The sequence below is a fragment of the Neolamprologus multifasciatus genome, chromosome 5 (genome assembly GCF_963576455.1).
Source record: "Neolamprologus multifasciatus chromosome 5, fNeoMul1.2, whole genome shotgun sequence".
Taxonomy (NCBI): Eukaryota; Metazoa; Chordata; class Actinopteri; order Cichliformes; family Cichlidae; genus Neolamprologus; species Neolamprologus multifasciatus.
The window spans coordinates 23,549,491-23,621,008 of NC_140443.1; the positions used below are offsets into that span (position 1 = coordinate 23,549,491).

Genomic DNA, 71,518 nt, shown 5'->3' on the forward strand with positions numbered 1-71,518 from the left:
TGGATGTTGTTACTGCTCACAGGAACAGCAACCTAAAGACTCTGCTGTCCATTGGTGGATGGAACCTTGGCACCCAAAAGTATGTTGTAATGAACTGAGGTTCACTACTGTCGCCAAGATAAAACTATATCACGAGTTGAAATTGTGTATCTTCCTGTTACTAGGTTCACAACCATGGTTTCTACTGCTGCCCATCGTCAGACCTTCATCAAAAGTGGTATCACCTTCCTGTGTCACTACGATTGATGGTCTGGATAGGAGCGTTTCACGGTCTTGCTACAGGTCAGTTGTGTTGGTATGCTGTCTGTCGTGCCAGTTATGGCGAGCTAGAAATGGTTATATCAAAAGTCAAAGAAGAAGAGATTATGATCTACAAAATGCAGAGATGAAGGTGAGTCATCACATCACTGACCTCTTGCCAAAATGCTGCACTTGTCTTCCTGAAATTTCACCCTTAATCTAGACTACTGAGTGATTCCAGTTTTTATTATCAGGTCTTCTGATAACTTCCACATCCACACAGATATCCTTTATGTTTCAGCGTGGGTGACTGCAAACCCAGAGAGCCATTTAAATGTTAATGTGTGCAGTTGTTACTGTAGCGATGGGAGCAACACATGAACAAGCCACCCGACTGATCTATACTTTAACAGGCCTACGGTGTGACCTCAGGCTTTCTCAGTGTTTAAAAGAAAAACAATCATGTACCAGCTGTAACTGCTTTTTGTTCCTCGCCAGTCTGTAGGCGTTGATGAGTGCCTTTGAGGAAGAGGGAAAGAAGACAAACCGTCCTCATCTGTTGCTGACTGCTGCTGTCTCTGCTCGAAAGGAGACGATTGACTCTGCATACCAGATTGCCCAGATTGGAGCGTAAGTACAGAGCATGAGCTGAGACATGCACATATTACATACCTCCAATCTCTTTAATTTTTCTCCTCAGCCTGCAAAGCTCAGCCTAACCTCCCACCTGCAGTCGCACCAAGCCAGGAGCCCAGTGGAGGCACCACAGGATCTGGCTTCTGTGCTGGCAAGCAGAACGGACTCTTCCCTGACCCGACCGACAAGAAGAAATTCTACAAGTGCAACCAAGGACAAACCGACGTCCAGTACTGCACTGCCAGCCAGGTGTTTGATGACAGCTGCAAATGCTGCACCCGCTCTCAGTGAAATGAATGAATCTATGAGCTGGGTAAACAACCCACTAACCCACTAACACAGAGAATGGCTCTGTAACACCTGCCATTGATTTAACCTAAATAAAGCATTTAAAGAATCTTTGAATCTCTGTTTTGTGAAGTTGTTTTCATGGGTCCACAAATCAATAAATCAATATCAAGTTATTCTTAAATAACAAAAAGCCTCAAACATCAGCAACTGATTTATTCATCGATTTACTCTTCTGCATCCAAAAGAGAAATACAAACAGAACACGATAAAAGCTGCATAAAATATATTGTAATAGAAAAACAAGTGTTTTATCACAAGTTTAATTTATTTTTAGTTATTTTTGCATTAGACTGGAAATATAGATGGCACAAAAACAGAGGAAAGCCTTTAAAACCGCTTGTGAAGATTAGTTTCTTAAATGTAAAGCCTTTCATCCGTCGCAGCTAAGATTTATATTTACTGTATGTGTAGCAGAAGGCTGAGATAAGCATCACCCAGCTAGCAACAAAATAGTTTATTAAAGTTTCCCAGTATATTCCTGCCTATCTAAGAAATACACACACACTTCAGGAAAGCAGGGTAATAACATCAGTCAGAAAAGAGCAGACAGACTGTACCCTTGTTACATATGGAAGGTCCAAGAATGACATTCATCCCTACAAATGCCAGGAGAGGCATCCAGCAGGCGAGGTGGTGAAGAAGATCACCTCTAATGACAAGAAAGCTTGAACTGAAGGGCACCCATTTAGCTCACTGGTTAGAGCAGGCAAACCATATGTCACCAGACTAATGGAGAGGCCTGGGTTCAAAGCTACCCTGAGGGCATTAGCTCTTACAAATAAAGGAAATGAAAAGCAATATAAAGCTCAGCCAGACCTTCTGGATACACAATAACTGACTGACCCAAATCCTGCACGCACAGTGCATAAAACTAACACAAAATTAACATCAGAGACTGTAGAGATTTGCTCTATTTCACACATATCAGAGATATTTAGGCTTCCAGGATGAAGACAGACAAATCTAAGGTGGCTTCATGTATGAAACAGAGGTTATCAACCCATTTCACTGTAGCCTAAAGTTAGTTTAATAACAGATATAACCTATATATAGTGGAATTTCCATAGTGGAATCATAAACTTACTTAGTTATATGTTGTGGAAACTATGCTCCAGACAATAGACATGAAAAAAAGGGTCTTTGTGGCTGCATTGGTCCAGACCTAAAAAACAAAACAAAAACAAAAAGAACAACAACAAAAAAACTGTTTTTGCTAGTAGAACAGATATTTTTGTAAAGTTGGCCCAGACTCAAATGTCTCAACAGTTTTTCAGTGAATTTATGTGGCGTCACACTCAAATGCATAAACTTGTACACAGTAAAACACAAGAAATGGTCCATGGCCACTGTGTTGTATAAGGGTATATTAAGGTCCCTACCTGTGCTTCAGCCAGCTTAGCCAAGCTTAAACTGGCACCAGTGTAGCACTCTCAGTCATCTTCAGCTCCCCCCAGTGTCCCGCCTCTCAACTGGAACAGAATCAACACATAAGGAGAGATGCTGTGAAATACACAACCTGGAGATGCAAAAGTTATCAATTCATGCAGTAAACATATTTCAAACACATATACATTTGGCACAAGTTTAGTGTGTGTACCATATTAAACTCTCCCCAAAATATTAGGTGATTTATTAGTTCCTGAAAGTTGTAGTTGTATATTAAACATTTTATATAACGTATGTATAGATATATGATGTGTTATTTTAACAGTGAAAAGAACATAAAATTTTGAAACTGCAAAAAACAAGTTGTTACATGTGAAAAAGTAATTACATAACCAGTTACAGCTTGTTAACATCCTTCCAGCAAGAACAGCCATATGAGTCATATTTAGACAAATTAGTTCATCACTTTCTTTATTCAAATTGCATAAAAGACTGTCTGGACTCAAAGAAACGAAACTGTCTGTGACCTCTTTCAGAGACAGATTTGCCCGTAGGTGATGCTGCTTGAAGTTAAAAGAAAAGAAAAGAAAAGAAAAGGTGAAACCCTTAATTATACTGCATAATTATATTGTTTTTCAGCTTATACTGTCAAATGTGACTCATTTCTAAGTCTTTTTGGTAAACTGTTACATTAAAATTTGTTGTTTGCTTTTGTGGCTTTCCATTGGAGTCTTTATTAGTGTAGTGCCTGCATCAAACTATGAATAATAAATACAATGCATTTCTGTTTGTTACCAGTGTTAATGCAAAAAAGTAACATTTAAGAGGATGCACAAGTTGTAGTCATTTTTTTTGTATTGTTAGCATTTTTTTTACAAAGCAGCTGGCGTCTTTGACGGCAGCTTTAAAAAACAGCAAAATTTACTATTTACTAGGAGTTACAATTACTAACTGCCATTGTTACAAATTGTACTGAAGTTGGGGCATAGATGGCTGCGCTGAATATTAGCACTACAATAAATCAAAGTTCAAAATCTTACTTATTTTACAGCACAAAATGACCCACTCTTACATCCACTGGAAGTCCTGAGGAATTGTATGCTATTTAGTCCTTCAGCAACATAGGCTGTAATACACTAAGTGTGAGTGGCCAGAAGATGATTTAAACTAAAGGCACTTGACCAGACCTCAGTTTGTGTGCTGAGGTCAGAAACATACTTAACTGAAGCTTAGAGTGCAGCCGCTGTAATAACAGTGTGATGCACGTCACCGCTATCAGAGATGATAAAACAGGTGATACAGACAGGTAAACTAGAAACACAGCACCAAGCATTTCTCAGCAGATTATTCAAATATCTCAGCTCTTATTATGTCCACATTAAAACAACACTTGCAGTCATACACATGCAAACAAACACATTAACTGCTGATTTGGGTTAATTGGTGATTCTAAATTTTAGTTGTGAATGTGAACGTGAATAGTTGTCTGTCTGTGTTTGCCCTGCGACAGACTGGAAACCCGTCTAGGATGTACCCCAGCTGAGATAGGCTCCAGACAAACTCCCACCCTGAATTGGAAAAGTGGATAAAAATGTGTGGATATCTGCACTGAGTATGTAGAGTCAGCCGTCGGAGGTACCAGCGTTTTCGTTTCTCTTTATAGTCTGGGTTTGAATGACCAGTCATTTTAGTAGGATAACCTGAACACCATTCCAACCCTGTACTTTGGAGAAAGGTAAAAATGAATGTTTTTTTTAAAAAAAAAAAAAGTAAATTGTTTTTGATGTGTGATAGTTAGAAATTTTCTTTGTTCCTTAATTGTCAAAGCTTCGATTCACCCATCTATCCTTTTTTTTCTGCTTATCCAATTCAGGGTTACAGAGCAGAGGCAGCATAGACTTTGGACAGATGTGTCAGCTCCAATGTGCCCTGGAGCTGACACAAAAAGACAGACAATAATTCACACTCACATTAGCACCTACAGTTATCAATTAACCCAACCCAATGCATGCCTTTGTACTGTGGGAGGCTGCTGGAGCACTTGGAAAAACCCACACAGGAACTGGGAGAGCATGTAAACTCTGCACAGAAAGGCCCCACACTGCATTCAAACCCTGCACCTTCTTGATGTGAAACATTTGAGCATTTGGAGAATAATTAAAAAGAATAAAAAAAATGTTTCAATTATTTTTAGATATGTTTGAGTTTGGGTCCTCACCAGTGATACTTAGATTTAAACAGTATGTGTGGAGAGCAACTGAGTCATTGCATTTGTCTAAAAGTTATCACCCACAAAATGTAGCTCTACCTAAAAGGGTTCCTGGATTGTTATAAGATAAACTTTGATAACTTTGATAAACTTTTTCTTTGTGGATTTTGGGGTTGTTGAACAAAGGTGCAGGGGCACAGGTGAAAATACTATCAGCACAACAATGAAAAGCATTCACCAGTTTCCATGTATCATAATGATTCTGCAGGTGGGTTTGAGTTTTTAGTACTGCTGTAAGTAATTCATGATCCTATTTCTAGAAAGCAGCTTTAGCGATTAGTGCTTTGGAGTGTTTTTTTTTTCTTTCCTTTCTAGCCACTGGAAATGGTATTGGGAAAAATGCTTTGTATTGTAGCTTGCAAGTGAAAATGCATTCATTTGACACATTTTTCCATTTCTTGTGTTTCTAATTTTTGAAGCGGCTACCCTGAGAATGTGAAAATACCCAACTGTGACACACTCAGGTCACACCCAAGCAGTATTATTATTAATGGAAGACATCAGTGCAAACTGTGATTAAGAAGCTTCTGAGACAAAATCTTACATGATTGCTCGTTACCATCATAATCACACAGTCTCTGTTCAGGGTGGAAGTCAGATTTATTCAAAGGAGGGTGCAAGATTATATAATACAGTCCTGTCTGCAAAGGACCACTTTATATGTATGTGTATATATATATATGAATATATATATACATATATATATACATAAAACAACTAACCAAACACAAATAAAAACATCTGATTGTTTCCTTTTCCTATTCCTACTTATCAAATATGACAAATTCTGTAAAAAATATCAGTTGCATTTTTATTTACTACATTTAAATATCAGCATATAAGTGACAGGAAAAGGAACTGTGCTTTAAAGACAAACATAGTTATAACACAGACTCAATCTCTCCTAATATGAGAATAAATACCTCCCCCCCCCCCCCCCCCCAAAAGAAAAACCCCACAAAAAAACCAAACAAACCCCAAAACAAAACATAAAACTGCCAATAAAATATCACCTGATAATAATGCCTTATCAAGTAATACATATGTAAAAAAAAAATTTCTCCATGTCAACTTTGTTTGTGTGATTGAGTCTTCTCTTTTTCTGTAAAAACATGAACTCACACAAGCTGCAGCGGGACATATACAGTATACAATAGGTCATAAAACAGGGGAAAAGACCCAGACACTTCTTCTAAAAGAAGAAAGAAGAAATGTTTAGATAGTAAGAAGAGTCCACATCCTTATTTGGGAACATTAGATCTCAGCTGTTATCCAGTATATACATCATTACATCATTCTGCTCAGTAAAGTGTTCACACTTTGTTTGCAATGGTGACTTGATTGCATTGTGCTCTTAAATAAACCCATTCTGCCTGTCAAAGGACATAGTTCTTTTTTTAAATTACTTTCTTTTGAAAGATGATGCTGATCCAACTATTACCAAACAGACTGTAGAATTAAAAATACATCCCAAAAAAAGCGCTCAGGTTTCAGGAAGTTTACATGTAAGTTCTGTGCCGTCTGCTGTGAGTTTCGGCTGCTTTCTGCCTAGCAGAGGTCAAAAATGACTTAACTTTCAGAACTTTCAAAACAAGTTATTCATAGAGCAAACGCAGGAGAAGCCTCATTATAGTCACGAACTGGAGATTACATTCAGATTAACTTCTGCTTTATTTTTGCTGTTGTTCCTACGGTGGCAGCGTTCTTCTGAGTAGCGCTCCCCTCGATGGACGTCCAAATAGGGATGCCATTCCACAGATGGCGAGCACAGTGACTTCAGACGCTGCAGAATATAAGAAGCGTAAATTTTAGTACTGTGTATTTATTTTAATACTCACAAATCATTTGTGTGACTGACTGAAAAAAAGATCCAAGCAGTTCAACAACTACTACAATCTTTCAAATGTAGAAAAAGACAAGAATAATCCACAGTCAATCCACTGCACAAGTACACACCTTCCAGGGGTTTCCTTTTGCCTTTATTAGCTTATACCCAGCAGCAACAGGGATCCACATCAGGACAAATGCAATCATGCACCAGCCTAAATTTATGCCCCACTCTGGGTAAGGGATACCTCCATAGTTAGGAGGTTCAAAGTAAACCAGAGACGAGATCAAGAGGAACTAGACAAAAGTCACAAAAAACATAAAGTTCACTACTGGTAGAGATAAACAACTACAAGATATTTGTGTACACCTATGCACGTTAATAAAAGTCAATACTTTTAATTAACACAATGCTTTTGCCTTTTAAATTCTCTTGTACAGCAAACAAGGCAGCACTATGTACTCACCACTACGATGCATGGGATGATAAAGAACCAACATGCTCTCCACCACAGCCAAAATGTGGAGGTCTTCATTCCAATCATCATCTCAATGTCTTTAATAAAACGGTTTTCCCCCTGCAAGGTGGAAGAAGAATATAAGTATCCTGGAATTTAAGACCATCAGTCACCTTTCATATGCACAAACTTAGATTGTTGTACTTACCGTAAATGTAGCAGATGGCAATAATCTCCAAAAGCACCAAAAATAGCAGCACCCAGCTGGCAATAAACTGGTCAATTAGGGTTACCCAGTATACGCCTGCCTATGATACACACATGCATGAAAAACACACAAAACCATTATACATTTATACAGAGAGACTGAGCAAGTTAACTATTTTATAACAGCCACAGAAAGTTGTGCTAAGACAGACTTACCCTTGTGACACATGGTAAACCCAGGAGGTAGAGGACAGAACATAACGTTACAGTTAATAAGGCATGTTTGGATTTGAAGACTGTGGGGAAAGCGTCGAGCAGGCAGGTCGTTATCACCTCTAATGACAAGAAGACAGATTTTAGTTTGTGTAGATCAAACAGCAGTGGGCTGAATGTTCTGCAAACATCACACTGAACTGAAGCTTCAGATCTAACCTATTCCTGCAAACTGGGAGTCCAAACCGACAGTCAAAAGCATGAAGAAGAACAAAATGGACCACAGTGGGGAGATGGGGAGCTTAGACAGAGCGTCTGGATAGGCTATGAAAGCCAGACCAAACCCTGCATAAAGACAAATAAAAGGGGAAAAATCATCTGGTAGCATCATCTGGAACCAACATGGTTTATCCAGCTTATTATGGTTTGCAGGATATCAAATACTGCCAATATTCTGCCAATATTCAGCAATAAGATGAGTCTTTGTAAAGGATCCCATGAATTTCTGAAACCTAGCCGCACTCTTTGTTTAAACAGGCAAAACTGAAAGCACAAAGCTGACAGAATGGCAGTATTTAACACCAAATGATAAGAGTGTGTTGGTGTTGTATGTCTGACCTTCCTTTACCACTTTTGAAACTGGCGTTTTGTAGATGTGAGCCATATGTCCCAAAATTGAAAATATGGCAAAGCCTGCAAGCACACTGGTCCCTAGAAAGAGATCAAATCAGGAAATGTATAAAAGGAAATGCAAAAACAATTTCATTATTTCTAAAATTTAGTTAGAGAGGGCCCTACCTGCATTAGTAAGGCTGACAACAAACGAGTCCTTGAACACGTTGTTGTGAAAGTTGTTATAGGAAGCAAGAGCAATGAGTCCACCCCAGCCAATAGAGAGAGAGTAGAAGGTCTGAGTTGCTGCCTCTTTCCACACCTAAAACACAGAGTTGTACTGTAGCCCATTAAGAGTTTTTTTTTTCTCAGATAACAAATGACTTTATTGGATTGCACATGAACAGTGAGAGTTTCTACCTGAACTTCAGTCAGTTTGGTCAGATTGGACTGAGAACCAATGTAGAACTCGATCCCATCTTTGGCTCCCTCTAGAGTCACACCTCTGATCAGCAGGATCACAATCACCACGTAAGGGAAGGTAGCAGTGAAATACACAACCTGGAGATACAAAGATTTGTTACTTTGCAGGAAAAGCAAAAGACTGCATTTTGTTACATTTGTTAAGCCTAAATTCTAAAATCTGTCAGGCCCTCTGCATTTCAGCGCTGACAGTTTAGCATCACATACGAAAAGTGCAGTCTGTCATTTTGTTGTTCTTGGTTTACTAATTTTAATAATACTTTAACACTTTAATACTTTAATAGTTGCTTCGAGTTAGATGAGATGATCAATATCAGTCCTGTTTCAGTACATTGAGCTATGTACTATGAAACTAAGGGAATATTTTGTTAGATTACTATAAAATCGTTCAAAACTAAAAAAGGACACCAGCACTATAGACTGTTGATAAAAGGTTTCAAAACCATCCTGAGTTTTTTTAAACTGGATAACAGAAACAAGGTGTGGAGCTGCCTGAGGCGTGGCTGCACAATAGAAGATATAAAGCATGTGGTGTCTTTTTTTATTTATTTTTTGTTATTTTAAATGGGAAAAAACATTTGGAGCAGCATGGTGGTGCAGTAATTAGCACCTTTGCCTTTGAATCCACGTGTGGAGTTCGCTTGTTGTCTTGATGCCTATGTAGTTTCTCTTGGGGTTCTCCAATATATATATATATATATATATATATATATATATATATATATATATATATATATATATATATATATATATATATATATATATATATATATATATATATATATATACACACACACATTTAGGGCACCTTTTGTCCTATGACACCTGAGTTGGTGAAGTCGAAGAAAATAGTGGGATGGGACCATAATTTAAAAAATTAGCAACTGTATAATTGTCTATCTAGCAATTGAGAGCATTAACTCCTTGAGAATGTGTATGATATATATGAGGTCATCAGCATGGGGAGTCACACCCTGCTGATATAAGAAAAAACACCACAGTGACTTCACTTATCATATGCTTATTAGACTTTTTACATACAGTTAGTTTGTGAAACTAAACAGCTAATATCACAAACTAAATTATTCTAAATAGATGTGTGGATTTGTATGTTGAACGGAGGATTTTGACGTACTTTGCCTGATGATTTGATGCCTTTCATGAGCGCGGCAGTAACAATTATGGAGGTCAGCAGCAGACAGAGAGCCAAGTGCCAAACTACTGGCCCCGTTTCATCAAGACCACTGGACCTCTGCAGAGCCACATTACTGCAAAGAAGAAGACACGTGTATTTGTACAAACAGTGTGACAAGTGCTTTTATTTATGCCTGTGTGCACGAGTGTTTGAGTCTTACTCCCAGTACAGCTCACTCGAAGTCTGTATCGAAGAGCAGCTGCTGTTTTCCTGAGTCCAGTTGGTAACCAAAACACCGCTTACATTACAGGACACTAAAAAAAGAGAGAGGACTTGTGAGTGTCCAAAATATAAATCTTATATCAGTATTTACCACAACACAAGTACCTGTGATTGGATCTGTAGTGGGTGCTTTAATTTCTCCAGAATATTTACATTTTAGGTTACTGAGATTCAAAACCACATCAAAATACTTTATAATCTTTATGACTGATATCAATTTATGTTAAATCAGTGTATGTGGTGATGCAGATACCACAGAGCAGAAGATTTAATGAGCTGCTCTTTACAAGAATACAAGAATATAATGTACGCACCTTCAGGCGTGGTGCTGCAGTTACTGCCATCGCAGCTGGAACAGCCGGACCACGGCAGAGGACACTGCATGGAGGCGAACATGTAGTACAGGCTGTAGGCGATGATGACGTTGTAATAAATACACACTATTACAGACACCACAACCATGGCAACACCAATACCTGAAGGGAAAGATAGGGCATAAAAGACACTATTAATTTAAAAAACATTATCGGAAACTTCACCAGACAAAATCTGTCTCTTTTTAAATGAGCTTTTGATTGAACTAATCATAATAAGTGTGTCTAAGTTTACTGGTCATACATAAAAGCATGCTATTTTTGTTTTTTGCTGTAGTAATTTAAAAATCTCCTCTCGACTTTGCTTATTACAGTTTCTTTAATCACACTGCAGCGTTCTTCTTTTTGTTTGAAGAACATGAAACAATTTTGTATTCCTCATTAAAGCTGTCATAAAAAAAATTGGGTTTGGGGTCAGTTTTTGGTCACACAGTTGACCATTAACCAAAAACCTTATTAAGGAGAGTTTAGGGCTGATTTATGGTGACACAGCTCTGCATTGGCCACAAGCCTCATTAAATGTACTGACATGCAAGCAGTTCTTAAGAAAAGCAAATAATAATCCAGAGAACCTAGTGATTAAAAAATGCACATTTATATTTATTGATATTTAATGTTGATTAATTCATAACATTTTCTTTTATTTAAAAAAAACCCCTTAAAATTACCCTGTATTAATGGCACTGCTCTCCATACATTAACTGGACCTTGGCTGCAGAATTGACCCAAGGCACTTTCCAAGAAGAAAAGAGGAATTCCAACCACCACCAACATCACGAAATATGGGATAAGAAAGGCACCTGCTCAAAATGTAGGATTTGGTGGTAAAGAGGAAAACAAATGTTATAAAAACATAGTTGCTTTCAAATAGAATCTTGGATAATGGATTAGAAAATAAATGCTGATTTACCCCCTCCATTCTTGTATGCCAAATACGGAAATCTCCAGATATTTCCCAGACCAACAGCATATCCGATCATAGAGAGAATGTACTCCTTCTTACTGGTCCAGTTACCACGCTCAGTATTCTCATCCCCATCGTCCACACGTGGATCCTGCTCATTTAAAAAGTTCAAAACTTTTGTAAACTTGTAAAACTTGTGACGTGCATACAGTGTTGGGAAGGTTACTTTTGAAATGTATTCCACTACAGATTACAGAATACATGCCCCAAAATGTATTTTGTAACGTATTCCGTTACGTTACTCAATGAGAGTAACATATTCTGAATACTTTGGATTACTTAATATATTATCATGCTTTTTTACAACTAATGAATGTCCTGTTCCTGTGTGATTCATTACTATTACTGAAGGCTACTCGCAGGCTACTCAATAGCAACTACATTTTTAAATCTTAATATAAAATGAGTAACAGTAGGTGGACATTAGGTAAGGCTGCACTTTTTACAGCGATCTCGTATAGAAAACTATTCGCGTATATAAAATAGGTCCGCGGCTCCGAACCGTAGTAAAGGGACCTCTGGCTAACACGTCGGTTTCCGTGTCAGGCTCGTAGCCGAAAAATAGCTTTACTTTGTTGTCTGGGTCAACTTTGCTGGCGAGAGACAGAGAGGTATTGAAAGACTGCTCAAGCGGAACTTATTGTTTCGGAGGAAAACAGGAACACAGTGTACAGTCGAGTCTTAATAGCTTACTTACAGTTTGGCTCGTCAGACACTCTTTTTTGGCTGCAGTGGTTACAACTCTACTTTTCCACTCGCCTTTTTCTCCCTCCCTCGCTCATAGATACATAACGTGTATGGCAGTCCATTCTCCCTGCAGCACGGACTACACTGCCCATGAGGCTACATTCTTTAGGGCTATGCCTGTAACACTCTGCTATTGCCTTCATATTAAATCATTTTAAAAAATATTTCTTCGTCATTATGAGACTCGAGATTGAGACACGGGCATTTGAGCCTCTTAATGCGTGTTTTGTTTGGTTTCCACCGGTGTGGAATTACACAAAATAGAGAGGGCATAGCCTAACATATGAAACAGGAAAAGACCGCCTTGTAATCCCTTTATTTCAACAAAGTAACTGTATTCTAAATACCACCCTTTTAAACTGTAACGGAATACAGTTACTCATATTTTGTATTTTAAATACGGTACATGTATTCCGTTACTCCCCAACACTGCGTGCGTAAGCAATTATTGGATGCACCAGGACTTTCAGAAAAAATAAAGATGTTAGAAAGAAGAGTCTGTTGTAGAACAATGGTATGGTACATAATTTAAATATTAATTAATCAACACCAGGACACAAATTATCAGTCATTATAATAATTATTAGTTATTAGTAATTATATATACTATATATACTATATACTATATATAGTATATATACTAGAAAGTTGGTTTAATTTATCAGCTGAACCATTTTTTCTAAATATGTGACAGTTACATCAAAAACAAAAAAAACTACTATGATCTTTGAATACAGGCAAGTGTTTTCTTCCTCAGTCTATTTCTGCGAAACTATTATGCTGTAAGTTATCCAGTGAAAGTCTGGTCAGTCAGTTATGCAGTCCTACCTGGTCGACAACAGCAGGATTTCTGAAAATGAAACCCTTGAAACTTTGCCACCCGTATTCCCTCATGTTCGTTTGCCTGCTTGTTAGGACAGAATAAGAAATTTGAAGTTAACTACATCTGTTTTAAAGTCTCCTCTCTAAAGGCGAGCTAGTGATGTGTTCCAATCATCTGCCTCAGCCCTCCCCCTGAGATAGTTGTATGCAATTACCTCAACTCCCACTCTAAACTTTAAAAAAGTGGTTATAAAGATGAGTGACGAACGTTTTCCTCTTTTTAAGATTAATGACACAACTGCTGACAGTCAGTCTGATAACGTCAGTGTCACTTTACGCAATTATGTGGAGCTGTTATTAGATGGTAGTCATGTTCACTGTATAATATCATGGTGCTAAAATACAGTATGTATGACTTCTTTCTGTAGTGAGGAGTGATAGCATACTTACACTGATAAATAAAAAAAAGAGTGGAGCTCCCACTGTTTACGAGTGTCCAGGTTGTGGGTGACTCAGCGTTGCAACGCTAAGCCTGCATCTCTATCTTCAGCACTCCACCCTAATGCCACTGCTGTAATGTACCGTGGATGGGACTCATTTCGGTCAGTGACATCTACACATAATGACTGTGTAGATGTCATACACAGTGTGACACAGTGACACAGACATACCCGCGTGTGTCTGTGTCACTTGTCATAACAGATGGCGTGCCCGCATGATGGTGACTGGTGACAAAAGGAGATGAATGAAAAATGGCTCAGATTATTCAACATGCAACACAGTCCAAAACACAGATGTTAAACTGATTTCATTCACATAAGCTAATAGTATAAGCACATATGTAAAGCCGACTTTGGTCATAATTTGGTAAGCTGTAACTTTACCAACTAGTGCTCTGTGGACACAAAGTAACCAGATCACAGGGAGACTTTCTTAACAACACAGAACAACTATGAATAACTATGACGTTGGTTGCAAGGTTTATATTGTTGGACTGTCATTTATGCTTAGAAATATATACTCATATATGTTTAGAGTTTTATAATTGATTGCATAATGATAGAGATTTGATCCTTAGCAGTCTGTAAAGACTCTGTGCGCCTTCCAGAGTGTTCTGGCATACACACATCTTGGGGTCATGAGAGAGGCCAAACCTTCTCTTACTGATTTATAATGTTGGAGGACAACTACTCTGTATCTGGTTAAGTGTGGCAGGATGAATATTATGTCTTGGTTCAACCCACTTTCAGTCAGGCGCATTAAGGGGCGCTAGTATAAATAGTGGCCATCTGAGCATCCCCGAATCGCGTACCTGTTATCTCCTTTCGGTCACTTGACTTCCCCCGGTGTTGCAGGTAGGAGCTGTGTACATGTCGTTGTTGCCTCAGCCTGAATTGGCAGTACTTGTGTTGATTGTGGTGTTCGTGTTACAGAGATGACCCGCGGATTACCTTCCTGAATCCTCCATGGTGGCTGGTATGTGTTTACTCGGCGCAGTGCGTACCTTATTTCACTGGGTGGTAAACCAATGTTGTTTATAGGTCGTAGCTGTAGAAGCCTTCTATGAGCCACTCTGTTCATGATTCGTGACTTTGTTTACTTGGTACGTGACTCAGTTTTGTTACAATCTCTGCCTTTTATTGCTCTTTTATAGTAAGCACTCATGCTTTGCAGGAAGTGTGGGCTTTAGTGGGCGACCAGTAGCTTTACAGCAAGGTTGCTACGGCTTTTCTACACTACCCTTCTCATGATCCTGGGCCATGTTGGCCCAGCATTCTTAGTTTCATGTATTTTTGTATTTTGTTCCTTATTTGACTTCCCCTTGGGACTTTCACCCCCTGTGTGCCCCTCTGTGTATCTGTGACCCCTCGTTTCCCCTCGTGTTTTATTCCATGTTTTCCCCAGCCCGTTATGTCTGTGTGCTCTCCCCGTGCTCCCTCTCTCCTCCTGTCGGCGCCTCTGTGTACTTCCTGTTTTACTTTGACAGTCTCCCGTCAGTATGCGTCATGTTGTGTTGCTTCTGCCCTGTCTTATGCGTTACAATTATCTGTGTCAGCTGTGTTCCCCGTGTGCTCCCACCTCCCTCGTTAAACCTCTGTGTATTTATGTCCACGTCTCCCTCTGTTCAGTGTCGCATTCTCCCTCATTCATGGCCGTGTGTTTCTCTGTGTGCTAGTGTATTGCTTCCCAGTGTAGTTTCTTATCAGTTTGTTTCGCCATTTCCCTCCAGCAATAAAGCTGTGTTTTGAGTGCATTCCTGCCTCTGTGAGCTTGCGTTTGGGTCCACTTCCTGCCTGCCACACAGCCGAATCATGACAACCCTACGCTAACAGAAGTGCTGCTGCTTTGCCTTTTACCGTCTGTTTCCGTTTGCGAGGGTTCTTTTTCCCTGCTGCTGCCAGCCTCTTAAGAGTGGACGTTGGCGTGGACAGCGGCTAATTACACATCGATTGACTGAATTGTTAAAATAAAGTAGTCGGGCCGACGGCAATTTGGAGTAATACAGCGACTCCGTCTGCTCCAGATTTAAGGTTTTATTTAGTTCGTATGTCTGTCTCTGTTTTGATTTGTAGTTTGGGTTTTTGTTACACCACTGGTAGGAGGCCCTTTTTCTAGCTGCGGATCACCAGTGTGTTCCTGCAGTTGGGCTAACCCCAGCGTGTGCATATTAGTTTTTCTTGGAATATATTATAATTTTCTTTCTTTTATTCAGATGCGAAGGGCCTGACGTGGAGGAGACTGGGGTGCCTTGGTGGTGGGATCCTTTGAGTGTTACACACCTGCATTTTTAGTTTATTAGTATGAGCGTGTGATAGTGTGCTGCACTTGTGTATTGTTGAGTTTTCTTTTCTTTTTGAGTTGTTTTTGTGCGTGGCATCCCTGCCCCTCCTCCGGTAAGCCTCAGCTCTGAATTATTTTTTAGAATATTTGTATATTGATATTTATGCTTTTTTTTTATATGCTGTTTTAAATAATAAATTGTCTTTTATTATTGAACCACTCTGTATTGAGTATAACGAGCCTAAGTGCCTTCTTGGTGATTAGCGTTACTTCTATCTAGTATTCTCTGGGTGAAACTCCCAGGGTGGCGTAGTCTTTTAAACTGTGAAGAGTATTTATTCCATCCCCACCTCGTGCTGCCACAAACTTGGCGTTGTCGACAGAATATACTTTTTAAAAACAGAGACGTGTGTTCCTTTGTTTTATTATTATGTGGTGTAACAAACTTTTTTTTTTGTTTTGTTGTTGACTGATCCAGCTAAGATAATCACTATATTGTATGAACTTAATGGCTGCTCAGACTCCTATGTAGCATTGCAGGAAACTTTCTTCTCTAGAAAACAGCAGGAAGATGAGACACAGCAAAAGTTTTCCCTCGTTCTCTTGGGTATTATGGAAAAACTTAAATCGACTGGCCCTGTTATGAAGGACGGAAGGCTCAGGGTTGAGTAATCAGCATCATGGGCTCATCCGATTAGAATAAGAATAAGCAGTCATCTAATCATTCACGGGGTTCTCATTTTATTCTCCAATCAATAATTCTCAAATCAATGAAGCAAAGAAGGAAGGAAGGAAAGACACACATGGACTGCCAATGCTGAAAGAAAACAGATTTAAGTTACTCATTACCTTAAACAATACATAAAATTAGTGATGTGTCCTGTGTGTCGAAGCGTCGAATCGTGTGTCGGGTAATCTCGGGGGCGTTTCTGTGAAGCGCGTATCGAGGCTTGCTTTGATTACGTATGCAGTGACGTTCGAGGCCTCGCGGGCAGTCCGTACCACGTGACTGATTCAGGGACTGGTTCACCGGTTCGCGCCAGATTCGAAATAAAATGGGCAGAAAAACACAGCTGATTTCCCATCACACTGTGTTGTGGAATTGGATTACGTACGTGTTACATGGTTACTTGAGCATTTCTTCTTCGATGGAACCAGGAAGGAAGAGATTTTTTATTTCATTTTATCTCTCCTAATAAAGTATGCACACAGTAATAAATATCACAAATGATAAGCACCATAATATAAATAAACAACACTACAGATCCTATAATCTGATTTCTGTCTTTTAGTTTATTAAAAAGTGAAGCGCCAAATACTAGTTTGTGTCATTATCCAGATGTACATAAGCATGATTACACAGGTACTAGCGGGTTTTGATTATCGATTAAAATCGATTCTAGCTTGGATAACGTGATATCGATTCATTAAAATCCTGAATCGATTTTTAATATAAATATTACTACATTTCAACCACCACCAAACAGCTAAAACAGTAAATGAGAGCAGGTACACCGATTCTGCACAAAGACGTAAACACTAAGCGCTGACGCATCACAATCAGTGAGATGTCGCCTTTCTCACCAGACAGCACGGTCGGGGCTGAAAGCCGACAGCTCACTGATTCTAATCTAAGGCATCTGCTGTGATGCTTACACATTAGATAAAGTCTCAGCTTTCTTTTTATAGTTATAAAAATATGCAAATGTACTGATCTATGATCTGAATTATACTATTGACTGACTGTCTGAGGCCAACAGTTACACAATCATACCAAAACTCTGTCCTGATAGTTTCCACTTTCTCTTTTGTATCACACATACTGAGACAATATTCGGGATAAATAACCAAGAAAACAATTTACTTATTCAGTTTAGAGGTTTACACATCATTATAATCACAGAGCCCGCTTCACTTTAATTGTCCACTTGATGGCGCAGTAGAGCAAATGAATCATCACAATGCTTCGAATCATGAGTCGACCAATTGGGTGGAAAGCTTCAGTTCATCATGAGGCTTCATCTCACCATCACTACATAAAATACAAAACCTAAACAGAACCTCACCTCTGCTGCCGCCCCGTGTGGTAGTGAAGAAAGAGTGAGCCAAAAGTAAATGCAGTCCTTATATAATGTGTGACAGGTGAGTGCAATTAAGGACAAGCACCACACCCAATCAAAGGTGAGAGAACTAAACAAGGTGCATCTGGTGAAGTGAGTGGGTGTGCTGGGATGTGCTAAAAGGTGGGTCTTTACAACAGGCCCCAATGGCATGCCCAATGCTGATGTTTTATTAAGAAATCAATTTGTTGAATAGGTCTTAGACAGTACATTGCGGCGGAAGTTAAAGCAACTTGTAAGGAGGCAGCCAACCCTGACATTGCTGAAGATTAGAGGGGAAGGTATTAGGTGGGAATGTGAAGGGTTGCCTAGTGGCGTTAGACACAGAAGCAATTCTGTCCCTTCTGTCTATGGCATTCAGTATGGGGTCCTAGCAGTCCTTCGGGAATAGTCCAGTCCACCCATCTGTCTGAGATGAGTGAGATGAAGGAATTGTTAAAGTGCCAGTAGGAGCAACTTAATCAGCTCACTCGGAGCATCGCTTGATTGCAGGGCCCCCATCGAATGTCTCGCTCAGGACGGAGCGATTCCATTATATGCAGACGTTGTCAGCAACCTGGACATTTTGCTCGAGTGTGATGGGGAACGTGTTCCTCGCTCCCGGCCTCCTTCGCAGGCCCCTCCGCATAATCGCAGGCGCTCTCCTTTAAATATGGCTTCGGAAAACTAGCCCCCCCCGTATTGCCGAGCCACAGTTCGGGTGGGGTGTCTATTGGCTCAAGGGTTGTTTCTAATGGTCCAGAGGCAGTCTCCAAATTAATTTCATCCTGTCCGCATATAGATGTGGACATGGGCGGTATAAAAGTACCTTGTTTGGTTGATACGGGGTCTATGGTGTCTACCATTACTGAAAGCTTTTTCCGCCAGCATTTTGACTCCTGGGGTCAAGAGTAGGGATGGGTACCGGTATCCGGTGCCATGATGGCACCGGTTCTGACATAAACTGTAGTAACCAGACCGAAAAGCAGCGCACATTTCGGTGCTTTATTTCGGTGCTTTTTTTCCCTGAGATGTCATACACTTTGAATTCTAGCCAATCATTTTACGTTTCCGGATAGTAGGCGGGCCCAGGTACGTACGTTCTTTTAGAGCAGAGCTACAGATTAAAAATGCCCAAGGCAAAGCGGTCAAAAGTCTGGCTGTACTTCACAGCAAAATATGCAAACTCAGCAGCCTGCAACAAGTGCTTTAAGCTGATACTGTGATACTGTCAAAGGAGGTAACACCTCAAATCCGATGAAACACCTGGTGACGCATAGCGTTTTCTTAAAAGCCGAAAAATGCGCCGTATTTGATAGCTTGCTGCGAGACCTCACATTGAGCACATCTACGGCGGGTGTGGTGCCTGTTATCGGACCCGAAGTAGCAACATCCCCCAAAAACCCGAAGAGGAGAGTCCTGACCCCTAGCCCTGCCAGTGTGACGGACGGATGATGATGGCAGCAGCAGCCGTTCTTCTCTGCGTGAGTTGCTTAATGTTGTTCGTGTATAATTTACGTTGAATAGGCTAACCACGTTATTAAATTAATACATGTAAGGTGAACTAGCAAACACCGTCGTAGTTACATGCAGCTGTCTTCTTGTTTGATGGCAGGTACTCCCTTCACCCTGGCCAAAAAAGCTAAAATGACCAAAGAAAAAGTGGAAAACAGCTAAACATGAGAGGTTTTTGGACAAAGTTTGTGTTTTTTCCATTGTTTAAGCACTGCTTCCAGCCAAGAGTGATACCATATATGCCCTATAGCTGCAGAAAAGGCTAACATTGTTATCTTTTTACAAAAAAAACAGCTGAACATGAGAGGTTTTTGGACCAATTTTGTGTTCTCCATTCTTTAAGCACCAGTTTGAGCACCGTTTAAGCACCGGCACCGTTTCAAAAGTACCGGTTTGGCACCGGTATCGGATAAAACCTAAACAATACCCATCCCTAGTCAAGAGCGTCTCCAAGCTTGTCATTGGTTGCAGCTTAAAGCGGTAATGGTTTGTCTATTCTCTACCTTGGCTATATAGAGCTAGGTGTAGAGCTCTGTGGTAAGTTCATTCCACAGTGTGGCGTGTTGATCGTTAAAGATCCTCCAGGTGCAGGGCCTTCTACGGTTCCGGGTGTATTAGGAATGAATGTGATTCGGAAGTGTTACCATGAGCTTTTTGGGCAACATGGTGAAGCATTGTTTAGTCTGGGCTCTGTCACAGAGGCCCCTAAACCCCTTGTGCATGCGCTGCAAAAGTGCCATGATGTTAGTACGAGAGCCCCACAGGATTTGTCTGGCCATGTGAGAGTGAGAGGTAAGCGAGCATGTTGCATTCCGGGTGGTGTAATGAAAATAGTGGCCGCCACCTGTTCTGAGCAATATTCAGGTGCCACAGTGTTATTTGAACCCAATGATTTTAACTTGCCTGCTGGACTTAAGCGTCCCCTGCATTGGTTCGAGTGGTTAGAGGTACTGTATACATACCAGTTGTTAACGTAGGGACCACAGCAGTTTTGCTTCATCCCAGGACCATTATGGGGACCCTGGAGGATGTTCACGTGGTCAGTTTGCCTGCTGGTGTGACAGAAATACCCCTTAATTTAGCCACAATGGCATCTCACACCGCCACTCCTACTGTGCAGGATCAGATGGAAGGAATTGATTTGTCTAAACTGTCAGCAGAGGAACAGGGACAGGTGAGGTCTCTCCTTAAGACATACAGCTTGGTCTTTTCTGCTCATGACACTGACTTGGGTTGCACTAACTTGATCTCCCATGACATTCCGCTCTTAGATGATATCCCGGTGCGGCAGCGTTAGAGGCGCATCCCCCCCTTCGGAGTATGAGGTTGTGAAAGAGCATATTAACCATTTACTAGGGGCTAAGGTGATTAGAGAGAGTAGCAGCCCCTATACTTCTCCCATTGTGCTTTTTAAGAAAAAGGATGGCAGCCCGCACATGTGTGTTGACTATCGGCAATTGAACAACAAGACGAGGAAAGATGCATTCCCCCTGCCGCGCATTGAGGAATCCCTAGATGCGCTGACTGGTGCCCGTTGGTTTTCCACCATGGATTTAGCCAGTGGCTACAATCAGGTCCCAGTTATGGAAGACGATAGGCCCAAGACTGCGTTCTGTACTCCCTTTGGCCTATTTGAGTGGAACCGAATGCCACATAAGTATAAGAGCCCTTTGTTTAGGTGGACCGCTGCGCTCCTAGCACCAGCTGTGGGAAATCTTCACAAGGTCACTTTTGGGCCACACACAGACAAGGTATTCTTTGCTCACATGTATGCCTGTGTAAAACGCCATAATGAACTTATGCATATTCATGTACCTTAATAAAGAGCAGTGTTACGAGGGAGCAGACGAGAGCAACTGGGGTCAAGCGAAGGAACGGCGCTGTCACTGTTCTCTCTCTCTCGTGCACGAGATCAAAGAGCTCTGCTTGGTGTCCAATGCTTTTTGCTGTTGTAGTAGGATTGTCTTGTTCCAGCGAGACAGAACCATCATTGGTCATCAAATATAACATTTTCAGAAGATAAATGAAGTGTTTTGTAATGTTCCTGTGAACGGGCCCTGGTTTTGACATTACATAATTTGAAACATAAAGCAGACATACGAGACCAATAAAATACATTATTACTACCAGTCAGATGTTGTTTGTAGGATTCTGACCCACATGCATGGAAATGGTTTGGCCTCATGTATTATTGTTCAATAATACTAATGGTTTTGCTAATGCTAAGTGCAAAAATAATAAAGCTTACTACTTAATTGTCATACATCTAATTGGGGATATTATTTTGTTTCACTAACACTTTCGCCTAACACAGTCAATGGTTCATTTCCTGCCAGGGACACATATTCCCTTTGGGGTTGTGTCAGGAGGGACAAATCAAACACGTGGAGCTGCCCACTGTGGTGACCCCTTCTGAAAGTAGTTGTCCCTCTCTCCTTCTTGCTGTGCACCTTCCTAACATCAAACCAGTTTGAACATGTTGGTGTTCATATTGTGCATGTTGAAAAACATGGAGATAAAAGAGAAAAACAAAACATATGCAAGGACCATGAGCGCAAAGCATGAAGATGAAGATTTTGGCCATTCGTTTTCACCAGAATCTTTATTAACACAAGTATCTGCACTTCTGAGTAAACAACTTGTGTATGTTTGTCATCTGAGGTTATTATTATAACTATTGTTTTAAGTTGGCTGTACTTCCAGGTTACCTCGTTTCCTGTCCATTTTTACTCAACTATCAACTAAACACGTAGCTCAGTATGGGTACACCTAAAACCTTATTCCACTTGCCAGATTGTCTCTGTGTCTGCAGTTATTCTGCATTACAACCTTTTTTTTGGTGTTGTTTATTCTTTAAGAACATTAAAAATGTAAAACCTTTTTATTTGCCCCTCATTTTTGCCTTTTTCCCCCTGCTCCCTGTCTGCTCTCATTGCCTTGCTGGCTTGCTGCCTGTGACCCCTGCTTTGTGTATGCTGGCTTATGGAGTTTGACAGAGATGCCAGAATAACAGTGGAACTTTGTGTCATATCCAAAGGTCAAATGTAATTATCAAGCCAACAAGTTCTATACATTCTGTTCATTCTTTAGACTTAGACAAGCTTCTTTCCACAGGTTTTATGAGTCAAAGGAGTTAAACAAGTGGAGATGGTTAATGAATTATTTGTGTTTACCAGGGCAACAGATTTTACTCAGACAATCCAGTCTTCACTATATAGTTTGCTACAAAAGAAAGAGATTATGAACAAATGCGCATTATCTCTATGTATCTTACTTTTGGGAGCATTCACATGCTTCAGGTTCAGGTAGTCAAGCTGAACATGAGGTGCTAACACTCTTACCTCTTGTTCACTTTGAATGGTGTGACATTGTGCTTTACAAGACCAAATTATGGATCCTTTGCTTGCATGCAGTGAAATGTTCAGCTTTTTAACCACTTAAGCGTAGTAAGGCAGTTGCCAGTCAGTCAAATCATGGTTATTCAAATATTCCAAAGGTGCTGCGAGCCAATTAAATCACTACAGAGAACTATCCTGTTATTTGGCATCAAAATGCAGCAGTTAAAAGTTGATAATTATGGTGAGTAATCGCCCTATTTTATAAGGACAAAGTTAGGTTACTGGCTTGGCTAATGCTAATTTCTAACTTACTTTGTGAGTGACTGCTTGTTGTCAGTGGTCATGCTAGTACCCCAAATGTCTGTTTTGCAAATTATGGATGAATTGCAAATCCTCCTATAGTGATTTATAGCTACCGTACTCATGCAGTTTTCCTTGTGCATGGGTACAGTAGCAGTAGCAACATCTCTGCTTCAAATTAAACATTTGTTGCATCTCTTCTGCTTCTGCTTCTCTCTCTTCTCATGTTTTCTATGACGTAAAAGCATAAAGTTCCCAACAATTCCTATGAAATGTCCTCGAAATTACTCAGTATTCAGGAAGAAACAGGAAGTGAGTCACATGTTGTCATTACTACTCTCCACCATAACTATACACAAATCCTTCTTTTATTGAAAGCAGAGCTTGTGAGTTTAAAGCTGTGAGCAAACAGTATTATTGCCCAGTGGCAGTTACTCAGACAGTGTGAGACCTTTAGTTGTTCTCTGTTCTCATTGTACCTGTTTGCAATGGTCTGTACCTGAGTTCTCTGCTATTTTGGTCACTGACCCTTAGCCACAAGTTAACCACAGAAGTCATTTGATATACATTTTACTGTGATGATGATCCTGTGGTGTTTGTCCACAGACTACAGTGGAAAAACATCCTAAATTTAGACATTATGTGTCCTCTGACCATCCCACATCTGGTGAGCTGACGCGTAGAGGGTTAGGCCCTGATGCAACAGCACGTCATCGTTAACATTATCAGCATTACAAGTCCATCCCAGAAAAAGATTCATTTGTAACATAGCTGGCATAATAAATGTAAAAAGAAAACATACGCTTAAATTGTAATGGAAGGCTATTAAGATAGAGCTAAAAGGAACTAAAGAGAAACGTGACAAGAAAGAAGAGAGTCTTAGTTTCCCTCTCGAGTAAAGCCAACCAGCCTGATAAATATCTCTATAGCCATGAGAAAATCGCCTTAGCTGTTTAGTGGAGCAATTAGTCTCAAGAATTCAGGTTAATGAGGTACAATTTAAAAAAAAAATATATATATATATATATTTTAAGGAATCCAATGCCTCCTCTTTGTGCCAGTATCCCCTTAAGAGCTTTCCTCAGTGTTATATTGGACAGCTTCAGGGCTTTGACTCCTTATGGTTTCTCTCTCCCTCAAGGAACTGGTTTCTGTGGGCACCTTGGGTTAAAAGTGTAAATAAGCTATAAATGAAACACCTCGTTATCCTGTCTATTACTATGTAGAAACCTTGCATCAGGCCCTAAAAACCCTCACTGGTGACTGATACTGGCTTCATGCTCATGTCTGTTATTAAACCTTTGAAATAAGTATGAATTTAACATTGAGAGATAAGATCAACATAAACTTTAATTCAAAGACTTCAAAGACACTTTTCAGCCATGTTTGAAATTGCAGGAGGAAATGCGAGAGAGACCTTGAAGTGGCTCGACCCCAGCATCCCAGATCTAACTTAAGTGCTAGGTAAATTATTTTAATCCCCCAAAGTTCCTGCTCAGGGTAGTAATTTTCAAAGAGCACAAACTTTGCAGGTGGAGCTTGCAGGAATAAAGCTTCTTTGATTGGTTGAGTGCCTATTTACTGTGTTCCTCTCTATTCAATTACTGAGGAAGTTTGTTATAGAAATATGTGACAACTCAGCAGCCTGTTATCTCAAATAAAATGTATCCTGTAAATGAAACACTATTTAAAAACAACACTTAAAGCACCGTGAAACAGTGAAGTGAATATAACTGATCAAGTCTGGGAAACCTTGAGTTTTTATTATTTAAGTTGTTATAAGGAACCATTTGAGGAATAGCTACAAAAACTTCAAGCCACTAACTCAATCTCCTCGGATCCCAGCTCAAAGTTTATGTTAGCTTGATTGAAAGCATCTTTCTGACGGAAGTGACGGGTAAGGTAAGCGACCCATGTTGTAGGTGACGTCAGACGCCGGAGATTTGGCGGAAAAAAAAAAGCGAATGGTAGCGTAGAGTTTAACAAAGTTTCCTTAAGCTTCAGTACTGCCAAATAAACTAACCAACTGTCATATAACTAACAACATCTGTCTTATCATCTCTAACACCCTGGAGGACAACGGGGAGAGTTTAGACGCTCTCCAAGAATACATCGACCGCTGCTTCCAAGATTTAGTAATGAAGAAGGCCCAGAGTGCATCTTCCCCGGCCAAAACCGAGACGCCGTCATCGAAGAGATGTCGCCCGGCAGACTCCCCCGGCACAACATCGCCTGCCGGCAAAGACATCGCAGATATCCTGGAGTCAATTGACAAGCGATTGTCCAGTTTCGATGCGAGGCTGTCCCTGGTGGAGATTTTACACCGGGAATTTAAATCTCTGAGAGAATCCCTGGAATTCAGCCAGCAGCAGGTGGAAACGCTTGCCGCTGAAAATGCCACGCTACGGGAGTCGGTCAAATCTCTCGCCGATAATGTGACCCAGCTAAACACTGAAAATAAAAAAATAAAAGAGTCCGTTATCGATCTACAAGCCCGTAGCATGAGAGATAATCTTGTTTTTTCTGGTATTCCAGAATCTACCGGAGAGGACGCGGAGGCAACGGTGAAAAGCTTCATTAAAATCCACCTGAAGCTGCCGGAGGACACCGTAAAGAACATCGCCTTCGATAGAGTGCATCGCTTGGGGGGCGTGAGGTCGCGGACCGGGAGACCACGTCCTATTGTGGCCAAATTTGGTCAATTCAAACAGAAGGAACAGGTGAAGAGTCGCGGCAGGGAACTGAAAGGAACGGACTTCAGCGTGAACGACCAGTTCCCCAAAGAGATCCTGGAACGACGCAAGGTCCTGTTCCCAGTCCGATGTAGCTTCATGCAGAAAGGCTCCCGCGCTGTCATCGCCGTGGACCGGCTCTACGTGGACGGACAGCTCTACCGCGACCCCGGCACCACACCGTGGTTATATTGACTGCACTCCAGATAAGAACCCGCTACACTCTTTTCTTATTCATTCACACTTTCTCCTTTAACATGGGTTTAACCTAGTAATATCAGTATGATGTCATAGCAGATATAACACCGTCACCCTCCGTCATTACTTTAATTGGAATGTTTCCGTTTCTTTTCTTTTTTTTGTTGTCGCTCACAGTTTATGTGGTTTCTTTCTTTCTCTTGTCTTTCACTGCTGTGATCACCTACTTCCCCACTCACCTACAAACAACACCTTCTATTTCTCCATATATTCGCACCACGATCACGCAAACACATGCGCTCAACGGCAGCACATTTACAACAGCCTCACAGCAAGCACAGACTTACAGGACACATACGCAAGCCACGCTTGTTCATATTAGTGAATAGTCACACACATAGTCAGACTTATGGAGCCTATCACCACACTTTTTTCTCTTTCTATTTACAAACAAGTGATGTTTCCACATTTTCTCCACCCGTCTAAACGAAACACCCAGCTTACATCATTAGACATACACACACAATTATGGGCATGCTGAGGTTTGTCACATGGAATGTAAATGGGGCTGGCACCAGAGGAAAGAGGTTAAAGATATTTAACCAGCTTAAAAAACTACAGGCAGATGTTGTTTTATTACAAGAAACTCACAGACCTGTTACAGGTTTCAGCGAACTTAAAACACCTGAGTTTCCTAATGTGTTTGCAGCTTGTTATAATTCTAGACAAAGAGGAGTAGCAATTTTAATACATAAAAATGTTAATTTTACAGTACTCGATACAGTTATAGATCCAGAGGGTAGATTTCTAATTATTAAACTATCAATATTGAACAAAAAACTATGTATTGTAAGTATATATGGTCCAAATGTTGATGAACCCTCATTCTTCCACGGATTTTTTAGTGCACTCTCTGAACACCTTGATTGCACACTCATTCTTGGAGGCGACCTCAACCTTGGACTAAATGAAGAAATGGATAGGCTCAACACAACAGGAACTCAGCGCAATTGGCAATCCACAAATATAATCAAACAGTATATGAGCGACTATGGCCTTTGCGATGCATGGCGCTCCCTTCACCCCAACAGTAAGGAATATACTTTCTTCTCACATGTTCATCACTCCTACTCTCGTCTGGATTATTTTTTGGTCAGCAGCTCACTGCTGAGTGACATTTCAGACACTGAGATTCACCCTATAGCTGTCAGCGATCATGCTCCTGTATCTTTAACACTAATACACAAGAATAATACTACGCCAAGTAAAAACTGGAGATTTAACACATCACTACTTAAAGATGAAGACTTTATTAAATATTTTAAAAAGGAATGGACTTCATATTTAGACTTTAATGACACTCCCGGAACATCTGCTTCTGTTCTATGGGAAGCAGGAAAAGCTGTGATGAGAGGTAAAATAATTTCTTTCTCATCACACAAAAAGAAAGAAGAAAACAAAAATATTCAGGAATTAGAAAAAACCATCAAATCCTTAGAAGAAGCCTACGCGTTCCACCAAGATCAAGAAATAATGAACAAAATATGCAAAACAAAACTAGAATTAAATGAAATTATTAATAGAAAAACACAATTCCTTGTACAAAGACTTCGCTTGCAGAATTTTGAACACAGTAACAAATCAGGTCGATTTCTAGCAAACCAGTTAAAAATAAAGAAAGAAAAAACAACTATATGTGCTACTAAAGATTTATCGGGGAACACAATATATGACCCTGGAAGAATAAACAAGATTTTTAGGGATTTCTATGAAACTTTATATTCACCACAAATAAACCCGTCTAAAAATGAAATTGATTTGTTTCTTGACAACGTAACTCTTCCAAAATTACTAGACAGTCAAGCAATGGCACTGGATTCGCCTCTGACGCCAGGTGAACTCCAGGAAGCCATGATAAGTATGCCCAATAATAAGGCTCCAGGTCCAGACGGCTTTCCTGCAGAATTCTACAAAGAATTCTGGACAATTTTGGCACCAGTATTCCATGTAATGTTGCAGGAAATCAAGAAAAATGGCAGACTACCACCAAATATGAATTCTGCTAACATTAGTCTCCTGCTAAAACCAGGAAAAGACCCTTTATTTCCCTCAAGTTATCGTCCAATATCCCTTATAAATGTAGACCTTAAAATAATCTGCAAAGCTCTCTCAAAGAGATTAGAGAAAATAACCCCCCTCTTAATTCATCCTGACCAAACTGGTTTCATAAAAGGTCGGCACTCCTCAACAAACACTCGTAGATTACTTAATTTAATAGACTACTCATACAATAAAAACATTGAAACCATAATATTATCTCTAGATGCAGAAAAAGCATTTGACAGAGTTAACTGGAAATTGTTATTTGCAACTTTACACAAATTTGGTTTTGGAAACTCTTTCATAAATTGGATAAGAATATTATACAATTCCCCAACAGCTCGTATCAGAACAAATGACCAGACATCCTCCAGCTTTTGTCTCCTGAGGGGCACCAGACAGGGATGCCCACTCTCCCCTTCACTTTTTGCAATTTTTATCGAACCTCTAGCAGCAGCACTTAGACAGGCTACAACAATTAAGGGCATAAAATGTAATAACGTAGAACATAAAATCAGTCTCTATGCGGATGATGTGTTGCTTTTTCTGCAAAACTCACAAATCAACCTCTCTGAGGTAATTACTCTAATAAACTGGTTTTCAAGAGTTTCAGATTATTCAATTAACTGGCCAAAATCTACAGTTCTTCCCATTAACTGCTCCTTCCATAATTCATCTTCTGCCCCACTACAATCTGGAAATATTAAATATTTAGGTATTAATGTTTCTCCTAAGCTTTCAGACTTAATTAAATTAAACCACATCCCACTTCTAAAGAAAGTAGAAGGCGATCTGACTAGATGGAAATCTCTACCCATATCACTCATGGGAAGGGTCGCCACTATAAAAATGATGATCTTGCCAAAAATAAATTACTTATTTTTAATGATCCCTAACAAACCATCACAAGATTGGTTCAGATCTCTGGATTCACATATTTCTAAATTCCTTTGGAAAGATAAACCCCCGCGCATCAGCTTAAAAACGCTACAAAGAACCAAGGATAGAGGAGGATTAGATCTGCCTAATTTTCACCAATACTTCTTAGCCAACAGGCTTCAGTTCATCTCAAAATGGTTAAAATGTACCCTCTTAGATGAGCCCTGGCTAGATGTTGAACAGGCACTATGCAATGATCTAGAGATTTCAGACCTACCATTTATTAGCTCAAACATCAAAAGACATGAATGCTTTAAAAGCATCAACATCAGCTTTTCTCTGACAGCATGGTGGGAGTTTCCTGCAATCCCATGCAAACGTACACCTATCTGGAATAACCCTGACATATTACAAAACAATAATATGATTAATTTCCCAGAATGGAGTTGTAAAGTAATTAAATACTTAGAACATATATTAGAGGGAACAGAATTTATTCCATTTGACAGACTAGTTACACAATATGGGATCAACAAGAAAAGATTTTTAGAATATCAACAAATTAAATCCATAGTAAAAAAGAAATTTAACCTCAGTCAAGTTGAATTACAAACACCACCAAGTGTGGTTCAATTTCTTACTCTTAAATCCCCCAAACTATTATCTAAAATATACAGAACACTTTCTAAAATAGATGAATCAATATCCCTTCCTATTGCAAAGTGGGAAGCAGATTTATCAGTCAGCTTAGACCAAAACGTCTGGTCTCAGATTTGCTTAAAAACCTTTAAATTGATTAAAAATCCCAATCTGCAATTAATACAATACAAAATACTGCATAGAGTGCACTATACAGGTCATCAAATGTTTAAGATGGGCTTTACATCCGCCAACAACTGCTCACACTGTCAAGGCAATACACCAGACAGTTACATCCACGCTCTTTGGTTCTGTCCACCAGTGCAGAAGTTTTGGCACGAGATATGTGAGGACTTATCAAAGTGTCTGAAATGTAAAATTCCAACCTCCCCTTTAGTATGCTTGTTGGGAAATTTGGATGATGTCACTACAGAAATTAATACAGTCCACATGGTTTTTATTGCCCTATGCATCGCCAAGAAAACGGTCCTCATGAACTGGAAAAATAAAAATAATCTTAATTCTAGCCAATATAGAAACTATCTAATAGATCACATTAGTCTCGATATAGCCTCTGCCACCACATTAGATCAATCCCTCTGGGCTCCTTTGATCGGCTCCATCACCTAGCGGGGGTAGGGGGTCGTGGTTTGGTCCCGCCTTGGCTATTGTGGTTGATGTGGAGGTTGGGATGGGCTTAGGGCACCTGGAGGACCCCTAGAGACGTTATCCCTGGAGGGCTTAACCCGGGGGTTGTGTTCATAACCTGGTTAGTGGCTCTGGTCGCTCTCAGAGGTTGTTCTTCTCGTGGCCGCGTGCAGCGGGGCTGGAGGATGGTCTGTGCTGGCGGACGTAGGTTACTGGCCTGGTGGCCTGGCTGCCCCTGAGTGGATCCGGGGCGGGCGTGGGGGTTTGGGGTTTGGGGGTGCTTCGCCTCCGTGCTGGGGCTCTGGCTGGGCCTTGGGGGCTTCGGTCCTCGTCGGTGTGTCGCCGAGGTTGTGGGCGGGTGGGTGCACGGGGGCTCAGCCCTGGCGCAGGGGGCCTCTTGTGCATCGGCCTAACCGGGGGGCTCTTGAACTGGCAAGGAGGTTGTTCCATCTTTGCAGGAGTCCACTCTGCAGGTGGGGGAGAGACATAGGAGAGGTGGAGAATAAACTTAACCTGGGTGTCTGTGTCTTGTGTAGTCTGGGAGATGATTGAATGTTGGGGTGGGTACAGTTTCCTCTGCGGTGGGGTGGGGTGGGCTGCCCCGGGTCCTGTGGGGCTTGGCGGTGCTGCTGCCGTAGGCCCCGGTCTGGATGGGCCTGGGCTCCCTTGCCTTGGTGGATACCAGAGGACGGGGGTGCATATTGGGGTCAGCGGGGGAGCTGGCCCTAGGGAGGGACACCCTCCCCTCCCTTCTTTTCCTCCCCATCCCCGGCTGCCTCCCTCTTCCCGCTCCACCACACCCACCCACACAGGTAGGGCTTTGGGGTGCGGGTGTGTCACCAGGGTGCAGGGGAGACATTCCCCCCCCCTCTGTCCTCTTCTGGCCACCTGTGCCTCAATTTTATCTCACAACTTAGACATCCACATTACTTACACTCTCATAACACACACACACACACACACATCTATCTATCTATCTATCTATCTATCTATCTATCTATCTATCTATCTATCTATCTATCTATCTATCTATCTATCTATCTATCTATCTATCTATCTATCTATCTATCTATCTATCTATCTATCTATCTATCTATCTATCTATCTATCTATCTATCTATCTATCTATCTATCTATCTATCTATCTATCTATCTATCTATATATATATATATATTAGGGCCTTGAGGGTGGGCACGTTAACGGCGTCCAGTAGACGGTCTGTGTATTCAAACCTACCTCTGGCGCCGGTGCCCACCTCACAATTTTAAATCCATGTAGACATTGAGGGTTCTCGGGAGGGGCCGTGCTAACACCTGCTGCTCTCTGGCAGCAGCACCATGCTCTCCCTTGTTTTAAATACACTTTAGAGCAACACGCAGCAACACTACACTTGAGTGGGAGGAGGGAGGTATGGGGTCTTAACACACCCCCGTTCTCTGCTAGCCATCGGGGCGGGGGGGCTGGGAAGAGATGCTGGCTGTCTGATTGGCCTCCCTGCTGCTGCGGAGCCTGGGGCGGTCTGCTTGCCTCCACCCCGGAGGGAAGGGTAACATCTCTTGGGTCTGGGTGCCGTTTCCATCTCTGGGGGTGAGGATACCTGGACCCGGGGTATAGAGTATGTTTGGGGAGTGTGATTGTGTGTACATGTCCATTTACGTTTATTCCTACGTTGGGTGAGTGCTGAGTGTTTGTATATGTGTGCATGAGGGTGGGAATGCATGTCTGTGTCTGTGTGTGCCTGTTTGTCTGTGTCTATATGTCAGGTCGGGTCTTAGACTCCACCTCTCTGGGAACTCCCAGGCCCTCCAAAGTGTGGAGGCCTATCTCCCCTCACCACACTCCCTGCCGGTGACTGATGCCCTCAGGGGTCGGTGCATTGTTGGTTCTTGGTGTCCGGGGCTGGGCGCTCAGGTCATGTGCCAGCTCACTCCCGGTGGCTACTTGGCGGGGCCTGGTGCCTGCTGCTCGGTCAGGCCTCTTCCGGGGCGCGGGGGGCCCTCGGGCCTCCGGCCTCTGTGCCTGCGGCTCGGTTCACTCTGGCACAGCTGAGTAGACTTAAATCACACCTTTCTTGGCTGCTACTTCAAAGCACATTGTGCGCTGTCTGTCCTGCGTGCTGCACAACAACATTCAATATTTAGTATTTACTGCTGTTTACACTTAGCTAGATTAATGCGATGGTGTTGTGTATAGTATGTTGCTTTGTTTTGTTTTTTTTTGCTTGTTTTTTATTCTTTTTCTCTCAACAGGTGATCCCGGAGATATTTTTTCTTCCCCCCTTTCTCACTGTCCCTCTCCCCTTCTGTTTTTCTTTTCCTTCCTCTTTCTTTCTCCCTTTCCTATCCCTCACTCATGTCTGTCCCGTCTGTAACAACTGAAAATAAAATAAATAATAAAAACAAAGGTCGATCAAATGGACCAATACGGCAATGCCATGATGATCCATTTGGCAAAATAAATCCATTGGGTATCCTTGTTGGTCTTCAGACAACAATTCTGATGGCTAAAGAACCAAATGGGACAGGCGAAGAAAAAAAAAAAAAAAAAAAAGCATCTTTCTGTTCAGTACCTCAGTATCGTGTGGTAACATGACCAGGGCAATTAGGAACAAACGGAACAGGATCGTTAGAACTGCTGGTAAGATTATTGGTCAACAACAAGATTCACTGGATAAGCTGTATCAGTATGTTGTCTTCAGGAAAGTCTGATTTATTGTTGCTGACCGTGAACACCCTCTTCATTCTGACTTTGAATTAAATCCCACAGGATGATGCTTTTACACAATAAAAGAGAGTCAGTTCATACTTTTGACTGATCACCTCACACTGTAAAATCTAATTAGTTCCCAGAACTCAAAAAAATTACCAAAGAAATAACCTTTTAAGATATTTTCAGCCGAGAATGTAGCTGTGTAATGCTCAAATATCTACTTAATTTATCAAAATATCACATATTTGCAAAAGTGCCTCCACATTTTCGGAGAGCTCTGTTATCCACCAGTGCGATAGCTGACCGGGAGGTCAAGGCTCGATAGAGTCCGTGAGCACAGCTAACTCATGGCTTATTGTTTTCAACCCCCTGCAGTCTTTTGCTACTCAGGTTAAACATGATTTATATATATATATATATATATATATATATATATATATATATATATATATATATATATATATATATATATATATATATATATATATACACACACACACACACACACACACACACACACACACACACACACACATATATATATACACACACACACACACACACACACACACACACACACATATATATATATATATATATATATATATATATATATATATATATATATATATATATATATATATATATATATTAGTTAGTTATGGCTATGGATTGAAAATACCCCCCACACCCCACCTTATCTCACTTTTTTTATTTCAAACAATCAACAGAAAATTTCACAGACATATTTTTATGTAATGTTTTTAAGGCTGTGGTGTTAATTTTTAAGTAACATGAGCCCAGCGGCAGCAGCAACGCTAGGCTAACACTAACTAGCTAGCAAGATTATAAACCTGGTGCTAAACTAAGAGAAGCCACAAAATCAGTTTGAATAAGAGTAAACATTTACTCACCAAGTCAGTGTATCAGGTAAAGATGCACAGCAATGACAACAATAATATCTTGAGCTGACGCTTTTCCGGGTTTGCTCAACATATTCCATAACAAATGCTGGCACCATGAACATGCGGACTAATCCGAGAGGGAGGAGGACGGTAGTGACGTGGCATTTTCAAAACACATCTTTCATCCTTCCGCACTGAGAAGCAAAACTTCCAGCTTACTTAGTTTTTCTATGTTAAGACAACTCAAATAAATTGAGTTTATCAGCGTTTTTGCATAAAATGCACTGGTAACTTATTAAAATCTAATTCTAATAACAAATTGATAAAAACTGAGTTTAGCCTATTTAATATTTTTAATTAAACACAATATTACATTTTACAGTGCAGTATTGCAGCCATCACTGGCTGATCAATATAGGACAAAAATGACACAGATCTTTATTAACTTTATTTATTCTGCAATGGGTTGATGAACAAAAACCCTTTGTCAGGATAATAATTAATCCATGCAATGTTTACATAGATCCTAATTCACAGACCACGAGCCCCACGCATGTCTGATTTACTACAGTACGATATCCTTTTTTTTTTTTTCTCATGGAACAGAGACATTTTCTGTGTCTCTAAGAAAATTTCACTGTGCAAAAAAGACGATCTTAAACAGAATCAAGCTGTCACAGCATTTTTCTCTCAGAAAGATAAACTAATGTAACCAAGTGCAATAACATATTCTCATGCAGTAGACACCATAATAATGTTTTAGTATTCTACATATGATCTATATTTGAAATTATATATTTCACAGTATACAAACCGTTATTCATCACCTTATTATACAAAGCAATAAAACACATGGAGGAAGTCCCGAAAAGTTGATTCTATTCATCTGGACGTAGCATCACCAACCTGTTTATAAGGTTGGGGACACTACGTCCGGATGAGACTGAAGAAGTCATTTGAATGAGTGACAAAATTTTTCTCCCACTGAAAATGCTATATCCACATGAGCAAAATCAACTTTTTGAGATTTCCCTACATGGATGATTGAGCATGCATTAAGACACGTGGAGGAAGAATCATTACAGCACAGTATGCTGTAAATAGGATGAAGGTCAGAGAAACATTCCTGAATTTCATTCAGGTTCTGTTGTTTTTTTGTGATTAAAGGCTCATTTATGGTGTTTTATCCTTGTAAATCTGAAATTTCAATACACAAGAAAAACTTTCTTTATTCTTTCTTTCTTTCTTAACTGGAGGAATTTCTAGTAAAGCTTGCTCACAGTGATGCTCTCTGCAATCACTACTAACTAACTCACTACCTGCTGTAGATATCAACTTATATCTGCTGTAATCTGTTTTAAAAAAAATAGTCCTGCTGTAGGTGCATGTGGTGAACTGAGCCACAGACTGCGTTGTGCACATGCTTAGATCTCAATGTCGAGAACCTGGCGCAGACAATGGCTCACGTCGGTGGGGATGTCCACAAGACTGAGCTCGTTTCCGTCCAGTCGCACCACTAAGAGTCTGGAGAAATTCGTCACGTCCACGACACTGCAGAAGCTACCCACAGTAAACTCTACAGGCAAGGGAAAGAATGGAGACAGCGATGAGTTTGCTTTCATGCAAAACTGTAAAATGGCAGTATAACTGTATAAATCACCTCAGGAAAAGACATGTCCAACATCTCATTTCTCAAAATCCAGCAAACAACTTTTTGTTCTCGTTTAATCTAAGTGTGCATGAAGTGGCAGGACATATACAATCATGAACTTTCTTATTGTGAAATCAAGAAAACTGGCTTAAAGGTAGAAAACTGTATGGCAATGTAGAACATGACGATTAAAAAAATGATTTCTTCAAAGAAACTCTCACCTTTGATCTGATTGGCTTGCAGGTAAAGATATTGCAGCATGGTGCTAACTGAAGGAATTCTCTCCAGTTTGTTGAAGCTCAGGTCCAGCTCCACCAGTCCAGACACGTTAAACGTGTTAGCGGGGATGCCTTTATTTGTTAGCAGGTTATGCGACATCCTAAAATACTGTAGCTGAGAGAAAAGGCTCAGGAATCCCTCAGGTATAGAGTCGATGGCATTGTACTCCAGGTAGAGCTGATGCAGGTACGCAGGGAGCGGAGCTGGGACCTGGGACAGTGACACAACATCTCTGAACGAGATTACCTTGGTTGCTTAATAATGCATTTAGAAACAAACAGATAAACAATTACCTTTGTCAACTTGTTGCTACTGAGCTCAAGCAATGTGAGGGAGTTCAGCCCCTTCAGTGACGAGCCCACCTCTGAGAGAGCATTATCATGAAGGTACAGGATAGTGAGGTTATCCATTCCCTCTAGGTCTGCAGGTGACACCTAGGTAAAAGTGGCAATAGCCGTAAAGCATAGCGTAATGTCTCAACTGATGTTGGACTAAAACAGGAGGGCTGTGAATGTGAATTTTTGAACTTTTAAAAAGTCAGAAGATTTACCTTCTCAATCATGTTGTTATCCATTCTCAGGTCTCTCAGGCAGAGGGGAAGGTTTGACGGAATGCTGGTCAAATTATTGTATTGTAGATATAAACGCTCAAGTCCCCCCAGCTTCAGAAATGCCTGCAAAATGATCAAGATGAGCAGGTATAAAACCCAAAATGAAAAATCATGCAAAAGTATGTGGTGGTTTTACAATAAAAATGATGAAAGGGGCCTTTTCAGAGCACAGATGCATTATCGAAATGATATTACACTACATCTTTTTATGTGTTTGCAAACGACCGGCTAAGTTTCAACTAGCATTCAAACTAATGGTTACAGTGCAATTTTGTTTGTGCATGAATGTGTTTTTCAGTGTGTTTCACTGGAGAAAGAGACTTTATGCTGAGGGTTGTAGACCACAAGGTCTGTGGCTCTGATGTAGCAAGCTGCTGTCTGGTTTAGTGTGAGCATGTGCTCTGCTGATCACACTGCTTTAACCATACATGTTTCAAATTATAACAAGTTTATAATATGATGACAGAAAACTAACCACAATATTTATTCATGTTTTTTTTCCCCCCTTTTGGTTTCTTCTTTTCTTTAAAAAAACAGATAACACAGGAAATTAACTTGAGGATTAAGAACAGACAGCAATAAAAGAAAACCGACTCGGGCTGTTAGACACCTGTCAGCCATTGTACCGCTATTTATAGTGATGTGTGTCTGGATGTGCCTATGACTATGTGTTTACCTTCTTGCCAATTGATTCAGATGTCAGCTGGTTGAAATGCAACATAAGCCACACCAGATTGGTTGCATTGCTTAGAGCCGAGTCAGGCAAAGATGTGATGGCATTGTGTTGAAGATACAAGTATTTGATATGCGAGGGAATCGGTGGCACGGTGGTAAGGCCTCGCCCATTACAGTACATAGCAACGGGGAAGGAAGAGGGGCAGTCACACTCGTCAGGACACGCCGACACACTGTATGCTCTGTCTGCATACTGGGAGCCATAAAAGTATCCTTGGCTCTGCCAGTAATTTGTCCAGGAGTTCCATCCATGGCAGAGAACGAGGGGAATCAGGGCAGACAAAAGGAAGATCACCAGACGCATGATGGAAGGAAGTCACTCAATTCTTAACTGTAATGTAACACAGGGAGAACAGAGGGACATGCAGTGGTATTAAAAAGGCCAAAAAATAGAAAAAGTTATTCACAAATCACCAAAATGTTCGAGATTTATAATCTTACAGATGTTTTAGAATGTTTTGAAATGCTCAAACATGTGAAATTAGACATTTAAAAGAACAAAAAAAATCTTTCAGCCAACTGCCAACTTTAACTAAATCTGTTATTCTTCTGTCCTACTTAGGTTTAAGGTGCAGTGCAGGCATGGACTTTATTTGGGAATATAGCTGCCTGCAGGCAGTCACATTCTTACTGGTCTTAGTCCACAGGGAAACTCAGAAAAGCCTTTCCTGGCTTTCTTAAGCCTTCCATGAATGCCAGTTTTGTAATATTCACTCTGTTACCTTAAAAATTAAGGTAAAACATTCAGTGATTATTTTTCCAAAATTATTCTACCCTTACTTCTCATTTAGCCTTGTATACATCTCGATTTAAAAGAAAACAAACAGATTTCACACACTTGCATGCACACACAAACACACACCTACCCGATCAAAGGCACTGGCCCTCTTGTCCCCCGCTCTCTCTCTGAGTGAGTGTGCTCAGGACTGCAGGGTACTCTGACACACACTGTATGAAAAGTATTTTCTCCCCTCCCTGCTCTCCGTTCCGTCATGCTAGCCCCCTCCACACCCATCTGTCTGTTCTTGTGCTTTTGATTACTTCCACCCCCTTGTCCAATTGCCCGTACCCCATTGCATTTGGTCGGGAATGGCCCACAGCCCACTCTGAAGCCTTTTTTCTCCCCCTCCAGTGTGAATGATGTGAGACGCAGTGGCTTTGAGGTATTGTTCCCATCTGCGAGCAGCCCATTCAATCCCTCCGTTTCCTCATTTCAAGTGACCCCCTCTCTTTCTTCACAATAAAGGGTAGAAAAATAAAAGTCATACATAAGTGGCAATGATAAAATGATCCAACTTTGGTTCATATGGTGCAAATGCAAATACCTGTGAAAGACTAAAATGAGTAAGAACTTGATATTACATATACTTTAGCTGTAGCACTGCAAAGAAAGTGGAAGTTTTGTTATCGTAGTTTATTGCAGCTACAAACATAAAATCACAGGTGTGCTGTTAGCAGGTGAGACACTCACCAGCCAACTTCAATGTGTAATTTGGAATAATGAAAAGCTGGATAATTGGTTTCTTTTTTTCTTCTTGCTGCTTTTTTTAGGAGGTCATCATTACAGCTGGAATAACTCAAAGCAAGCATACCTTTATCAGCACACACCTGCGGGAGGTTTTATTGTGATCTGTGTGGGGAAACGATGCAGAGAAAGTACAGCACAGGTCAGTTTTGTTGTAATAGTACACGGTAAAAACCTTGTTACGCCTTGCATGTGCTTGTTTTGTTCTTTCGTAGTTGCTTCAATGTGCTGACAAGTGTTTTTCCTGTGTTGTGTTGTAACGTGTAAGCCGTTGGTTTAAACATTATTAAACATAATAAGATAACCTTAAGACAGAACCTAGATGCCCTTCGACCTACATAAGTTTTGTTTAATTATTTTTTTTTTTTTACATGGGTGGACCCAACTTTTTCTAGTCTACAACAAGCTTACATCTTGTAAAGGGTTAAATGAAACCATGTGTGACAGTCTCTTTATGTTGTCTGTCTGGTTTCAATGTGGGCCTCTTCCTGCTTCTCTATGTTCTCCAACTCAGCGTCCATAAGAACCAGTGTTTCTACTCATTTTCTGCCCTCTCCACATCTTTTCAATCATTGGTTTTTCTGAACTTTTATCTCTTCTTTCTATCCTGCTTTTTCTCTCCTCCTTTGATGTAAGCTTGGAAGATCTATAATTTTTCGCTAAAATATTATATTTACACATGCTGATGAAATCTCTGAGCTTTAACTGTATGCAGGGAAAGATTTTTTGGAAACACATGAAAATGTAAACAGTTAGGTCCAAAATTTGTTGGGAGAAAGACAAAATATCTGTAGTTTTGCCTCTGCACACCACCACACTGGATCGCACAGTCAATGTGTAATTAAAGTTCAAACTTTCAGTTTTACTTTGAAGGGTTTTTCAGATGATTTGCATGAACTTTTTTCTTGCAGCTTGCTTCAGGTCATTATCCATTTGCACTGTGGAGCTCTGTCCAATCAGTTTTGCAGAATTTGACCGAATCTGAGTTGAGAGTATAGCGTTCTATACTTCAAAATTATTCTGCTGCTTATATTAGCAGTCACATCAGCAATAAAAACTAGTGACCCGGTTCCATTGGTAGCTATATCGACGTTATAACGCTGCCTCCGCCATGTTTGACACATGTGGTATGATTTGGGTGATGAGCTATTATTTCCTTCTTCAGATTTTTCTCCTTCCATCATTCTGATAATGATCTTATTCATAGTCTCATCTGTCTATAGATTTGTTTGCAGAGCTATGCCGACTCATTTAGATGTTTTCTAGCAACATATAATCTGGCCTTTGTGTTCATGGGTGGAACCAGTGATTTGTTGTAACGACAGACGTAAATTGACTAAGCAGGTTGTCATGAGAGCGAGCAACCTCCACAAATGCAACAAGTCAAGGAATAAGCTTTGTTTTGTATCACATCTAACATAGCAACTCTTGTCAACTCTAAGTCAACATATTTCCCAAAATGATAATTTTGCAATCCATTTACGTAGCTTTTAGAGACTCATCCAGACTCTGTCGGCTGTTCTTCCCGTAGCCGTTGCATCCGACATCTGACAGTAAAAAGCTTTATGCATCAAAAAAAGGGAAGAAAAGGGTGACCAGATGTCCACATTGCATTACATCTAAGCCAAAAGTTACTTCCCTCTTTCTTTTTTGTCTGCAGGCATCCACAGACAGATGTAGCATTGGCAAAATGTTTAAGCAGTCATATTTGTTCCTGTAAAATGTTTTAGTTATTTATTTGATTTTAAATATTTCTCTTAAAACATCTGAGGAGTTGTGTTCAACACCTGTGAAGTGAACCAAGAGACTGACAATTAACAGTCAAACCCTAACATGAGGTTATGAGGTTAATGACTCTTGAAATACTGAAATATGCTTTTATGAGATTGTTAGGATGATAAAGTTGTGTGACTTTTGTGTGCATGCGTGAGACAAAGATAACCTTTCTGTCCCACATTTTCAAGGTTACCAGCAGCTACCCTTGAAAGTGAGGGAAATGACTCAAGGTCTTCAAAGTAAAAGTGTAATCTGGACTTTGAGGAGCCGCAAACATGTCCAACCCCCACCCATGTCCCCCCGTCCCAAAACTGGGTCATGAGCGGCACTGAGCTAGAACCTAACCTTTCTAGCGCAGACTGTGAACTCTTCACAGGAATGCCTGCTAATTTCTTCTTGTGCAAAAAACCAAAGAAATACCAAGAAACCAAAACACTGACAAAGAGAGATCAGACAAGCCAAACGCCAGGCAGAAGTAACTGCAAAAATACACATGGACAACACACCAACTTTTATCTCCAGCATGAAGTCAAACAGGAAAAAAGCACTTTGTTTACAGCACGTTGCTTAAAATGAGCCAAAGTGCTTCGTTACATATGTATGGCAGTCAGATGTTCTCTCCGCTGGCTGAGGTAGAGATTCATGCAGCCCTCATAAATTTGCACTAATTAAAAAAAAGCCTGTGTTTAACTGATAAGTAAGACGTGATGTTAGGGTTGTGTATTACTTGCTGCTGAAAAAGAAAGTATGGAAGAAGATAATAAAACAATAGAGACGACAAAAGATTCACTACAGAATTCACTGCTACTTGTGATGCATTTTTTTCTTAAACTGCATAGTTTGCACATCTCTGTGTTTCTCATTTCCTGGACGCCAACCTTAACCTTTACATGCTTTACCTCATCCCTAATGACACACACACTCACGAGCAGCATTAATAGCTCTTCTCAAGCATCCCTGATCTCCTCACTCCTTCACTCCGCTCCAAATATAGCTGCTTCTAACTTGTCCTCCACACAGTTCTAAATGCTGCATAAAATAATAACTGAAGGAAATTTACACTTAATAAAAATACTCTCAATTTCAAGGTGTTATGGTCTACTTGAACAAAGGGACTCCTTAAGGTAACTTGAACCATGGCACCCTAGGGCACAGGGGCAGCAAAACCATGCAATAGAAAGCAGATGTATACACACACATACACACATATAGATACATGCGTGCACACACACTTCCACATAAACCATAAATCACAAACAGATGTTTAAATTTACACCATGTCGGGATCCTCAGCCTTTTCTCATATGGATAAAACACACAGCTCTTTAAGGAAGTATGTTATAATTACGGGCCTGAGCAAAAATAGAAAAAAAAAGAAGAAGAACAAACAAAAAGCATTTAACTTCTTAACATCTTGGCATAATTTGTTTTTCAACCAGTGTTAAATCTGTTTGAGTTACACTGAGAACAGAGGCGTTAGATCTGCACTGAACGGTGTCCTGGTGACTCAGCATAGCTGCCTGCATCTTGGACTCCAGCTGCAACATCTGGAGTCCAACACTGTGCTTTGGCCCATAAACCTGCGGGGAAATTGTAACACTAAAAGAAAGAATATGTCTCCAAAAGAAAGTTATATGTCTTATAAGAACAACCAGGAGTTTTTGCCACATCATCATAATTCATCTGAAGTCTTTCAGTTGGTTATTTTTTTCACATTGCTAATAAATCACATCTTTCAAATGGGCCTATATTTGATTTAGTGGAATTAATGCGGTACGTGTGCTTTTGATATGTGAGGAAAGAGAGCCCTCTAGTGTAAGTGATAGGAAATTTAAGGACGTGTTCAGGAAGCTGTTGAAGACAATCCAAGAGAAAGGTGAGAAAGAGGAAAGCAGAATCACAACTTCCAGCTCAAGCTATGCTCTGGTCAGCTGATAACACTTTTAAAACAAACATGTAAAGCAAACAGTGTTAAAAAAACAAGGTTAAAAAACATGAGTTTAGAATGAACAAAGTGAAAATGTTCAAAAAACATCAGTCACAGTGTTGTATTGTACATTCAGTCCCCTTGAGACTTACGCAGACATGGTAACGTACATTTACTCACAAACAGGACAGTAGCTGGCAGGGACAAAAGACGATGACTCATTAATGAGGAAATTGAACAAGAAACTCCCAGTGATTCACACTTCTACGATGACATTATACCTTTTGTCAGTGGTTTCATAAATAATCGTGTAATGATTCTACTGTAAACAACAGACAACTGTTGATCTGACTGTCTCATTGCATCACATCATAAAAAAAACTGTGATACAGTCTGAATAATAGTGATAGTAACAATAATAATAATAATAATCTAGGATTATGATGAATAATGTGTGACATTATTTGTATCTAGTTTAAGAGCACTTCATTAAGCAAGGTGAAATTTCAAAACACTTACTATTTAATCGTATTAAATCCATTGTCAGTACTTAAAAATACTCACAGGAATCCTTAAAATATAATGAGTGTAAATGGAAATGTGAGCATTTCTACTATTCTAAAAGAAAGGAGATTTAAAAAAAATATGCTGAACTTGTGTTTTTTATTTGGGGGGGGTTGCTCTTTGCACTGTGATTACACAGTGTTAATGTCACAGTTTGGCAGTGTGGAAGGCAGGAAGTGGACCCCAGTGCAGGACTTAGAAAATAAGACTTCGAACTCAGCTTTACTTTACAAAAAACTCTAGGAGAAAAACACAGGGAGCACGGTGCAAGGGAACACAGTACCATGTGGAGAACACACAACAACAAACAGACAAGACTCAGACAATAAATACACACCAGGTAATTAGGAAGACGGGAAACACCAGGGAACACAGCTGGAACTCATTGGGGAAGCAAGACAAGGGAAGCAAAATTACACACATGGCACAAAAGACGAGAGACTAACAAAATAAAACAGGAAATAAATAAACACAGATTCACAGATTCAAAGACTTGACAAGAAGGCACGGGGGACGCTGGAGAAGCATGAAAACTGAGACAAGACATAGAATACAAACTCAAACACAAAGACACAGAGGAAATGAAAAAATGAAACAGCGAGGGAGACATAGCTGAACGGGGAGACAAGACTGCTTCGACACAGGAAAACAGAAGGACCAGATAGGGGAATATGGAAAGACAAAGGACAAATGCGGATGTCACTGGGACACCAAGGAACACAGAAGGGAACTAACTAGAACCAACCTGCATGTCAAAAGTAACAAAAATGACAAGAACAGAAATCCGAGGAATAAACTAAGTTCATAAAGAGCCGCAAACAAGATTTTTAAACTTTAAAACACAGTGAATAAAATTAAAGCCACCACTCAATAGTAAATACATATCAACATTAACAGGGACAAATAGTGAAACACTAATGACTAGCTAAATATAAAAACAAATTAAAGGCAATAAAGAATAAAGGTATATGCATACTGCATAAAACTTAGAACCCAGGGTTTTACAATATCGCATTCAAAATCACCTGCTCGTGCACCATTTTCAGCAGGGTTTCTCCTCTGAGGTGTGTCAAAATGTAATCCTTCATCTTGAGTGGAAGTCGTAAAGAGGCAAAACTGATCGTGCTTGTGCGGCTCTGGTCTTTTCAGAGCAGCTGCGTGGCAAACACTTCCGATTATAGATAGTTTCTGCTGAGTGCAGAGTGAACGTGGACGGTCGTATTCCTACCTAGCTTCATTTCCACTGGTCTTATTGTAATTTATAGTTAATAAAAGCTTACAATGGTGTGACCGGAATGAACACTTAAAATCTGTTACACTTGTCCACACAGTCAAAATAAAGTTTGGATGAGGTGTTTTTGGTTAAAGAACATGTTCTTGTAATTCTCCATGGTTAAAGTGAAATGATCCATCCCCTCTAATACATTTTGAAGCCCACATGAAGGATTGTGATTCTCCGTGGTTTATCCTAGAGGGAGCTCTTTGCATGATGTGATTAGGAGATCATTTTGCCTGCTTCTTCCCCACTGCCTCTTCTCTCGCAGCACAGCAGTAATATTTTGCAGGAAAGGAATGTGGGATCGTTTTCTTCTCTTTTGGTCAGCTGTTTTCAAGAAGCTCTTTCCTTCAAACACACACACATTTACACACACGCGCGCATAGGCACACACAGAATGGTCTCTTTGGCTCCCCAGGTACTTTGTAGCTTAATTGCCTCTAGACAGATCACATACTGTACCCCCACCACACACACACACGCGCGCACACACACACAAACACTCTCTTTCGAGGAACAATAACATATACAATTTGCATGCTGATCAATTCAAATCCAGTTTCCTCTCATTTCCCCCCTCCTTGTGCTTCTTTAGCGTACCTTCTCAGATCTTTTTGTGTGTCTCTGCAGGCAAACACGTTTCCACCAAATGTACCGCTGTTACTGCGGGCTAATACAAGAGGAATGGAAGAAGTGAGTGAGGGAAGTTTATGAAGGAGGTCTGGTAGCGTTTGAAGCAGAGGAATGTGTCAGACGGGGCATATGCCGCCGGTAGCCTGAAAACATATACACATGCACACATCCCGACACACACTTATTCAAAGATCCCAAGGGTTTCATCACTGAGGATTTAGGACAACCTGTCTCCGTTTGTATCTCCTAAACAAACAGGTAAGTTTGTGGTTAGTTTCTAGTTTACCCCCATTTCCTCTTTCTGCATTGAAGGCAAAACTGGAAATGATGAAAATCAGACTGTGTGTTTGTTTAGTTACAGTAAATCTCTTGGCAATGCTGCACTGTAAGACTCTAAGGGTGGAATGCAAATGCAACATTGCAACCATGCAGATCAAGTCAAACTTCCTGATGTTGCAAACATTTCTTACAAATTGCTATCTTATACGGTAACTTGATGTGTAATTGCGCATGCATGTGTAGGTGTGTCTGCATATGTGTGTGTGTGTGTTTGTCCTCTTGTGCACTTTATGTGAAGGTAGGAAATTTTATTCTTCTGTCTCAGATTCAATCAGTTTGAATTCGAAGAAATGTGCAAGCAAAAGCAACAATCTGCACTTTTTCATTCATTTTATTCTATTTTACTTTATTTCATCCTGCAAGAAAAATATTCACACAGACGATTTCACACAGAAATTTATGTTTAACTTTTGAAGCTTCAGTTGGATAAAAGTAATTCATTTTCACATTGAACAGTTTAGTAATCAGAGATTGAGTACAAGTACAGACGCATGCATTAAAAGATACTTTTACTCCAGCAGAAGCACTGATTGAGCTTCTTTACTCAAATAAAATTGAAAAAGTACTGGCTTTGAAATGTAATCAAAGTACATGAAAGTAGTTGAGGATGAGGATATTTCTGCCTGCTATTTTTTACGAAGGAAACTGAAGCGCCTGCTGTATAAGGATAATAATAAAATGATATTATTAAATAGGAATTCAAACTTTATTTCAACCTAACTTTTAATTCTAATGAATGTGCTTACCCACTAGCTCTGTTTGCTCTTGCCTTCATTGTAGATGGGTGACTTTGCCTTCACGTGTAAACAGAAAAATGAGTAAAGTCAAGAATTAAAGTGGGATTCAGTGGGTGTGGGAACCCTAAGCTAAGTTGCAGTGGTGCAACCTGAGAAAACAATCATTTAGAAACAAATCACAATAATTCATGTTGTGATCTCCAGTAGAATTTCTTTGTGTGCAGGCTGTGATTAGCTTAGTGTTGCTGCTACTTTTTGTGGATTTACACAACTGAGTTCATCAAGATATCAGCAGATGTTTCACAAACTATTGTGGCTGATTTCCAACCCTAGATGCTACAAAACTGATGTAAAGGTGAAAATTAGTGAGTTAATTTCATCAGTTCAATTTACTGTTTACTACCCTTGTTATACCCTAACACTGACCATGAACACCACGGCTGCTCTGCACCAGTCCAACACACTGCGTCACTAACCAGCGTAGCCTGCACTAAACTGCCCAGTGTGTTCATGCAACCTTTAAATAACACAAAATATAGATCAAATTTTCTGATGTTTGTTGAGTTGATAGAAAAATTACGTTTCAAAAAAACTGCTATGTTAATCCATTTATGCTCCTTGATCTTAAGTGAGGCTCATGATACTGAGGTACTGTGATCACAGCATATAAATATCAACACCAGTTATGCTGTCTAGATCATTCCGACCCACATTATCCCCCGAATACAGTGCTGTAAAAGATGCATAAATTATGTTGTTGTTTTTTTTGGGGGGGGGGTTTGTTTTTTTTTTTCCCATTTCTTCATATGCAATAATCACCTGTGAAGGATACCAACAGTAGAGATATTTCTGTTACAAACGAAATGAAAGTAAAAAGGTGTCAGAAAAACAAATACTCCAGTAAAACACAGATACCTAAATTCTTAAGTACGTGAACAAGTATTGGTATTTCATTCATTCCATGTCCAAGTCTTTTTAAAGAAACACTCAGGAAGTTTACACTCACACACTTCTATTAATTTGGTGAATTTAAGACAGACAGAACAAGATTAAACATGAACTGTCACACCAGTGGCTCCTTGAGGCTCTTCATAAAAACAGTGCAGTTTAGGAAGTAATGTTCACATCACATCCCGATTTGACCTTGCAGTAGTTGGAGAACTTCCAAAAATCTCAAGAGCTACATGTCAGACTTAGTATGTGAAATGTTAAAGTTCATGACTGCAAAATTTAAAAAAAAATTTTTTTAAAAAACCCCACTGAACAAGGTTTCTTTGGAAGGGATTTATGCAACAATGTCATTTTGACAGACAGGACCAACGTGTAGATGTTTAGCCATAAAGTCCACCACTGCATGCAGCAAAAACCAGACACAGCATATCAGCACAAACACCTCATGAAGGGTTTATGATGTGGACTTGTTTTGCAACCACAGTAATTGGGCACCTAGCAAACATGAGACCATCTGTCCAACAGCTAAGGCCTGGCCCAAATTGGGTCATTTAACAGGACGATGATCCAAAGCACACCAGCAAATCTACAACAGAACACCCAAAATATAAAAGAACCAAAGTGTTGCAATGGTGCAGTAAAAGTCCAGACCTCAGCTTGAAATGCTGCAGCAGGACCTCACAAGAGCGCCGCATAAATTAATGCATGCAAATCTTAGTGAACTGAAGCACCATTGTAAACAACACTGTGAGAGACTCATGAGGTCATACAGAAAATGCTACTGATTCATGGAGTGTGCTCAGTTTTTCAGGTTACTTCATAGAGTCCTTTGAAAACTTTCTTTTTCACATGATTGTGAAAAAAAAAGATGCTTCGGAGCTTATATAGTTGAAGCTCCTCCTCCTATAATCTATGATGGAGCTCTTATGCCTGGTAGACCATTCAAAATTAACACTTACATGTTTGGCTTATGGACATATTGTTGCTTTCTTAGTTGTACAGATCATGACTTGTAAAACTACTTGTCAAATCTATGATGGTGTTCAGGTTTTTCTTAATGTTTCATTTACAGCATCACAGATCCCCCCAGCCATGTCCATGGTTCTTTTGTGCTCTGGCCTCCTGTTTCTGTTGAGTGGTTTTCAGTCTGCTTCAGCCACATTTGTAGCTGATATGGACTATGGAGGCATTCCTCTGTGGATTAACCGCCTGCTAGGTGAGCCCAGTGTGCTGAGTCTGCAGGGGCGAATGGATCCAGCCTGGTTCCGGGCTAATAATCTGCAGCTCTGCCCTGAAGAGTGTGACTGCCCCATCCAGTGGCCCACAGCGCTCTATTGTGACCAGAGAGCCTTAGCACACATCCCTGACAGCCTGCCCGACAGAACTCAATACCTGTTTTTACAGGTAGGACAAACACTGTGTGCATGTGTTATCTTAAAGTGGTCTAGTGGAAACCAACTGAGGTTTCACCTCAGTTTCCACTACAATATATTCTATATGCTTTTCATCAGTATTAAATGACAAAATTCCTCAGGTAGTGAATTGTATTCTTATCAGGGCAACAACATCTCAACCCTGTCCTCCTCCGTGCTGGCCAACGTTACTGGGCTTCGATGGCTCATTCTGGACAACAACCAACTGGAGAGTGACAAGCTGACGCAGGACTCTTTGCAGAGCCAGACCCAGCTGTGGTACTTCTTTGCTAACCACAACCACCTGAGTTCAGTGCCCAGTGCTTTACCAGCTGGACTCAAACAGCTGCGACTGGCCTACAACCAAATCAGCAGCATCAACCCAGAAGCTTTCCAGAACTTGCATAGCCTGACACTGCTGCTGCTGCAGGGAAACAGACTGAATACCATCACAGAGGGAGACCTCAGAGGTAGCGTAATGTGTCATTTCCTTTTGTTTGTTCATGCACAATTTACTTTAAACACGTATGGCTGGAAAATAAGAGAGAGCTCAGCCTGATACTGCTGACAAAAAAACAAACAGAAAAACAACTCGGTGATTAAAAAAAATTGTAATGTACCTAAACACTGCCAGGAAAGATAAGAATATTTTTACATGTTTGTTCATCTCAATAGGAAATGTTTTGTCCTAAAAACTATTTCAGCATTGGTGTTAAGTTTTGCATGTTTGTGTGTGTGTGCATCACTTGTGTCATGTAGGTCTGGTCAGTCTGAACCTGTTGGACCTCAGCGGGAATTCATTTGCAACCATTCCCAGGCACTTACCTTCCTCCGTCGAGCAGCTCTATGTGTCAAACAACTCTCTCACTGGACTGGATGAGGACAGTTTTGAGGGATTTCTCAACCTTAAGTATCTACGCCTAAGTCACTGTGGCCTGCAGAACCGCGGGGTGCACTCGCAGGTCTTTAACCACTCCAGCTTGGTGGAGCTGGACCTTTCATATAACAAACTCACTGCTATTCCCACAGTCCCCACCACCCTCCAGTACCTCTACCTGGAGGCCAATAAAATACAAGGTGAGGACTATATGTTCAGCAAAGCATGCACAGACATTGTAGAGGTGTTACTGACTTCACGTCTCCTAATATTTCATACATGTTACCATTCAACAAGACAAAGCCCTGCTGTAATAGAGAAGAAATGTGGAAAGCTTTCACAGCCCATCCCATTTAAAAATGGGCGGCTCTCCTTGCTGTATGCAGACATGGGAGGGGCCGGGTTTGGATGGCGAGGCAAGTATGAAGGCAGAAGAGGGACAGAAGGAGAGACAAGGAAAGAAAAGGAGTGAAAGGAGGGTGGAGGTAAGAATAGACGAGGGGATATTAATTGGTTAGACGTGTGGAAAGTGGAGCTAGTGAAAAAAAAAGTGAGGGGAGTGGTATGACAACATCTGTGATGGATTCGAAGGTAAGAGTGCCAGATGAGCCAGAAGCACACGCTGTTCCCCTCTTCAGTCTCCGCTTTCCCCTCTCTCCGTCTGCTCCCCATCAGTTTGATTTTTTTGACTTTTCAGCCAAACCCTGACTCACATGACCATTTAGCGGCAGAGAACTGGCACGCAGTTTTGGTTCAGGCGTTCAAGTTTGCTCTCATTTCTGAATGTGTGATGCAGCAGACAGTGGGGCTGTGTACCAGCGAGACAGACAGACAGCAAAGTACTTCCACAATAACATACACCTCATCGTCTAGCAAGCAGCCTGACTGCTACTGCAGTCTTTGGTTGCCAAGGCGCACGCTCTGGCCTGAAAGACTTTTTACTACTGAAATGGCTCAGAGAAATATGAAGAGGGTGTTGTGGTTTCCTCTGTCTACATCTTTACTGCACCACCTGTAAGATGGTAAATGCAGACTCTATGGGAAGAGGACGGATTTCTGCACAGTTCAACTTTGATCTCTGAACGTGACAAACACGTGGCACATGGTGTGAAACTAGAGCTCTCCAGACTGGCTTGGTACCTATAATGTCTTGGCGAGACAGCATTAATCACATGGTTGTGACTCTGGTGAATAGAGATTGTGAAAATAAAAATACCTTTCTGTCTGTTCACCACAGAGTTCAATGTGACCAGTTTCTGCAGAGAGGTGGGACCTCAGTCTTACTCCAAGATGAAGTTTCTACGATTGGATGGAAACAAAATATCCTACCATCAGCTGCCTCCTGACTGGGTGTTCTGCCTGCGAGTGCTTCAACGCATTTACGTCTGACTCCACTTTTTGAACACAAAACCAACACAGGGGTGCTCTATGTAACTGTCAACCCATCAAACCTCCAGCCACGACTCAGCATTTCAATATCCATAATGTGAACTCTAACAGCCCAGCTTTAAAGCTTAAAACCAGAGAAGAGTCTGATTATGTGTTCAAATATGTAGATACGCAGCCAGGTGGTGGTGGTTAGAGGAAAACTGAGCTTCAAAAGCTAGCAAAGCTTGAACTTAACCCTAAACCAGTGTTATTTATTGGTAATGACAGAGGTTCTGATCAAACCCTTTCTTATACTGCCACTGCAGCCTCGTGGCTTTCTCTCTTTTCCAAGTTCTGCATCATCAGGTTTTAAACATCTGTATGTTATTAGTGAATAGGAACAGTGACAACCCATCTCATTTTTGAGTTTACTGAACGATGTGCTCTGGTTAAACTGAGCTGCCCTTGGGCAAAGGAAGCATGTATGAATGGCAAAATTCAGTAGCTTTCCCAGGAGCGGATCTGACTCAGTTAGCTGCACCCTGTTTAACAGCCACACCAGTCTACATGTGGTGCTGGGTGGAAAATGAACATGACCTGAAGCATGCTTTGAAGACATTGTAAACCTCTTTATTGTTAGATTCTTTAAGTCAACAACTGATTCCCATGATAAATAAAATAAAACAAAAATATACATATACATCACATGCGTACCTGTCTTTTTTGAAATATACAAGCAAAAAATAAAAACTCAGCATGTATAAAATTTGTGATTTAATTTTCATGCAGCTACATCATGTCAGCAATGTAATAACTGCAAACTGTCTATTTAAACTTTTCAATCTCCCCACAGTGATGTCAGACCTAATAAAGCCTAATGAGGAAAACACAGAATACAAATGCAGTGAAGACCACAGTCTTGTGGCTGTGGCTCGATACCTCGAAAGTACTTATTGCAATTAGACTGCCACTTGTGCACAACATTTCTGCACTCTGTTGTCATTTCCCTGTTTATTATGCGTCTAATCAGCTGATCAGAGCTGGTGGTGGTGAATAACCTTGACTGGCATAGATTTCAGTGAGGCAAAAGAAAAGATGTAAAGATGCCGATAGGTGTAAAACTAGTGTCTCCAGGTAGCTGGTGTTCTATTTGCACTGACAAAGTGGGTGCAATAATACTTTTCATTTTCTAGTTCTGTCACCGACTGCAGTAAATACTGAGAACTGTGTGGGAGTTACATTTGTAAAGATAAACACAAGGCCATCGACTCAAATCAGCACTGAATGTATGTATAATTGCGATTTTGGTATTTCCCCAGTGAATTATATACTGCTGAGTAGTATCAAATATTAATACAACTATTACTAATAATCTAAGATAAGTATTTTCTAATAAGAGTCAGGTAGAACTCTCATAATCGTAATTTCCTTCATTATCCAATCATTGTGAGACAGATTATTTCTGAGATAGGTGCATCATCAGTTTAAGAAAATTCTATTTAATTCGGTAAAATAAGTGGGAAAGATTCGCTTAGCATAAGCAAAGATTTGAAAACCTGAACTAAATTTGACCAAAAAACAAAAACAGCACATGACATGATTTCTTTAAGTGAATAAAAGGAACGTTTAATCATTATTAAAGTTTATAATACTTAAATACAGATACTCAGAACTTTAAAAACAGTACTTGAGTTTGTCTTTTTCTCACTAAATCCACTACCATATTTTCCCAGTGATGCAATTTCTTCCAAACGCTGCATGTTTTTGATGGTCTGAACATACTTGTCCAATGTCTGGACCCATTTTTACCAGAGTCAGGAGTCACTCACACAGACTTCCTTTGAGGGATGAGCATCAACCATAAAAGAGTGTACAAATTTGTTCCAGTGACAACCAGCCGGCAGTCTGCTGGCTATGTATGAAGTCATGGTGGAAGTGAAGGAAAAAGCTTGCTGGTTCTGTGTTGCTGTTGAGGGACTGTAAACACAATACAAACCACATCATGCTGTCTTAAAGTAACAGTTTGACATTTTCAGAAACGTGCTTGATCACCTCCTTATTTTGAGTAACAGTCTTTTCAGAGCTGTGCTAATAGTTTCCACTTGTTTCCCTTGTTTTTGCTTCGTAGTTCATCAACATATTTAAAGTGACATCAGTCCTCTCATCTTTCTGTTATAAAAAAATGAAAGCGTTATTTCCCCAAATTTTCACATATATACTGTTAACATAGGAGGTGGTCAAATAATCTTACCTTCTGTGAAACTTTAAAGATGTCAGCAGTTCTACAATCAGCAGAAAATATATTGATCTTTTTACCTCTTTTTGTTGTCACAAAAGTTGGGTTTAAACATGTAGGACTTACTATGGCCATACTTGACCTATCCATCTATTGGAAATAAAGCATTATAAAGCATAATATGAATAATACAGTTCGCTGTATCTACAGGTCTTAACTTGAAAGGCAGTCAGAGAGAGCACACCATCACTGAACCCAATAATCGACTGTTCTCTGACATATTCCTTCATACCGCAAAAGTGGTGGGTGATATAAAGAGTTTTTAAGATGTGGTTCTGAGTCTGTGTATCAAAGCTGATTTTGATAGAGATCTTGCTGACGTATCACCTAACTTCATATCTGGCAGCTATGATTAGCTGTGACGAATTTGCTAATGTGCTAATAATAAAGAGTGGAAAATCAGTGTATTGTTAAATATCTTTTTTATGCAATCACTGTGAGTGATTAAAGTGCCTAATGCACTGACAACAGGAATTAAAGGCTTCCTCTTTTGCCCACGCTCCACCTCTCCCTTAAGCTTCTTGCTTGTAACCTGACAAAATGGTATTGTACATACTGCAACCTCCTTGGCAGATGTAACAACATGGCTGCACTAATGACCTATGGAGAGCAACTGCGGTAATAATCTTTACTTTTTTTAGCTTATTTTTTCTGTAAATCATTCGCCCTCCCACACTTAAACCAGACCTCTAATGTATTCCTCATTTTCTGAACCATGAAGCATGATGATCATAAATAAGCCATTTGCAATTTAAGGGGAACCGCATTTAAAATATGGTGCATGTTTTGTTGGAGTGAGCCATTAATAGTATCTCTATTGTGAGATTGCCAGATACAGAAGAGCTCACTGTGGAGCCAGATGGCACGAGTTAACGCCCTAAAGGCTGCTTGAAACACCACTGAGAGAAGAATCAGCGATTCAGGTGGTGCTGTTGTTGGTGCACTGACTGCAAGTCACTGACGTGGTAACTGTCCTTTACTGCAAAATAATGTGTAACTTTTCCCTTTTCTACTTCCAGACTCACTGATTTGCTCAAAAGATGACCTAAACAAAGTGGAAAGATTGCAAAATGGATCTGGAAAAATACAAAGGCAGCTCTGTGTATTCATTTTTTTTGTTTCATATTTGAATAAGTATAAAATTTTGTAAAGAGACTGAAAGCTCATGTTAGTTTAGACTTTATTCATAGTCAAGAGTATTATCTTTACAGCAGAACAAAACTCTGGCTGGTGAAATCGTTAAGGCTCTCACCATTCCTCTCCTCTGAACTAAACTGTGCCTTGGAAACCACCAGTCAAAACAATCTGCTATGAAGTTCCCTGTGGTGTCATAACAGCAACATAAAGAACTGCAGAGCTCAGGACGCTTCACATATCACATCCCCCTGCCCGCAAAACTGTCCCGTCAGGTGTTGGAAAAACTCGCCTCTTTGAATCTCCGATTTAATTCACTGCCGTCAATGATCTGTTTTACCATCGCAAATATTTCTGGATGGTTCCCAGCTGCTTCCTGATCTGTTCTCCTTCTTGATTTTGAGCTGCTAAGAAAAATATGTTAATGTAGGAACAGACTCCGAAGCCTTGGAGCAAGATTTCTCAAAGTGCTACAGAGTTTTATGACATTGTTTGTGTTGATTTTATAGTCACAGATTTTTCTGTATTAGTTCATTGTCACTGGCTCTAACCCATATTACACCACATTCTCAGTGCCAAACAACAGAGAGACAGATGGCAACTGAACACCGGAAGTATTTGAGAAATTAGCACCAAAAACGCGCACTTCTCCCTCCCGTATTTGGCCGAGGAGTGTGAATATTGAACTTGAGTCATCGGACTCCACAGTCAAAAACTCAAATAAATGACAGTGTTGCATCAAGTGTGGAGGAAGTGTGATAACGGGGCTTTTTGCTAATGTGTGAACAATGTGGAAACTAATGTTATCTCTAATTGTTATTTGTTGTTGCGGTGAAACTGTGGGTAGAAATGGCAATGCATTGGCGCAGGATGTAGTCTTGCTACCTCAGATAATATTTAAACACTTGCTGTGTTGTAGCTGACAGCTCAGACCACAGTTCATTGCACGCCATTGCTATTATGGTTAACTGAAACTAAACTAAAAATAAGATTAGATAGATAGATATGAAATACCATTTTAGCTCAATTTTGAAAATGCAAAACGCTTAAACTACTTAAACAAATCAATAAAAATGTCTCACTGATGAAGGTTTCATGGACGTCTCTCGAATACAGAGTTATCTGCTTTTGAAAAAGTTCAGTGTTTTTATTGTAATGCCTGTACTGAGTTTCTAAAATATTGCGTCTGGCATATGCCCTCCATCCAATAATAAATAAAAAGACTAAAACTCATGCTGATAGTGATGAAAATGAGCTAAAAGCTCCTCCTGTGGCTGTGTCCACATCTACAAGAGAATGAGGAAAGAAGAGAAGCTATAGGTTATTTAAATGCCAGTTTAACATAGTTGACTAAGTTATAGTGCCATGCCACGGTGCATTCAGAAAGCAGCACATCAGTAAGGTTAAATACTCTCTGGGCCATTAGTTCTGGCTTATGAATGACTTTCCAGTTCATCTGAAAGATCTTGGGGTAAGTTACAAATCCTGTCACATGTTCTTCTACTTGTTTCACAGCTCTTCCCTGTTTGTCTTGTCTTCACAGTGAGGGGATGCTTTGGAGAAGTAAATTAACCCCACATTTAATCGGAAAAAGCCAGAGATTGGTGGCAATGAATTAACCGGATTGTTACCAAAATATCAGCATCTCTGTCTTTATTTATCTTCAAGGTAAAAGACTGGCTGACTTGTGTGTCCATAGCTGCGCTGCAGGTTGTGTGTGAAGTACTTGCAGGATAGTGAATTGGGTAATTGTGTCACTGCCCACAATTCCCCCATAAAGCCACTTTTCCTTAAATCTGTGTTAAACAGTTAAGGAAAAATCGTGAATGTGCTCATGTGCCAGCCCCCTATAGTGACTAATAGAGTAATTATATATAAAGCTGATGGGAACCGCCCAGCTGTGTGAAGAGTCTGTTGCTAGGCACAGATGTTAGCTTGGAATCCAGTGCAGACTTGCATGGGTCTTGTGGTTTTGGCGAGATGACTGAGGAAGCCGTTAGTTACATTTACAGGCCTGTTTACAAGCAGGACTAAGACCTCCAGCCCTCTCATTACACACAGACACACACACATAAAACTGTACACAGATGCTGATTGTGCTGTCTTGTCCTTCCTTAAAGAGTCCCTCCTATTGCATGTAGCGCAGTAAGAATTTCTTCTGTTACTTATGGCAGCAATTACCTTTTACTGAGACACTTTCACAAATAGGAATGGCCATAAGCTTACAGTAATGAGCCTCAGGAAAATGGAGGGAAATGCATAATGTTCATAAAGTTTCTGTTAGTGAGCCTGGAAGCTTCAGCCAAAGAAATGAGTAATAGCACATTGCTCGAACAAATGCCAAATTTGAATTTTAGTCTCAGCGTATTTTATTTATTTATTTTGTTTTTAAGATGCTTCAGAAAAATGAGTGATCTAATGAATTTATTGCATTTATACTGATCAGAGTCCTCAGAGTTGTCATATTACTGAAAGGTATTGTTTATAACTCGGGGTCCTGAGGTTTTCTCACAATCCCTACGCCTGTCTGAGACCCATGTTTAGTAATGCAGTACAACTCAGATTAAACTTAGCAATTGTGGTTTTCCTGTTTATTTACCTAAATGAGACTTTCATTATCGTCTTGACTAAACATTACGGGAGACAGTAGGTGGAATGGGGGTTGAGGTTGCTTTGTCTGAGTGGGTAAAGGTGTTAAATGTGAGGTTTAGGGTCCAGGTTGAATATGATATACGTGTGTTATGTGTGAGCAGAGTTTGAACTCTTATGGGAAGTGTATCAGACATTCCTTGTTTAACCTACGCAGCCTCATATGTGAAACACGTGCAACGTACCCAACACAGTAAGGCCATGTGCAAACATGCAGATTGCTCTAGCACCGGTATCACACTTACACTTCATAAACACTTTTTTAATCTAAAAGAATCCATCTGTGATTCAAAATTGGTGTCAAATGCAGATCTTAAGCATGTTCATGCCAGCCCACAAGTTCAAGCAGAGCAAGCGTCCAAGCAATGACAGCTGTGTCAAGCTTTAGATTTCTTAGCATGTTGAGACAGTGTGCATAATGTTAGTCAGTGTGAAGGCTACCGATGCACAATGTCAGGATCAGCTTTCACAGTGTTGTTGCTTTAACACACGCCAGCTAGAAAGACATCAGCGACACTAACAGCAGCTTGATTAGCTGTCATTTCAGCCTGCTTAGAAACGTTCATTAGTCAGAATATGAGAAACCTGCTTCCATCTATCTCTGTCTCATAAGACAGGCAATTCTTAGTAATCCTCCACAGTTTACAATCTAAACTGCACGTGTAGGAATGAAAAGCTCTTACTAGAAAGTAGAGTTTTAGTGCTTTAGAGGAAATAAAGCGCTATTAAAATAATCAGTATATGATAGACACTGACATTTAATTATTCGCTGGGTACTTCTGTTTCTCTCAAAAAGTGCTGCGATCAATTATAGAGCACTGAAAAAAATTCACATAAAACCAAAACTAAGTGAAAAAGCAGGGATAAGACTGAATAAGATGCTTGAACCGCAGCTATGGAACAGTGCTGCTTGTTCTTATGAAAGCTGTCACTGGTTTAGCTGAGGAATTTACACACACTCAGCTGTGAATTACACCTGATCAGACCCGTGCGTCACAGGGCTAGTACTGTATAGCCACCCTGGCATCACCCACTGGTTTTGTGGAGAATCATTTTGAAAACTCCAATTCAGCAGATCAACCACTACCATCTATACTGTTTGTGTGTGTGTGTGTGTGTGTGTGTGTGTGTGTGTGTGTGTGTGTGTGTGTGTGTGTGTGTGTGTGCTTAAACTGTACATGGTAGATGGAATGATTCTTATATAGTGCTTTTCTACTCCACATGAGCACTCAAAGCCCTTTACACTGCATACCTCATTCACACATTCATACATGCACTTTTTTCTATGCTCGATTACACGAGGACACTGCATGTTGACGCTGTAGCCACTTGTCAAGGCAGACCATAAACATTTTGTAGATATTAACAGAGTTAATAAATTAATCAAGACTTCTATATAACCCCGCTTCTCCCTCTACCACAGCCCAATTGGCAAATTTCTGGTATCGAAGTCTCCAAAGATTTTAGAGTAATGCTCAAATATCCAAAGAAGCGACACAAACAAAAATATTTTAGTCACATTTAAAGGAAAATATCGCTAACACATGACTTACTAATTCAGAATGGGAGTGAACACTGTGAGTTGAAGTCTGACTATGTTTGATTGAGTGCAACGTGATCTTTGATTTATAAGTCCTTTATTTAACGTCATACTTGGGAACCGCTTTTTCTATTAATGGATTATGTACTATGATTCATAGGATAACATAAACCAGATCTGACCTCAATTTTGGGAAATTACTGTGTGACAGCACCCAAAACATGTCATTTCATGATTTCATATACATTTTGAGATCATGAAATGCTTCATCGGGTGCTTTTGGGACCCACACTCACTGATGGTGCTCAGAGTGTTTTATTTCACTTTTATTGTGACCTTGCAGAATTTGTCCTAACTAGCAATAAAAGACTGAGTTTATCAATAATATAACAAGATTTCTTTTGTGTGCATTTAGGATCCAGCTGATGAACAGCTGCTGGGACTTTATCCTATAGGGTAGACTGCCACTGCACGCTTTACTGTTAAAGCCCCAAAGGAAGACACAGAGAGTTCAACGTTTATGACCAAAATCCTTCTTTTATACTTCTATAAACATTACTTTGTTTCAATAACACTGTTTATTTATGAGTAATTAGAAAATAATTTGTGCAATCAGAAAATGATCTAAGAGACGCCAGATTTGTCTTAGCATGAATCCTTTAAAGTCGAACACAGAGACTTCTACAAAACCCCTGTTTTATTATAAACTCTTGCCACTTGCCAAAAAAAGGCATAAAGCGAATGAGAGCTTTAGATTTTGAGTCGACTTTGAAAATAAGAGAGAGGGTGTGGCCTTCAGAGCTTAATATACAAACACGCTCTCCTAAGGGATTTCATATTATCTTGCTGTTGCAGCAAAAAGAAAGCTGTCTGTAAGTGTTTGGGAGAATATTAGTATTCCTCTCACTGGACTTCCTCTGGGAACATTTCTGGCTAAAACTAATATGCAACTCCGTTAAACCAAATAGTTCAATCATCCAAATCACTTTCTAGATGACAGAACAGACCGTTCTTGGAAAGTTCTCACATTATTATACACACCAAGTCATTTTGGGGCTGAGCCAGCTTCACTCTATCCATCTGCTAAGAAAACAGCTGCTGCAGCATGTGATACCTCTGGTAAGGAGTACTGCTTAAAGATTTCCTACTGTAAAGACAAGGGTCTGGCATTATACACGCCCCTCTTCTCGAACCAGCAGGTTGAATTCAGCTGTGAAAAACTGAGAGCCCTAACATCCATTCACCTCTGTGCAGGCTCTGGCTGTACTTGAACACTGCAAGGCCAAGCAGTTACATTCCACAGGCCATGTGACTCAGTTTCCACATGCAAAACAAAACCACACAGTTTGATCCTCAAAGGCTGCTTAAGCTCTGATACACACAAGAAGAAATGATGCAGATGCACGGTGTCTAAACATGTCGGTATTTAGATGGTGAGCATGCATCAGCACAGTTGTGAAATTGTGGCAAATACAAGAATCACCATTTCAGACACAAAAGGTGATAATGCGTGAGGTGCTTCACAAACTGGTACTGTAGGTGGCATGGAGGGAAGCCACATGAGAGGTTGACTTAAGTCAAAGATAGCTTATTAAACATAAATCAAAATGCAAACATCAAAGTGGGGCGATGTCACTTGTCTCTCTCTCTCTCCCTCTGCCCACTTTTCTTTCCCATCACCCCCAACCGGATAGAGCAGATGACTGCCCCTCACCGAGTCTGACTCTCCCTGAGGTTTCTTCCTGTTAAAGGGGAGTTTTTCCTTACCACTGTCACCAAATTCTTGCTCATGAGTGGGTGGTCTTGCTGGTGGTGGGAGTGTTGTGCGATTGTTGGGGTTTTCTTTCTTTCTTTCTCTTTATTGTAGGATTTTTACCGTAAAACACAAATCACCTTATGACAACTGTTGTTGTGCATTGGTGCTATATAAATAAAACTGAATCAACTGAAGTGGTTTTCCTACTCATTCTGTTCAAGTCAAATCTTTATTGCAGTTACAGTTTAAATGGTGATCAACTCACAGAATGTAGCCTCCTATTTCTGACCCCTCTTTTCTGCAGTGTTCTCTAACGATTTGGTGCTGTTTTTTTCATCAGTGCCTACAAAATAAAAATGGATTGGATCACATGGCTCTCTTGTTACTGTCCAACTAGTGAGGTGAAAGTTAAAAAGCTAAAGAATTATTGACTCTGCCTTATACTTAAAACATTGATATCTTAACATGCTGCTATTTCTCTTTGTTGTGTTTCTCTCATCTGTTGCACTATTGCATAGTAGGGTATGAGTACATTGCCAACATTAGGACTAGTTAACACCCAGATTTTTCCCTTTTTCACAGATGCCCACTTGTGTGTAGAGAACACTGCAGCCACAGACCAGTTTTGTCACATTTAGTGTGGGTCTAGGGCCAAACAGCAGCAAGAGAAATTTGTGGCGGGCTACCTCATTCAGAAAAACCCTTTAATTTAATTTTGAATTTGTTCAATTTAAACTCTGCAACAAACTGGCGATCTGTCCCGAGTGTACCCCACCTTTCACACTAAGAATGCTAGGATGGGCTCCGACCCAACCCCCACGCCAGCAACCATGAATTGGTTAAGAGAGAGAAAATGGATGGGTGGATGTTCAGTGTAAACTTTTTTGGTCATTGTGTTATTTCCATGATATATGAAACATTAAACAAATGTTGGACTGGTGCTGCTAATGAGCAGCTGTTTCCAATGATGTCATCCTCGAACGCTGCAAGAAAAAAGAGAGAAAAACTCTTACACAGAAATTAAGTTGCTGACGCTGATTAGAGCTGAGTCACTAAACAGCTCTCACATGTAAATGGTAGCAGAGCAGATTGGGGGGGACGTATTTGTTACACACACCCGTTTTGCTGCTTGCGACCTGTTTGTTAACGTATACTCTCCTTCCTTTGCTAGAAACAGTCTGGTCCAGATGTTTGACCCGACTGTATCATAATCACTGACTGAATGGGAGACGGGAGCGCGGTGGGAAAAGGAAGCATGTGTGTACATGTGTCTTAAAGACATATCCCCACATATGTTCACCTCATTATCGTTCAGCTGCAGCTCACTCTGCAGGAATGCAGGGTAGCAAACACATGTCCACCTCCAAACCCCTGGTGACATATTAGCTAAACACACACACATGCACACACACACACACAGACCCTACTTCATGCCACCAGCCCCACTTCCTGAGAGCCCCATCACATCACCCTCCACGCCACATTTGGACCTCGAAAATCAGACTGCTTTTGTGTACTTACACTAGAGGGAAGGGGGGAAGAAAAAAGAAAGAGCGTGCCTGGATATTTAACTGACACAGAAGAGATGCCATGGAGTCAGCGGAGAGATGCTTCTAATGAAAAGCACATGACTGGATCTGAGTGCAGTCATCTAAACAATGGCGGGGTGGGTGGGAGACAAAGAGGAGATGCAGTTACAGCTGGGCTTTCCCTCACAGAGGTTCAGTGTTTGTTTCTCAAAGACTTCAGATACAGAAACTAAGGCTTGTTGCAAACACGCAAATATGGCATGCAAACACGTCATGGTGCCCTGGTGTTTATGTATTTAGTTGTTTAATTTTTCAGACCTACACACTCATCATATAGTTGACAAAAACAAAATAATAACAAACTGTACAACGGTTCAGACACATAAAAGAGCCGGTGGTCTACCAGAAGGAATTAAGATTAAACCTCTCTGGCTCTGAGCCAAGCTAAGGGGGTGAAAAAAAGAACCACTGTGACCTTCAGAGGGAAAGAAGCCAGGGAACAAACCCAACAGGCAGGCTTGTCCACCAAAGGAGAGCGAGAGGGGGAGAGAGAGGGAAGGGAGGGCTAGGGACCAGAGGAACAGAGGAAGAGCAAGAGGGAGTGAGGGAGCGAGGGGTAGGAGAAGAGTGAGAGAGGCAGAGAGAAGAAAAGACACAAAACTTGTGACTTGACAAAAGAGGGCAGGTACCAGAGGCAGGTAAGACCCTTTATTTGTTGTTTCCACTGGGGAAGGGACCTGATGAGTAAAGGTAAGAATGCAGACAGCGTTCTGTGCATGTGTGTGTGTGAGTGTGAAACAGAGAAGCCAGGAGAGGCTGTGAGGGAAGTGTTTGTGGACAGAAGGGGAATCCTGGCACGGGCACAGCTGTGCCATGCTGCCGAGTTTCTATAGAAACAGTTTGCCATACAAAGTGGTACTCTGTCCTCCAGGGAGCTGCCACACGCTGTGACTCTGCTGCTTTTCTGTGCTGCTGCACGCTCACCTTGATTTCATCTTTTTCCATTAGTGAGTAGAGAGAGCTGCCACTGCAGTGCAAATGAAAATATGCAGACTAGAAGAGCTTTAGCTGTTGTTTTTTTTTTAACAAAAGAAATGCCATATTGCTCACTTTTGGCAATCAGATGGATCCCCAGGGGTTTTAAAGGCGGTGCACAAATACATTTTTGGCTTCTTCTGTGGTGGATGGATGCAGTTCCTACATGGGTGTAAACCAACAGTTTAAGAAGCTGAAATGGAACGTTCTGGAAATGGTTTAAAAACAAGCTTGCACTGAAAAAAGGTGCAATCACATGATGTGCTGACATAAGAAGGTTTGTAAAGTGTGTGAAGAATTTGAAAAGAAAAACAGCAGCTACTTTGGAGCTGGCTGATGGCGATGTGTACAAAGACGCGGGGATGAAAGTTTCCAGATTTCTGATGTTCGGTCTTCTGCTCTCTGCTATGTTGACATTATATCTACTGTTGTTTGGTTTCTTAATAAATTTCTCATGTTTTATAAGAGCATCAAAGAGCACACTTAGTTGGAGTTTTCGTATTTCTAAATGTATGGAAAACATCTGTACATGTATATATATAATATACACTAGATGTTAGAGAAAATCTTGGCATAACCTTTGTGATTATTGTGCTTAGTCACAGTTACAGGACTCAGATAAGTGAAGTCGACTGGGGATGATGTAACTTTTCATCATGACTTTTTTTAAAAAGTGGTTTTATGAAACACTAGTTTTTTTCTTTCTTTCTTTTTTTGGTAAAGGAATGACGGGCTGTTCTGCCAAAAAAAAAGGTTGGAAAGAGCTCATCATCAGTGATGAAAAGGGCGTTATGAAACTGAAAAGTTTTAAGATATAACCTAAAACTCCCACTAATTCCTAAGACTTTCTACTTTTCCTTTAACCAAATAATTCTAAACTTTAAATATATATATAAAGCAAACTGTTTAATAGCTGGACATAAACATATGATTAGTTGTCTGAAAAGTAAGATTGTGTTATTTTTTAGTAATGTTTAACTTTTATCTCACCAGTACTTGGATATATCTTTTTAACCTTGCAAACAGCTGTTGAGAACGTAATACCACCACTCAGTAGGTCCACATGGTTTTCATCAAGTCCAGTAAGACAAAAGTCACTGATGTTTAAAATATGCAGATCCAGTTCAAAGTCACAGTAGATTTTGTTTGTTTTAAAGCTTTGCAACAGAGTGTTTGTGTCATGTACTAGCAGTGATCTCTGTCCTACCATCCTAAGTATAGTTCTCATGCTGATAACGATCAGATTAACTCATTGAGGTCATAACTGGTGAATCAGCCATTGTGGATATTAAGTCTTTAATTGTTTGCCAAATGTCTGGTCATAACAGCAGAACGACAGGAAGGAAATCTGGCTTTGGATTTAAACGAGGGGTTGCAAGGCTCTGAGAGGGAAAATAAAAGGCAGTGCCAGGGAATGCTGTCAGAGAAATGTTCAGATTTGTTATTTCAAGCATTTTAGATATGAGGCTCATTCGTGCCTGATGATTTATATCAAACTGAACAAAGGCAAAGAGAAAGAGCACTGGAAACAAATGGTGCCTCTGTGATGAGAGTTTATGTTTTTCTAAATCTTTGTGATACTTATTTACAGGGCTTTGCTCATGATATAGAGGATAATGATTTAGCCATAGTTACCATGGCCTGAAAAAGATCATTTCACTTTGAAAGTGAATTCGATTCACTGAAGGGTAAATACCTGGAATGGTAAGCCAAACAACAGCATGTATGTGTGTGTTTCAGTCTCAGTCTGACGTAATTTCATTGTCCACATACAGAACTCTGAAAAAGTATCCCTCTCCTTCCTGATTTATTAATGTTTTTGCATATTTGTCACATTTACATGTTTCAGATCATCAAACAGATTTTAATACCAAAATACAGTTTTTAAATGATGGCTTCTCTCAATAAGAGAAAAAAGTTATCCACACCTACCTGGCCCTCTGTGAAAAAGTAATTGCCCCCCAAATTTTAATAACTGGCTGTGCCTCCCTTGGCAGCAAGAACTGCAATCAAACATAACTGATGGCAGGGATGGGAACTGAGAAGAATTAACTGATTCCATTATTAGTATTACTTATCAATTCTCACTGGGATCTCACTGGCTTTGTTTTGAGAGTCACCGCCATCTCTAACCATCATGTCAATATTACATTCATGCAAATGAATTGCTTTGTGCTTTGTCAAACGTTTGTGCATGTTGTGGAGTTATTTCTCCCCCTTGTTGTGTTCAGTAGTGGGTCATTTCTCAAAAAAAGTAAATATTACAATATATTACAATATATTACACAGAACACTGTGCCATATGAACACAAACACAACGCTGACAACACAACACAAGCAAAAAGAGACTTTAAAGGGATTGCCACAGTGATTCTACTGTAGAAACATGAACAGGAAAAACTGCTCATCAGTTTTTACCTGTTGAAGTTAAGGGTCTGACTCCTGGGCTTGGGCATATACTCACAACATTTCTCTGTGTTTTTGGCTAGCTTAGCATTAGCATGCTGTCTGTACAGGTGCTTGCAAAAACCTGAAGCTGTGTTAGCAGCATAATGCAGCTGTTTCTGTCTACTGTAACATTGTGCTCTCGTCCTATTATGCGATGAATTGAAAGTAAAGTCCATATCCACGCTGCAGACTGTGCCACTGCTTTCCTCCTCCTGCATGTGAACTTAGATCAGCTGATTGTTGTTTGAGTGCTACAACTGATAACAGTGATCCACAGGCAAGCAAACCAACATTTCCAAGAAACTGAACTACTGGGAACTAGTTCTCTGCAAGAACTGGTTCTCGATTCCCTTCCCTAACTGACAATGATGCTCTTACGTTGCTGTGGAGTAATTTTAGCACACTCTTCTTTTCAGAATTGTTCCAGACACATTCAAGGGTCTAAATCTTCATTTTTTTGTACTTTTTTGACCCATTCAGAGGTGGACTTTGTGGTGTGTTTTGGACTATTGTGCTGCTTAATAACCCAAGTGAGGTTAAGCTTCAGGGCACAAACGGATAGCTGGACCTTCTTCGGGACTTTCTGGTAGAGAGCAGGAATCATGGTTCCATCAATTACGGCAAGTTGTCCAGCAGCAAAGCAGTCCCAGACTATCACACCACCATATTGACTGGTGGTATGATGTACTTTTGGCGATGTTAGTTTTACACCAGATGCAATGAGTCTTGTTAGTCCACAGAATATTTTCCCAGGCCAGGAAGGTTTGGCTATTTTTTGTTTTCCCTTAATAGATGCAATCATCATTTAAAAACGGCATTTTGCATTTACTCTAGTTATTTGAGTCTAATGTTGAAATGTGTTTTATGATCTGAAACATGCAAGTGTGACAAATGGGGCGTGGGGGGTAAATACTTTTTCACAGCACTGTAGCTAAACCAATTTGCTCACAGTTGTTATATATTCTTAAACCCCGTCAGTTACAGAACATGTAAAAATCACCTCCCCTGTCTTCTCATTGTGAAATGCAAGCTCATAGGTGTGCCTAAGATGACTCCTTGTATGATCAATGTGATGAACTATACAAAATGGAAATTCCTTTTTCAAAGCAACTTTGGAAAATTCCTCATGCACACACAAAACAAATCTTCCTGGTGTGAAATTTTAAACACACACTGATTATAAAATGCTGTAAATACATATTGAGTTCATGAGAGCTTCATTCCAGTGCGCCTCCCCTTTGTTGACATATTTTAACCTTGCAGGCTTGCTTTCTCTACACACCTCCCCTCTCTCGACCCATGCTTATAATAGTGCCTTTATCCTTTCATAAGCGCTCATTTCCTGTATTAGTATCTGCCCTACATTCTCTTGAATTTAATCAAATTAAGGATGTATGGCTCCTCCTCAGACGATCCCACCTCTTCAAACACAGATTACTTTACCGAGCTACACATGTCCATCTTACATTAGTTTAAACTGCAATAGAAGTGTGGGAGCAATACTTAAGGTAGGCTGGGGACAATCTTGGTATATAACATTAAACCTCAATGTTTTTATAGAGTCAGGTGAGCATTGCTTCATGTAGGCCTTGGTAATGCTGTTTCACTCAGTTCAACCCTGAAAACTACCTCTTAAAATGGGTCGAACAGTAACCAGCTTTAAAGTGGAATCTTTCCAAAGGAAAATACAAACTAACGGATATTTTTAGTAAAATCAGAGATAAGATGAATGCCCTGGATTGCACGTAGTCTTGTAGGAAAAAAGGAGGGTTTGTACACGGCTGAGTCATTACACCCACATAGAGAAAGAAGCACCAAAGGGACATATTCTAAGGAGCTTGCAAAGAAAAGCATCTGAACTTCTTTAAGTTACTTGAAGACGTTTCACCTCTCATCCGAGAAGCTTCTTCAGTTCTAAGGTCAAATGGTGGAGAGTCCCAGATTTAAACCCAGTGGGAGTATCCCCCCACAGAGGGACAAAAGGACCCCCTGATGATCCTCTAATCACATGAGCCAAGGCGTGAAAATGGGTGTGGGTCCCAATCAGCCAGGGTTTTGGGTGAGCTCATTGTGAAACCTGGCCCCACCCTATCATGCGATTTCCTGAGGTCAGATGGCCCAGGATGTGAGTGGGCGTTAAGACGTCTGGGAAGGGAACTCAAAACTGGATTATAGATGGCAGACAGTTGATGTCGTAAACCACCGCCTCTGTTCAAAGATGGTCGCTCACAGTGGACATAGATGGCTTCTTTCACTCCTCTTCCAAACCATCTGTCCTCTCTGTCCAAAATGTGAACATTGGCATCCTCGAAAGAGTGTCCTTTATCCTTAAGATGCAGATGGACATTTGACCTTAGAACTGAAGAAGCTTCTCGGATGAGAGGTGAAACGTCTTCAAGCAACTTAAAGAAGTCCAGACGCTTTTCTTTCCAAGCTCCTTAGACTACGATGACCTGGATGACTGAGAACCTTCACAGACACAAAAGGACATATTGTACTGAATTAAACTATTTATTTTTTCTTTTTGTTTTTTTGAAGCATCTTTCTTCCTTAACTGAATGCCTTTCACTGTGAATACTGCAGAGTCGGTAGAAATCACTACTTACACTTTATGCTTTTCCTAGGACAATGAAGGCTGGTGCAAGACTCCTGTCTGCACTGACTCTGCTCCTCCTACTGGGGGCAGTGTTCACACAGAGGCCTCGGCCAAAGAAGCCCACTAAGCGCCCAGCTACCCCCAGAAAGCCTCCTGCTCGTCTCCCAACTGTACCACCCCAGCCTGAGCCCAAGGAACCAACAGATTTCCCCCCACCCATCCTGGGCCCACCTTCCATCTTTCCTGACTGCCCCCGGGAGTGTTTTTGCGCCCCAAGCTACCCGAATGCGCTCAACTGCGAGAACCGGAACATTCGTGTAATCCCAACGATCCCATCCAGGACTCACTACCTGTATCTCCAGAACAATTACATCTCTGAGATAACCTCTGAGCCCTTCCTCAACGCCTCTGAGGTCCGCTGGATCAATCTAGCAAACAACCGTATTCATCAGATAGATAAGCAGGTCAGGGAGTTCACCTCTATAAATGTTCAGGATTTAAAGAAATAGAATCACTTTACTACGGTTGCTTTGCATCTATCTCTCACACAGGTGTTTGAAAAGCTTCCAGCACTTCTGTATCTCTACGCCCAACGAAACCAGCTTAATGAAGTCCCTTCAGGCCTCCCAGAAACTCTGGAACAGCTCCGCCTTAGTAGGAATCGTATTTCCAAGATCCCACCTGGGGCCTTCAACAACATGGGGAGCCTGACTATGCTCGATCTGTATCACAACCAGGTGAACCTCACTGTTACAACACTGTGCTATCTAGACATGTATGGAGACTAACTAAATCTCTAGCATTTGTGGAGCAAATATGTGATGTCTTTTCTGTCAGCTCAGTGACAGTGGCCTGGGTAAGAACAGCTTTAAGGGCCTTACAAACCTGGTGCAGCTCAACCTGGCTCATAACACGCTGAAGAAGATGCCTACTAGTATACCAACCAGCCTCGTGCAGCTTTTCTTGGATAGGAACCGTATCGATGACATCCCAAAGCAAGTATACGGCGCACGCATTGTCCCAATGTTGATTATTCCCACTAAGAATCTTTATTATTGTCTTTTTTCAGAAACTACTTTGACAGCCATGCTCACCTGGCTTTTGTGAGGCTGAACTACAACCAGCTGAGTGATAAAGGAGTTCCCAAGAATGTGTTCAATGTCTCCAGCCTGCTAGACTTGCAACTGTCCCACAACCAGCTCGCTTCGATTCCTTTGTTCAACGGTCACCTGGAGCACCTGCATCTCGACCACAACAGCATTGAGAGTAAGTAACCAGCAGCCACGTCTGTCCCAGTGAGTGGTCATCACTGTGCTAAAGCAAGGCCTCCACATCAGGGAGCATAACCACAGTTTGTCTCAACGTGGGCTGAATGTCAGGGCTCTTCGTGTAACTTCCAGCAACTTGCAGCTGTGTCCGGTCACCTTAGCTTCTCAGTTCAATGTGGTCTTAGTGTTGTCCATGTCTCCCTGTTTCTGTTTGGACCTGGTGGTGTAGCAACTGAACAAATAATATGTTGTAGATTCAACCCCCCCTTTTTAACCTATGCATTAACCGCTGTAAATGATCTTGGTTAATTATACCCAACTGTCTTGTGTCCTATGCCGACTTTAATGAAGACAGATCAGTGTAGTCTGTTGACACTACAGTTGTAATTTGATCAGCGTGCAACACAAACCGAAAGTATTTTTTCAGGATATTCTGTTATACCTGTTTCTGCGTCATGACTACAAAACTACTTTGGCTTCAGGCCATTTTTTTCAACTTCCACTGAAGTTAATCATCATGATGAGACGTGTCCTCTTGTTCACTTGTATTTGGAATTATTTTAAAAATATGTTTCTTAGTTATTTTGATGCAATAATTTAAAGGCTTACACAATGCATTCTTGTTCCAGACCGTTAGAGAGAAGAGAATAAAAATACAGAATTAGCTGCTGGGTTTTGTTTTGTTTTCTGTGTTTAAACTACACAGTTAGAAATGCATTAATATTAGTGGACTCAGTAACACTTTAGCACATTTTCAACTTGAAACACTTATATTTCTGAGTATGTGTTGCATTACAGAGAAAAATCAGATGTGATGCGAAGTGAAGTATAATCAATTACAGTTGAGCTCTGTTTAAAGGCGAGTTTGTTTTTTTCTTAAATATACCCACTTCAGTAGCATTTAAACACACTCATATTTCTGTCTTTTTTGTATCCTTTTTTTTATTCCTAAAAACATTTCTCATGCTATTTTCTAAGTTAAAACATCATAAAAAATAAAGATTTCTTCTGAAAATGTATGCTGCATGTTTAAATAAAAAATTCACATTATGTATAATATTTAAGATAAATCAGACTATTATCAGGCTATACCCTGCTCTTCCAGTATATAAATTGCTATAATGAAATAAATTATACAATAACAAAAACAAAACCGTCAAATCTAAAATAACATATTTTCTTATTTATATGCACATGTGAGCACTTGAAGACTAGATCTTCATGACTGTGTATTTTCCTGACAGACATCAATGGCACCCAGATCTGCCCATACAGCGTGCAAGCTGACATGAGTGATATGAGCCAGGTTCCCAAGCTAAGGTATTTCACATTATGTCATAATGCATGTCTCAGCACTAACCTAAAGAATGCACTTGTCTGAGCTGCGTGACCTGTGTGTTAACAGGAAGTAAACAAGAACAAAAGAATTCAAAGAGTTAAAATCCCAATGACATATTAGATACCTGTTCTGTTGTTTTCAGGTATCTCCGTTTGGATGGAAATCACCTGAACCCTCCCATCCCTCTGGATGTCATCATGTGCTTCAGGCTCCTTCATTCTATTGTCATTTAGGAAAACCATGCCTAAAGGCTTGCACATGCGGTACTGTGCAAAAGTCTTGAGCTACGCAGCATTTCTTTATATTTTGCTAGGAAAGTGTGAAAAATGTGCTTTCTTGTTATTTCTTTACGTGGTCTCCAGAAATTGTTCTCCGGGCTTCTTAAAAGACATTCAAAGCTCTTCCTTGAATGTTGGCTGCCTTTTGTTCTCTTCCCTATCAAGATGATCCCACACTGCTTCAGCAATTTTGAGGTCTGGGATCTGGAGAGGCCAATACAAGACTGACAGTGTTTAATTGGGTGTTTTTCTGTCCCGGTATCTTTTACTGCTCTGTCAGTGTGTTTGGGATCGTTGTCATACTGAAAGTTGAAGTTTCTGCTAATCAGATACTTTGCAGATGGTACCACGTGGTGGATCAAAATCTGACCGTACATTTCTGTAGTATTGATGTCAATTGATTTGACAAGATCCCCAACACCACTCGCTGAAATGTAGCCACAAGCCATGACAGGGCCTCGGCCATGTTTGGCTGCAGTCACACACTGTGTTACATCTTTCTTATTGACCATAATTTGAACTAAAAAAATTCAAATTTTTGGTTCAAAGAAGACTGATATTTGGTCCCGTTTTTGTGTAATTTGACATACCTTTTCTCCATTTTACTTTATTAAGAATGGCTTCTTAACAGCCACTCTTCCACTGCTTATGAGGCTTCAGTGAACAGTAAATGAACTGAAGGGTCAGATGCATCTCTCAGGTCATGTTTGAGATCTTTGCTGCATTATTTGTCCTATTTCTTCTGAATATAACTTTCAGAAAAACTTTTAAAAGATTTTAAGATCTTGGAGAACTGTTGCTCACTACTATAAAGAATTAAAAGAAAGTCTGGCTCCAAAACAACAAGAAATGAGGGGTGGCTCAAGACTTTTGCACAGTACTACTGACACACACACACACACATACACACATCCATGAAAACATAGACTCACTTAGTACTAGGTGCATTTCATTGTAAAGTATGGTGTTTATCAGCAGTAGACGCTGTGGAACTGTAATACTGAGAGAGGGACTGCAAACAACTGCAAAACTTGGATGGTTCAAACTTTTTTAATTGTGATGACAAATTTAACTATTGCCATTTTTTGGACAGTCCCAACATTAAACTACAAATCAGCATAAACTGTGGCTATGCTGACA

At 40.4% G+C, this 71,518-nt stretch overlaps 4 protein-coding genes and 1 pseudogene across 6 annotated transcripts in view; 3 read left to right on the plus strand and 2 right to left on the minus strand.

Moving 5' to 3' along the window:
- LOC146518728 (acidic mammalian chitinase-like) overlaps window positions 1–1,373 on the plus strand; it is a 2,693-nt pseudogene extending 1,320 nt beyond the window's left edge. The window contains exons 3-6 of the transcript XR_014874073.1: window positions 23–79; window positions 165–282; window positions 746–872; window positions 941–1,373. The product of XR_014874073.1 is annotated as an acidic mammalian chitinase-like (transcript). The remainder of the gene's footprint in view (window positions 1–22; window positions 80–164; window positions 283–745; window positions 873–940) is intronic.
- A 4,081-nt stretch (window positions 1,374–5,454) lies between these two features.
- slc6a14 (solute carrier family 6 member 14) lies at window positions 5,455–13,326 on the minus strand. The gene is made up of 15 exons (XM_085159951.1): window positions 13,013–13,326; window positions 11,384–11,528; window positions 11,142–11,273; window positions 10,414–10,575; window positions 10,038–10,131; window positions 9,818–9,950; window positions 8,620–8,760; window positions 8,386–8,521; window positions 8,206–8,298; window positions 7,807–7,932; window positions 7,591–7,709; window positions 7,376–7,475; window positions 7,177–7,316; window positions 6,839–7,006; window positions 5,455–6,665 (listed from the first exon to the last, which is right to left on the minus strand). Exons 1-15 carry the CDS (start codon window positions 13,076–13,078, stop codon window positions 6,516–6,518), a joined length of 1,905 nt encoding a protein of 634 aa, XP_085016077.1. The 5' UTR covers window positions 13,079–13,326; the 3' UTR covers window positions 5,455–6,515.
- Window positions 13,327–33,989: 20,663 nt separating this feature from the next.
- fmoda (fibromodulin a) lies at window positions 33,990–38,271 on the minus strand. Its single transcript, XM_085159954.1, has 6 exons — window positions 37,992–38,271; window positions 37,067–37,456; window positions 36,331–36,453; window positions 36,074–36,214; window positions 35,723–35,990; window positions 33,990–35,426 (listed from the first exon to the last, which is right to left on the minus strand). Exons 2-6 carry the CDS (start codon window positions 37,427–37,429, stop codon window positions 35,275–35,277), a joined length of 1,047 nt encoding a protein of 348 aa, XP_085016080.1. The 5' UTR covers window positions 37,430–37,456; window positions 37,992–38,271; the 3' UTR covers window positions 33,990–35,274.
- Window positions 38,272–44,165: 5,894 nt separating this feature from the next.
- On the plus strand, window positions 44,166–53,025 carry LOC146518731 (lumican). Of its 2 annotated transcripts, XM_085159953.1 has the most exons (5): window positions 44,166–45,084; window positions 47,926–48,257; window positions 48,411–48,735; window positions 49,025–49,342; window positions 50,380–53,024. In XM_085159953.1, the coding sequence occupies exons 2-5, from the start codon at window positions 47,946–47,948 to the stop codon at window positions 50,529–50,531; spliced, it is 1,107 nt and encodes a 368-aa protein (XP_085016079.1). In that variant the 5' UTR covers window positions 44,166–45,084; window positions 47,926–47,945; the 3' UTR covers window positions 50,532–53,024. The 2 variants fall into 2 exon arrangements, with proteins under 2 accessions (XP_085016079.1, XP_085016078.1); XM_085159952.1 differs by lacking the exon at window positions 44,166–45,084 and having other exon boundaries at window positions 45,091–48,257; window positions 50,380–53,025.
- An 8,947-nt stretch (window positions 53,026–61,972) lies between these two features.
- Window positions 61,973–71,518, plus strand: part of prelp (proline/arginine-rich end leucine-rich repeat protein) — a 9,962-nt gene continuing 416 nt past the window's right edge. Inside the window, exons 1-7 of the mRNA XM_085160312.1 lie at window positions 61,973–62,112; window positions 67,522–67,957; window positions 68,045–68,230; window positions 68,331–68,488; window positions 68,563–68,759; window positions 70,006–70,081; window positions 70,243–71,518. The exon at window positions 70,243–71,518 is cut by the window's right edge and continues 416 nt beyond it. Of these exons, the coding sequence (XP_085016438.1) occupies window positions 67,526–67,957; window positions 68,045–68,230; window positions 68,331–68,488; window positions 68,563–68,759; window positions 70,006–70,081; window positions 70,243–70,333 (1,140 nt within the window). The 5' untranslated portion in view covers window positions 61,973–62,112; window positions 67,522–67,525 and the 3' untranslated portion in view covers window positions 70,334–71,518. The remainder of the gene's footprint in view (window positions 62,113–67,521; window positions 67,958–68,044; window positions 68,231–68,330; window positions 68,489–68,562; window positions 68,760–70,005; window positions 70,082–70,242) is intronic.

Bases quoted from the DNA above. Each gene is read 5' to 3' on its own strand.
- slc6a14 (XM_085159951.1), bottom strand. From the start codon at position 13,078: ATGAGGGAATACGGGTGGCAAAGTTTCAAGGGTTTCATTTTCAGAAAT. The intron at 11,274-11,383 runs GTAAATCAGCAT...CATTTTGAGCAG, and splicing joins GGCATACAAGAATGGAGGGG to GTGCCTTTCTTATCCCATAT. The intron at 10,576-11,141 runs GTAATTTTAAGG...CTTTCCCTTCAG, and splicing joins AGCAGTGCCATTAATACAGG to GTATTGGTGTTGCCATGGTT.
- fmoda (XM_085159954.1), bottom strand. From the start codon at position 37,429: ATGCGTCTGGTGATCTTCCTTTTGTCTGCCCTGATTCCCCTCGTTCTC. The intron at 36,454-37,066 runs GTAAACACATAG...ATCATTTTGCAG, and splicing joins CTGAATCAATTGGCAAGAAG to GCATTTCTGAAGCTGGGGGG. The intron at 35,427-35,722 runs GTGAGAGTTTCT...CCTTGCCTGTAG, and splicing joins GCAAGCCAATCAGATCAAAG to AGTTTACTGTGGGTAGCTTC.
- LOC146518731 (XM_085159952.1), top strand. From the start codon at position 47,766: ATGATGGAGCTCTTATGCCTGGTAGACCATTCAAAATTAACACTTACA. The intron at 48,736-49,024 runs GTAGCGTAATGT...TGTGTCATGTAG, and splicing joins CACAGAGGGAGACCTCAGAG to GTCTGGTCAGTCTGAACCTG. The intron at 49,343-50,379 runs GTGAGGACTATA...TGTTCACCACAG, and splicing joins GGAGGCCAATAAAATACAAG to AGTTCAATGTGACCAGTTTC.